This window comes from Nansenia antarctica, assembly GCF_963989245.1.
Source record: "Nansenia antarctica genome assembly, contig: SUPER_8_unloc_1, whole genome shotgun sequence".
Taxonomy (NCBI): Eukaryota; Metazoa; Chordata; class Actinopteri; order Argentiniformes; family Microstomatidae; genus Nansenia; species Nansenia antarctica.
The window spans coordinates 188,573-242,400 of record NW_027663471.1 but is presented as its reverse complement, the minus strand read 5'-3'; the positions used below and the strand labels follow the sequence as shown (position 1 = coordinate 242,400).

Genomic DNA, 53,828 nt, shown 5'->3' with positions numbered 1-53,828 from the left:
TATGTGATTCAATTCAATTCAACTTTATTTGCCATGTGCAGTGCACTAGGAACATGATTTTGTATTCTCCATGCTAAACAAGCTACAGTACATACAACAACAAGACGACAACACGACAATACTCAAGACAAAATATACAGTACCAATATGAGTGGATATTATGAATAAATATACTGTACAACTAAGTGCAAGAACATGTAAAGTGCAAGGTGAAACTGTAACATTACTTTAAATGCTTGTAGTAGTTCCCTCCTACTAGAAGTCATGTTTTTTTGTGAAGAACATTTAATGAGATATTTAATGATATTGGTCTCATTGCACTTCACATTATATGAATGGGAACTCACCCAATCACCACTAGTGAATGTGTTGTGTTTGATTGGCCACGATGCAGCTGGAGGAGAAGCTCAGGCAGCGTATCCTGGAGAACGGCCATGCGGGAACCGTCAGTGAGGAGCTGAAGGCCAATCTTCGCCAGGTCAGTTTACATTTTCCCAAAGCGACTTACAATAAGTACATTTGTTTAAGTAAACGAGTCAGGAGCCAGACTATTGAGTTGCTCCTTTATGGGTTACACCTTAACTGCTCCTCCTGAGACATTCACTACCCCCCAGCACTGTGTCTCCTGAGACACCCGCTTTTCCCCTTTTACTGTGTCCCCCAAGACTTCTACTGCCCCCCTTGTACTGTCTCTCTGTTCTCCAGTGTCTATAGATATTTTAAAAAATCACTGAGACTGCCAATGGCCCCTGGCCTGAGCTAGATTACTCTTCCTGATACGCCTGGTGGATTGATGATTCACTTGCTTAGTCAAATGTATTGATTGTAAGTCGCTTTGGAATAAGGCGTCTGCTAAATGCCAAAAATGTAAATGTAATGTAAATGGGTGGATACCGACATCATTGAAATCTCCTAATGTTCTAGTCACACGTGATGGTGACTGAAAATTCTAACATCAGTGTGATTCCTTCTTTATAGGTTGTTGCTCAGAACAGTGAAGGAATATCAATTCATGATCTTCATGCCGAATACAAGGTAATTATACTAGTTTCCTTTATTACACAAATGGTAAATGGTCCAAAGCGCTTTACAACGGCCTCTCATTCACCCATTCACACACACATTCACACACCAATGGCGGCAAGCTGCCATGCAAGGTGCCGGCCCGCTCACTGGGAGCAATTTTGGGGTTCAGTGTCTTGCCCAAGGACACTTCGACATGTGGCCAGCCGGGGCTCGAACCTCTGATCTGCCAACCTTGTGATCATTAGACGGTGACTCTACCTCCTGCTGGCCACATGTCATAAGTCCATTTACCATTTCCCCCTGGTCAACAGAGGATGTTTGGGGAGGAGCTCCCAGTGGCCAAGAGTGGCCTGAGTGTGACGGAGATGGTGGGGGCGCTGAGCGACACGCTGCACCTGCGGCCTGTGGCCGGGGACGAGGGCCCCAGCTGGCTGATCACCCACATCCAACACACCGGCCACATGCAACCAGGTCAGCTGGATGGTTTCACGTTTTATTGTTTTGTCACATTATACAAGTGTAAGAGAGTAAAAATCTTTGTCTTAGTTTCCTTGACATTGCAGCACAAAGACAAATAAGTCAAGATAAATAAAGTGCCAATAGATATAAGACATAAGTGAGAGAATTGGACAAGTGACAAGTACTAGTCTGCTAAATGGCTAAAATGTAAAAATGCATCCTATCTATTCTATTCAGCTAATACCATTGCATTCCCACATTAATGAGAGATCACTGAGAGATCACAGCCATTTGTCCCATTGGGGGAAGGGTCATTTGAAGATAGGGGGTCATTTGAAGATACTGTATCTTATAGCTCATGGCGTTCTATAAACGCAGCACCCTCCCTGATGTTTTTGTCCAGGGGCTGTAGAGCCCGACAGCCCCAGGGATGCTGAGCAGGGTGACGGTCTGAACCCCTCCAGCCAGGGGTACTACTTCAGCTCTGGGGAGTCGCCCTGGGAGGGGCGCAGAGAGGAGGAGGACGGGGAGGACCCTGCCGACTTGATGTCAGAGACAGACCTCCGCATCGCCACCACGACGTTCCAACAGGTGAGAGACGAGACCCGTCTTGTGACGTTAGAATTATAAGGTTCTATCTACATGTTTGGTCAAAATTGCATTTTTACATAATCTGATCCATTAGGTGTTTATTAATGCCTGTGTGGTGTTATGTCTGTACATCTTCTTTGGTGATTGTTAAATGTTCAAGGACAACCCCATTCAATCCACAAGAAGTCTCTTTGTGGTGACAATAAAAACGTGTGCGTGTGTGTATACACGCACATTCATGTGTGTGTGTGTTTGTGGACACTCATGGCTGTGTGTTTCTACCCCCTCTAGATGGTGGCCATGTTCCCTGCCGTGCAGGTACGGTGTATGGCAGGTATGGTTCCTCTCGACGCCCTGCGGGGCCAGCGCCTGAGGGCCCCCACGCCCAGGGACCCTGGGGAGGTGATCGCTGTGCTGGTGGAGCATGTGGAGTCACCCAGCAACTTCTACATCCGCTTCCACGAGACCCAGGAGGCCCGCGCCCTGGAGAGCATGATGGTGGAGATGAGGTGAGGAGACGGTGCCGCTTAGACCGGGGAGGAAACATGATTGAATCAGAATCAGAAGACTTTATTGCCATGACATGTAAACATGTTAGGAATTTGGTTTGGGACAGTAGAGCGCAGTTTACAACAGGACAGGTGCAAGACAGGACAAGACAGTGCAAACCAACATCTTTCAGGGGTGCAAACTTGTCACCTTTCTGCTAAATTAGCCGTTTTTATCTCAAAATAGGTCATCCATGTGAATTGTGTAGATCTCCCTGTCTGCTAAACTCTGCTGCAGTTGAAATAACGTTTAGCTTCAGGGAGCTAGGTACAGTTCCAGACAGCATAGAGAACACAGTCACAGTAAACTGTTTTAGAAGTAATTCTGCAGGTGTTGAATTCAGGGCTGCTGCTACTTACACACGCATCATTGTTAGACCACCGTTAGTGCTAGCGATATCTATTTAACACCATTAGTGCTCGCGCTATCCCCCCCCCCTAAGGTTAGCCACAAAAAAATGTGTCACCTTTTTGGGCCATCACCTGTTTGCACCCCTGTATTATGTATAAACCACTTTCTCACAGATCCAGTTCAGTGTCACTCTACATGGGTAGTCATACCATTGATTAAGTTTACTTCCATAATTAAATATGCAAACACAGTCATCATCCCTATAACTATTTGGCTGATTGTGACCCCAGTACGCTGTGTTGAGAGGTGTGCCATCCACCCATTTCCAGGTCCCCTCTGTGTCTCTCTGTCAGACCAATCCAGACAAATTTCTTATTCAAATCAATGATAAAGTCCTGTTCCTCTCTGCTGTTGATGACCACCAGGTCTGCTCCTCTGTCTCTGCAGTCCTGTCTGCTCTCATCCCAGGTTCTAGTCTCAGTGGAGAGGAAGTAGCAATTGCAGCCAAACTTCATCCATCCTTCTGCACAACCGGTTTTCAGTTTCCTCTGAAGGTCGTCTCTCTCTTTAGTCAGGTTGTTGTATCTGGTCTGTAACCAGTCTGTGTGATCATTCTCATATTTGTCTGAGAGACAGGAGAAGCTGTGGTTAGGTTGACAGCCTGGCGGTTTATAACTTGTTCTCACCATCAGGTTCTACTGAACTGATTCAGTTCATAAGAATTACGACCATGTGACATTCAGTTTGGTGGTTTCTCTTTATAGAGCTCTCTGTTAGGGCTTTCACACCGGCAAAGAACCGTGCCGGTTCGCGTTCGGGAACCTCCGAACATTGGTGCTGTCTGGCGAACGAGCCCGCGTTCATACCAGTGTAACCAGAACCATCAGGGGTCATACCAGTGTAACCAGAACCATCAGGGTTCATACCAGTGTAACCAGAACCATCCGCGTCATCAACGCTGGGTGATGAATGAATGAATGAATGAATGAATGAATGAATGAATGAATGGTCTTTATTGTCATTGATATAGTACAGGTACCAAACAACGAAATTTGGGAGGGGGGGCTCCCCTGGTGCTAGGAAAAAAAAAACTAAAAACAAGAAGGGAAAAGAGCTGGTTTACATAAATAAAGGCTATGTACACTATCCACTATACTATACTATACAAATAAAACACTGTGCTGTACTCTATGCTATGCTATACCTATTCTAACATTTCCTATCTCTGAACCTTATGTTCCCGAGGGTTGTCATATGAAGGGGCGGGATAAACAAAAATGTCACAACTAGATGGCAGCTACTTCACTGGACATGAGGATAATATCTTCCACTACAGTATCTGAAATAAACACAATTTTATATGAAACAAAACAAAAGACACTTTCTACACACCTTCTCTTACTAACCAGCTGCTCCATTACTGGAATAGAAATGGCTTACGAAATTCGCGTTCGCGCATGTCCGCGAGCGTGTGTGTGTGTTTGCTGAGCATGTGAGGAAGATAGAGAGAATAATGAAACTTTTGATATTGTTTTTGATCACTAATGATTAGATTTAGATTAGATTTTAGATTACATTTTGTCTACTTCCTTCTTGCTGGTCTTTGCAGCCTAGAATATGACACACCCACTGACGACGTGACTGTTCTACGTTTTGGTTTGCGCTTGAGAACCACTATTTTCTGGTTCCTGCTGCGAACCAACTTTTCAGGCTCCTAACCAATTGAGTTTGGGTTTGCATGCGCCGGCCGTTTCCAGAGAACCGGCACGGTTCTTTGCGGGTGTGTACGCCCTATGTGTGTATTCAAGGATAATATCATAATCACAAGTCAGGAGACTCACAGTGGACGAGACGCAGGGAGACGTTCAGTGTGACTTGTAGAACACACATCAGCCCAGCAACCAGCATGTGGATTCTCCTACCTGCAAGAGACACACGCACACACCATTCTACATCACTGAATCTCATATCAATGAACAAACATAAAATGATGATTGTTAGTCACTCATATCTCTTTGAATCTGTGCTGATTCTATGTCTTTAGAGTCGTGAGATTTTAATGTGTAAATAATTAGATAAAATAATAAAGTATAAGAAAGTCCACAAGATGGCAGCAGACATTTGCACAAGTGTCTGAAGCGTTAATGTGTGTGTGTGTGTGTGTGTGTGTGTGTGTGTACGTTTATGCATGTGCGCGGACATGCTGTGTGTGTGTGTGTGTGTGTGTGTGGACAGCATGCTGTGTGTGTGTGTGTGTGTGTGTGTGTGTGTGTGTGTATCGGTGTGTGTATGGATGTGTGTGTGGACAGCATGCTGTGTGTGTGGGGGTGTGTGCGTGTGCGTGCGTGTGTGTGTGTGTGTGTGCGTGTGTATGTGTGTGTTCACACCTAGACAAGTTCTCACTACAATTACCTTTTATACTGTTTTTAATATTCTTCCTCTTTTTACTCATTCCTTTCTTTTGAGGGCAAAAACCACCACAGGGTCACATTCAGTTAGCGACATGCTACATGCTGATACAGCTAGATGCAGTAAGAGACCATATATACAGTTTGGTAGAGAGGAAGTAACTCTATCAACGACATTGACACTGAACTTGAAAGGTGAATATTTAGGCCTTCCAAACATTTTTCCAAATATACCAACCATTTAAAAATGAGTCTCTACAGTATGTGCATTTTAAATCCATAAGTCTTACTCTGTTTCAGGTGTGTGTGTGTCTGTGTGTGTGTGTGTGTGCGCGCTTCATCAGAAAAGGGAGATTCAGAAATCACAAGCATGATTCATGATGACAGTTATTAGTTACTGACATGAGTGAGGACAGTTATTAGTTACTGACCTGAGTGAGGACAGTTATTAGTTACTGACATGAGTGAGGACAGTTATTAGTTACTGACCTGAGTGAGGACAGTTATTAGTTACTGACCTGAGTGAGGACAGTTATTAGTTACTGACCTGAGTGATGAGACTCTCTGACCACAATCCTCTCCTCCACCTCCCCTCTGTGGAACCTGACGTTTTCATCCTTGTCAGGGTTGGCATGGATAACCTCAGACATCTTTCCAATACTTTTTATTCTAACTTTACCTCAACTCTACTGTATAGTCTCTTTGTCTGTGTAGCTGCGTTAGCATGTGTGCCTGACTGACAGCTGAATGTGAGACTGTTGTTGCTGCCCTCAGTAGAAAAGGAAGTGTACAACGATGATGAGGAAGTACACAGGTGTTTGTGTCTGCACTGAAACTCTGCCCCCCCCCCTTCTTCAGGGGACTAATATTACTTTATTTTTCTTATTCAATTGGAAATTGGTTTTTAACAATTTTGTCTAACTATATTATATTTATAGATTTTTAAAATATATTTTATTTCCATTCATCTATGACAGGTCTCTAATATGCAACATACTAGTTGTTGTCTTCTTTTTTTAGCTCTAGCTTTTTTCATGATGCGCGAGCTAACTAATCTTCCTGTCTGCTAAACTTTCAACAACGCTGCTGTTGAAATAACTTTTAGCTTCAGGGAACTAGGTACAGTTCCAGACAGCATAGAGAACACAGTCACAGTAAACTGTTTTAGAAGTAATTCTGCAGGTGTTGAGGTCAGGGCTGCCGCTACTTACACATGCATCATTGTTAGACCACCGTTAGTGCTAGCGATATCTATTTAACACCATTAGTGCTAGCGCTATTCAAAGGTTAGCCACAAAAAAAATGTGTCACCTTTTTGGGCCATCACCAGTTTGCACCCCTGATGTTATTAATGAAGAATTGTCTGTTTCTGGTAGCATTATTATGATGGCGAGAGTGGCACTGGATACCTGGCCTGGAGGATCAAAACTGTTCAGAGAAGCACTGCTAAAGACAGACGAGCTTCATTTGGAGGTAACTGTAATTATATTGTAAAAATGTATGGAACAAAACCGATGGAACAAATTCTAAAGTTGGGTCAAATCCAAGTTGCTGAAAGTGCTTTAAAATGTACATATTTGTCATCAGTATTGAGCAGGTATTTTCCCATATTGTGTAGCTTCAGCAGAAAGACCATTTGGTAACAACATTTCTGGAGGACCAACTGACAGACGAGAGTCACAATATGTACCAGAGACTGCCCTGAGCGAAGATCAGTGCAAAGAAGCAATCGCACTAATGAGACATGCAGCTGATGAGGACATGGTCAAGAAGAAGATGAAGGTGACATTTGCCTATCGCCGCAACTTGGTCCTTAATCCCCAGCAGTCAAGCGACATACTTTCAGAATTTCCACGCTTCAGGGATGTCAAAGGCTTGGTAATTATGTCATTATTTTGACAGCGTTATGACCATTATTGAGTAGTTTTGAATAGTAGATGGGTATTGTAGTGATGCATGAATAACTAGCACCTGTTAACTTTGGTTGGCTGTAAAATTCTGAGATTGTCCCCCAATACCTTTACCCCAGGTTGAACAGGATTTCCTTCTGATGTTTGGAGAGGATGCATCAGGCAAGTTTCTGGAGAGGTAGGACGACCACATTTAAGAAAAAGATTATCCAACAATGCAGAAAGCTCCCATCCATCAGTGAACTTGAAGAACTCCTGCTGGCTGCTGATCCTCCTGAGGATGGCACTGAAGCGGATTTTGACTTTGGTAAGCTGTAAGGATACTGATGTTGTATGGCACTCATAGACTTGTATCGACATCGGGCCCTAATTTATTGACTGCGTTTGGGTTAAGGCATTGCCCGTCAATAAATGAGGGCCCATAATGTATCATGTCTAAACATATATCAACATAATACTAATTCTCATTTCTAATAAGAAAGTGCATCCAAACTTTTGACTGGTTCTGTATATTGAACAAGGACTCAAACGCACTGAAGTCTTTGGCTCAGCTATAAGGATTTGTAGTGGGAGAGCTTCTTGTGATTATATAGAAATGCTATCTTTTCTGTATTTTGTAAAAATGCTGCTGACAGTGCAAGTCAAGTGCAATTCTGTGTTGCAGGTTGGGACCGTGACCTCATCAATTTTACTGCTGTCACACCTGATTCCACCGACTGCTCAGGGTCGGAAGAGACCAGGGAAGGTGTCGGCCTCCCAAGCGGAGAAGCATATTGTGGTCTTCAAGAAGGTTTGTGTGTATATATATTTATTATTATTATTATTTTTAAATTATTATGTTTTTTTTTTAATGATTTTTATTACACCCATGTAATACTAATCGTCACTCCATGTGTATTTGTCTTCTCAGACTGGAACAAGCATCCAAGAGAATCTCGATGCCATCACTACGAGCACTCAACCCTATCTCCTGGCTGTTGGCGTTAAGAAGAATGCAATCCACCAGTTCTTCATCATTCTCGACAAGAATGCCATACCTTTCAGGTCAACCTCTTCTCTTGGTGCTTTTGATTAACTATTCAAGGCACATTTTGTGTTTGGCACATCATACAACACCATGCTCCACAACATGTACCTGTTCATCCAGACCACTGTGTATAACATTGATGTTGGTAAAGTCAAAGAGAGTCCTCGTGTTGCTGAAGTTAGGGCAAGGTTGCTTCATTAGTGCTTGAATTTCTCCTCCATTATGCAGTGTTTTGTTTGTTTAAGTTAACAAGTTCAAATATGCTTATTAGGCATATACGATCAGTTCACGGTTACTTGCCTGGAATAAGTGAAATATAATATAATTAATATCATGTGTGAATAATAACTCAACACAGTAATATCCACAGTTCATGGAACACTTAGCGCCCGGTGTTTCGCCCTTTCGGCTCTACGTTGCTGTCGTATATGTTCCCATTTTGGAAACACTGAAGAACATTTTTCAAAACCCAGAACTTGCAGACATGTTCAAGCCCAGGCACATTCACAAGGAAGGTGTGTATGCAGATTTAAGAGATGCCACCTATTTGAAAGAAAGTCCCCAATTTTCTGTAGAAAAAGATGCCTTGCAGATTCAGCTGTTTTATGACGACTTCGAAACGTTTTTTGGCCAATGTCAGTGTAATGTTTTTAAAGCTTTTTAATTGTCTCTTAAAGAAATTATGTTTGGCTTCATAACGCATGCACCACATGTGCAGAATTGGGCCGATGTTCCTTATATTGCGAGGATAATGTAGTAGGGGTGTAAATCACCAGCTTCATCACGATACGATATTATATCGATTTGTTTGTATGACGATACAATGTTTGACGATATCACAATGTCAGTCACGATACGATTTCGATTCGATTCAAGATCGATATGACGATATAATCGATATGACGCGATATCATATGCCAATCTAACACAATTATCAACTCACAAAAATAACTAGAATATGATTTGACCATTTTATTTGTGAGCTCTTCCAGGTATCCAGCATTTAAATCATATTGTATTATACAGTATTCTTCTGTTACAAAAAGAAAAATAGACCCGTTCACTAGTCTCACAAACAAGAGATATTCAGCTTTAAAACATTAATGTCCTATGAAACAAAACTGGAAGAACTTGTCCCCCCTTTTTTAAGGCAGGATTTTTGTAAACGTTCACTTTTTTACTGTCTCATAAACACAGTATTTTTAACAGTTAGAACTGAACCAAGGTCACCATTTAACCTACAGTATATTTGTGCAATAATAATAAATAATAATAAAATAATAATAAATAATAAGTGCAAATGCAGTACAGTGCAGTACATCTTATATACATTCTTCTTAACCAACCAAAATAAGCAATTTCAGCTGGAGAACAAAACAAATGTAAACAATTCCGCATTCTTAGTGCATTTTGACAGATCACTAAGTATATCCTCCAGTGTTCTTCTTTGGGAGGTTTTTCTTCAAAAAAACTAACTGATCAACATGTTCAGGAGACAAAACACTACGCTCTGAACGCACAATGTCACCTGCAGTGCTAAAGACGCGCTCAGAGGGTATAGATTCAATGTTGTAACAACGCTCGTGTCTATCCACAACTAAGTTTTTGACGTGTGTCAAACATTTGATACAATTACGATACGGTGTTTGACAGGACGATGGAAGTCGCCATCTTGGAGTATGTCAACACGGACGTGTGATTGGATGACGCGCCTAACAGGTGCAGCACGATTTACCAATCGGGAAACATAGCGAGAGAGGGAGAGAGAGAGACAGAAAGAGGGGGGGGCGGAGAGAGAGGGAGAGGGAAAGCGAATTTCGTCGTCGTTATCCCTGCTACTCGCCATGACTTGACCTGCACAGTGTGCAGCGCTCTTTGACTTTGTAGTTTGCCGCTGCTAGTCGCGCGCTGCACGGAAATGGGGACAGTCACGCAGAATGTGCCATTTCAAAATAAAGGTGTACCTTTAAGATGACGATATAGATCGATGTTTTTACATTGCGTCGATGTAATCAGATCGTTAGTCAATGAATCGATGCATCGATGTATCGTTACACCCCTATAATGTAGCATGAAGTGATGCTTTGGTAAGAGATTGATTGAAGGAAATAACTGCTTGAAGAGTCGATGGTGGTCAATGATTAAATGTTTGAGGTATATGGTCATGCCTTCTGACAGGATTGGTGAATATATTCCGTGCAGGTTTTGTCTGCTGTAGGACGACTAAGGTCAGCAGGCTTATCCATGGCCGTGGATGAAACTTGTGAATGGGTCTCTGTGAGGGCCTTTATTGTGGCCTCTGCAACAGCTAATTTAGTTCGAATGTTAAGCTTTTCTCTCTTAGCTTTCATTTGTGTCTCTTCCGTTTCTCTCTTAGCTTTCATTAGTGTCTCTTCCATGTCCAAATCCAGTTGTTCATCCAAGGTACTCAGTCGCGCTTTGAGCACAGCGCGTTGAACTTGCGCATTGGATAAGGAGCTGAACGCAGCACTGCTGCGACTTGAGGCTTTGCTGTGCGCTTTTCCGGTTTGTGACACGCTGTCACATGGCTCAACAGATCCCACACCCTTTCCATGCAAATCATTGTCCAATGTGTACACTTCATCAGCCACAACTTTACCCTTTTCCATTTCATCACACTTTAACCAAAATTCAACCCCGTCCAAAAAGCTTTTAAAACCAACCAATTTCGGTTCATACCAGTCTTTGTGATCATTTTCTCGTTCATACTCATCAATGAATAAAATCTGAACATTTGTTTGCAACTCCATGAAAGTATTGGTTAAAAACAACAACTTGCTTAATGACTTCATCATTTGTGTCTCCAGCCTCCATAAGCGCGTTTATTTCATTACACTTGCGAGTGAGGACACCCAGTTTCCCTCTACGTGATGCGATTAATTGATAGAGTTGTTTTTCCCTCGCAATCATCTCCTCGTCTCCTTTATTCTCCATATTAAATGGTTAAAAGGTCGTTCAACAGAGTCAATACAGTTGTGCTTTTACACAGGCAACAATGCAAACAATTCACAGGGGTTTCAAAATATGTGTTCATTCATTGGAGCGCGGCAGTTCATTGACAAGCGCAAAGGCTTGTTATCACAGGTACAGCAGTCTTAACCGAGCGCAGCGGCTCGTATATTACAGTTCTAGTTCCTACGTTCAATCAACACTGCTACTCACGAATTCCCCAAGGTTTGATCTTTCAAACAGTTGTCCTTTTCAAAACGTGGTCCAACGAGTAATCAAATGATCCAACTTTTGTTCTTCAAATCCATTCCTTTTAGAATATAATGATCCATGTTCCGACTTCCATTATCCATATCGTTATTTTGACTTAATGTAGCCGCCAATTCCACCATGCGAATGAAAACAGTAATAGTCTGGGCTGGATAATCACGCACGCCACGCTTTCCTTGTAAGTTGTAAAAATGTAAAATATTTATTGTCCAAAAGTAATCCAAAGTATTCAAACGAAACGAAAAGTCTTAAAGCGAACGGTAAATTATGTAATTACAGAAAGGAGTGATCGTGGTCGTGGTCAAAATAATGTTGTTGCCAGTCTAACTTATTTTCATCCACCCAGGTGCTGCTAATTGACTCCATAAATACACCTGGGCCACCTGACCACGTGTCACTCAATTACGACTAAAACATTAATACTTCTATAACCAAAAACATAACGCTATTCTTTACATGAATAACCAAAAACATAAAATAAACATTAATCATGAAATATAAATATAACTCAAAACATTAAACACAAATCATCCAAAATAAAGCCTAAAGTAAAATTGGCCATAACACCACCCATCAACCTAGACAACCCGGCGGGCCTTGCATGGTAGCTTGCCACCATTGGTAGGTGAATGGGTGAATGAGATGCCATTGTAAAGTGCTTTGGAATAAGGCGCTATAGAAGTCAATCCATTTAGAACTCTTTCCTATCTGAATCCTATCTATATTTCAGGATATTTTTGACTCAGAGCCTGAATGTCAACAGTTTCCAAGTCAACTACGTAAAACGAACAGTAAAAAAACAAATACCATGACAGGTAGAAAGTGTCCGGCTGCTCTCGGGCGTAGCGCCGCCATCTTCTTGAGGTTGCAGGCTCAGTTAGTTAAAACAGTAGATAACAATGTTTCTAGTTCTCCTTACTGTCTTTAACATTGTCCAGCTTGATCATGGGTTAATCCTATTTAGTTGGTGACTTTTTGTTTTGTCTTAGTTGATCTTAAGGTAAGACTTTTAAAAGTGTTTATGTAATTTAAGTTGGGAGCTCTTTTCAGTTGTTGTTACTCCGTTGCCTAGCAACCCCAGACCTCTACCAATAGGAGAAGGCTAGCGTCGTTAGGATGGGGTGGAGAAGGCTAGCGTCGTTAGGTAGACAGGTAGATGGGGTGGAGAAGGCTAGCGTCGTTAGGTAGACAGGTAGATGGGGTGGAGAAGGCTAGCGTCGTTAGCTCGCCGCGTCTCACGGATTTTGAGACAGCACAATCTCGCATTCAATGTCGCTGATTTGCCACAGAACGATTTAGTTCGTTAAGACATGTATCGTGTCTGGCTAGTAGCTAAACTGGACTTGCTTACTAGCCGCCTAGCTAGCTTACCTACTTTGAAAACCACAATTTACTTAAAACGTACCATATATGTATATTAATATATTGGTATATAGGCTGTCTACGTCCATTGAAAAGAGGAGGTCATTGGGGCCTAATTGGGCTAATTTGACTTTGGCTGTGAAGTCGTAGGTGTCTTTTACATAGCTAGAGTGAAGAGTAGCCAGGGGGTTGAGGAAATGATCAATGTATTCTGAAATACCATAGGTCTCGCTGCCACAATCTGAGACTATGGGTCTGCCCGCTGGTATTTCAAAGGGCTTGGGCCACGAGGAAGGGGGTTTATGGATTTTTGGGAGGAGATAAAAGCACCTTGCTTGTGGATCGTCCTCCCCGGCCAGGTAGCGTTTTTGTTTCATGTTAATGTGGCCTGTGCCGTGCAGTTCTGACAGTATTTCAAGGATTTCCTTGGTAGTGTTGGGGAAGATAGGTGCCGCTAATTTTTAGTAATATTGTGGTATATTTAATCCGCCCCGGGCCTAGACTACATAATGTTAATATTAATCAAGGATTGGGACTATTTCACCATACATGACGCATCATAGCTTTTTGCTCACTGATGGGGTCCCATAGGTGCCCTTTTTTTCTTTTCGCCCCTGCCCTTCAAACAGCCTGAGTCCGCCACTGCTAGCCACTGTAGCTACCTAGCTAGTTATGATGATATATTACTTACCCCTATCCTATACTTCTGTGTAAAACCAAATGCCCAGAGGTTACAGTCGAAATAACATTCTGAGTAAGGTGATTTGGTTGGCATTTTGGTTGGCATTCTTGTGTTAGGTTTTCATATACTGTATATAAGTTACTAGTTCACGTTTATATGTTTAGAAAAGTACAGTTACATGCTAACTCCCCCCTGTGAATAGGCCATATAGTGTACATAAGCATATAAGTTTACATAATAGATACATTCTCAGATTCCTACCGATCACTTACCCCCCTATTTCTGTCGATTTATGTCTCATTCTTTTTTTCTTGTTGTATTATCTTAGGACTGTGTTGATTGTTAGCACCTAGGGCTTGCATTTAATTTCGTATGTTCCCTCGCGCGCGCACACACACACACACACACACACACACACACACACACAAAAAAAAAAAAACTGAACTACGGCATCATTACTTGGACACACAACATGTGTTTTAGGCAAATGGCAAGAAAACAATAAACGAAATCAAAGAGAGAAAATAGGGGGGGAAACCTAGCTGGGCGGGGGCAAGGTCATTTCTTATTAATTATTAATTACTCAAAATGAGCTTAATCAAACTAAATCTTTCAGTCTTTCAGCTTCAGTGATGTATTGGTCTCTGTCCAAAATGACAACCACTGAGCCTTTATCTGCCGGTTTGATAATTATGTGTGGGTCATTTTGGAGTTGTTTGAGGGCTACGACTTCCTCTGGTAGTAAGTTGGGGGTTTCAGGGAGAAGAGGCATGGAGGAGATGGCTTCGTCATCCGTCTGTCTCAGACGGGATAGTACCTGGGGGAGTTGAGTATAGGAAGGTTCCCAGGTGGATTTGGGTAGGAACCGGGGGATCTCTACTGTGTTATTGGGGTCTTTTTCAAAGAAGGCTATTAGTTTTAGACGCCTGTGGTAGGAGAGAACCTCCGTTTGTGATCGTGTGCGGGACCTCTTGGTTACGTCGAGGGTGGGGATAAATGAGAGGCCCCTTTTGAGTAGAGAAATTTGGGCTGGGGTAGGTCGGAAGGACTTAGAGATTAAAAATGCTTTTAACCACCGTTTCTGGGTGATGGGGACTAGTACCGCTCTCCCGCTGGTCTGCGCTAGAGAGGGCCTCTAGTTTAAAGACCTCCGCCAGAGAGCCCAGATATTAGCTCCTGTAAGGGGTGTCCAGTGGATCTGATCTTGGAAGGTTTGAAAGTCCTGTGGGGGGATTTTGGGGATGTTTTTTATTTTTATTTAACCTTTATTTAACCAGGCAAACATGTAAGAACAAATTCTTATTTGCAAATGCAGCCTGACCAAAAAGCAATGGCTCTTTGGGGGGGGGGGTTAAGTAATACAATAAAACAATAAAACACTGGCAAATACAGATGCATTAAAATACTAACAGTCAGAGAGAGGGGAGAGAGACGGAGGAGGTAGGGGTGAGGAAGAGCGGAGGTGAGGGATAGCGTACAACTATCAATTACTTTAGAACAGGTAAGTTTAAAATAAAAAATATTTTTGTTTGTTTACAAGAGTTTGTTTTACAGAGTTCATTTACAATCATCAACAACCACAATAGCTAACTTCAATACCCTTCTTTAAGTATCTCCCATCACATCAGTGATGACATGATCAAACTCATAACTTGTCTGAACAAGCAGCCGTCACACAAACAGTCTACATGAGGTCAGTGAGTGGATAGTGTATGTGTATCTGCTTATCTAAAACTTGGAGTCACCTGGCAGTTGGTTTGACGGGTCCTTGTAGAGGATTTCATGTGTTCTCCGGCCCTGCAGTGCTACAGGCTTCAGAAACTTTGAGCAAATTCCTTTGATATTGGCTTTTATGACTACTTAACTAAATTGATGTTTGATCTATCTGATTTTGGTTTAATAATAGGGGGTGACTTTAATGCTGTATGGCTACACACGATGGACAGAACTGGGGTTAACGAGGGGAGAGAGCAACACCTGGCGTCCTCTGCACTAAGGAAATGGGCTAGTGACTGTGCTGTGGTAGATGTCTGGCGTTCTTCTAACCCCTCCGTGAAAGAATTCACTTGTTTCTCCTCTCGACACAGATCATTCTCTCGCATAGATTATATTTTTATATCCAAACATATGTATGATAAGACATCAGATTTTAATTTACTTCCTATGTCTCTCTCTGACCACAGGGCGGTCTTTGGCAGAGTAGCGATCTCCTTGAAGCCTAAAAGGGCTCCTCGCTGGCGCTTTAACTCCACCCTTTTGCAGAATGAATCATTCCTAAAGGAAATGAAGGAACAACTTGATGAGTTTATTGTAATTAATAAGCCATCTGTGGATGATCCTGGTATTCTCTGGGATGCGGTGAAGGGGTTCATTAGGGATAAAACTATTGGTTTTGCCTCTAATCTACACAAATCCAGATTAAAACATATTCAAGACTTAGAAAAGAAAATTGCTGAACTGGAGATCACAATGACTCCGCATGTTACCCCTGAGCTAGTTCTTGAGAGAGAAGTGTTATTTAAAGATCTTAACCATCTTCTCAGACATAGAGCGGATTTCCTCATTCATAGAACTAGACAAAACCATTACTTGCACAGCGCACAGCCAAGCCATTTACTAGCCTCAAAACTTAAAACCAATGAACAACTAGCAAACATCTCTTCAATTAAAAGTTCTACAGGTACTTTGTGCACTGATCCAACAGAGGTTAACAATAACTTCTGGGCATTCTACTCGGCTCTATATACTTCTGAGATTGATTATAATGATCAAGCTGTTAGTTCTTTCTTGAACCCCTTACAGCTCCCCCAGCTTTCCCAAAATGACTCCCTTGATTTAGATTCTCCTATTACGCTATCTGAACTATACAAAGCTCTTTCATGCATGAATAAAGGCAAGTCACCAGGGTTAGACGGTCTACCACCTGAATTGTATCTGGCCTTTTGGCCCCAAGTTGGCCCCTTGCTATTGGGAATGATTCATTCTGCAATCAAAAATGGCTCCTTCTCCAAAAACAACAATATAGCTATAATCTCTTTGCTATTGAAAAAGGGGAAGGACCCTACTGACTGCGGAAGCTATCGCCCCTTGTCAATTTTAAATACAGATACTAAACTGTACGCCAAAGTTCTAGCCTCTCGACTGGAACCATTTATGACTACCTTAGTGCATGAGGACCAAACAGGCTTCATTAAAAATCGCCTTGCCTCAGACAATGTTCGCCGCCTTCTCCATATTATTGACTCTTCGAATATTACTGATTCAGCAAATGCTATTCTCTCACTTGATGCTGAGAAAGCCTTTGATCGTCTCGAGTGGCACTTTTTATGGGCGGTTTTACGCTATATGGGCTTTGGAGATCATTATGTGGATATGATAAAACTACTATATTCTAACCCGACAGCAATGGTTCTGACAGGGAACACATTCTCTAAACAGTTCCCAGTATCCCGCAGCTCGCGCCAGGGTTGCCCTCTCTCTCCTTTGCTGTTTGCCCTATCTCTGGAACCTGTGGCCCAGGCCGTTCGCCAGTCAGTCACCCATGATCCTATTACGGTCCAGAACACCAAACATCACATATCTCTGTATGCTGATGATATCCTTCTTTTTATTCAGAATATCCCTCAGTCACTCCCTCACCTTCTAAACATCTTTAATAATTTTAGCCGAATTTCAGGTTACAAAATTAACTGGGGAAAATCAGCTCTATTACCACTGAATGCCTCAGCTAGACAGTTAGATATCTCACTGAACATCCCAGTGGTCCAGAATATTAAATATCTAGGTATCACTATCTACCCCTCAATTTCAAACACAGTATCAATTAATTATAAGAATGTGCTGAAGGAGGTAGATTCTGATCTACAAAGGTGGAAAACTTCACCCCTCACATTTCATTCCCGTATCTCAGTTATTAAAATGAATATTCTTCCACGAATAAACTTTTTTAGTTCCATGCTCTCTCTAGCCCCACCAAGTGGTTATTGGAAGAAACTACACTCTATCTCTTCTCATTTTATATGGAGGGGGAAGAAGCCCAGACTCAAATTCTCAACCCTCCAGAGGCTAAAAAACGAAGGGGGATTGGGGCTACCAAACTTCGAATGGTATTATTGGTCCTTTGTGCTGCGTCCTCTCTCCACATGGTTTGATCCGGCTGCTCGTGTTTCTTGGCGCCCCTTAGAGGAAAACATTGTCCATCCTCATAGGTTACAAGATGTAATATACTGTAACATTTCTATTAAACAGTCCAAATTGAAATTCGGCTCCATCATCACTGAATTAATCTCAGTTTGGCGATGCGCAGAAAAGCTCTGCAAAATCTCAACCAAATGGTACCTCCATTCGCCTATATTTAAAAATTCAATTCTCCAGTTGGGAGGCCGTCCAATCTCATTTCCCCAGTGGAGTGACAAGGGAGTTCACACATTCTCAGATTTATTTGGGGCTGAGGGTCTCCGCTCATTCCAAGACATTCAGAGAAACTTTAATTTACCGGGTACGTCCTTTTTTTTCTACCTTCAATTACGTACAGCTATGCGCACATACGGGGTACCCTGGAATAGCTCATTAGACATACATCCATTTCACATAGCATTCACCAGACCCAGGGGTCAGGTCTCAGCTCTTTACTCCATCCTGGTTAAGGCTTCTTTAAAACCATTACACATTGACAGAGTGTGGAAAGATACTTTATCACACAATAACTTAAATTGGCAATTAATTTGGCAAAACATATCCCTTTCCTCCAGAAATCCCAACCACCAGGTTATCCATTTCAATTTTACTCATAGGACATACTTCACTCCATATCTGCTACATAAAATAAAGACCATACCTTCACCTAACTGTACTCTTTGCACCCGAAATACAGTGGGCACCTTTTTTCATATGGTATGGGAATGCCCGGGAGTGGCTGATTTCTGGAGGACAGTTTGTGATGCATTGTCCCTGATCCTGTCCAAACACATTCCACACTCACCATTAGTCCTATTGTTAAATGACAGTTCAAACCTGGATCTAAACATCAAACAAAGACGCATCTGGCTGGCCGGCCTTACAGCAGCCAAAAGGCTTATAGCTTGCAGGTGGAAGTCACCCCATTTCTTGACTACGCAGAGATGGATATTAGACTTCATTGACATAGCCAGCATGGAACACTGGATAGCCAACAGGCATCATGCAATTTCGGACAATGTCTCATGCTGGGACCAAACTATAACCATCCTCAAGACACTATTATAGGCTAATCGATTTGCTCCTTCCATAGGGTCCTGTAGGGGGGGGGGGGGGGGCTGTGATTGGGTGGGGGGTGGTGGGCGGGGGGCTGTGATAGGGGGGGGTGGGTGGCGGGGGGGTTGTGATTGGGCGGGTGGGTGGGAGGTATCTGGCGGGAGGGACATTTGTGGGAGGAGGGGTAGGTGGGGAATTATTGGGGTAAAGGGAGATTGGGAAGGGAAGGGGAGGGGGGGGGGTTGAAAGGTTTATGCGCATTTTGTATTTGTACTGGTAAACCGTATTTGTGTTATTCTATTTTCTCCTTTGTTTATTTGTATGTTACCACTCCCCTTGTTTTACTCCCTGAAATAATAATAAAAAATTGATCACAAAAAAGAAACTTTGAGCACAACTTGCGGATGAAATTTGTCATCTACAAAATTGTATTTCAGAAAAGATTTTCAAAATGACTTTAGACCTAAGACATAGCACTTAATGAAAAAAGGAACAAACGTATATCACATTATTGGCAGAAGCATATCCTGACCCTCCCATTTTACCTCATCGTGTAGAAGGAAGATGGAGGACTTCTGTTTCTGGAGGAGGAGGTTGAAAGTGGAGAAGACAGTCAACGTAGCTTGATAGAAGAGCAGGTGCACCTCCGTCATTGGATTAGAGAACGCTTCCAACAGCCTCCTGAACCTTGGTTGTTTCTCATCTGTGAATAAAAAATCACAGGTTGTGTAGACTAAGTTTACATTTCAGTCTCTTGTAAAAATCTTGCATTCGTATCTTTGAAAAATTAGACCTACTTGATGACTTGAAGTAGCTGGTCAGTGGCCCATACTGCCGCAGAACACGAGTCAAACACTTCTCCAGGCTCAACCATCGGATGGAAATGTGCTGGAGTATTTCCATGTACTCACTTCCATAGAACTCACAAAATTCTATGACAAAAATGTTACCTCTTAATTTCCATCTAATCAAAATGTTCTGCATTTAATTTGTACTATATTGTGACTGGGACTGGTTAAAGTGCATACCTGTCAGGTAACCTTTCCGATTGGTGCTACCTCTAAACCAGTATCCCACATCCACTGTCAGATCCTCTGGATCAAATCCAGATACCTGCAATACATGATGAATCACATTACATTTTGGTCATATATTCATTACAGCACAACAAACCATTTTACTTGGCATTAGGTTAACAGATAGGTAATTGAAAGCATACATGGTTATACTCGCCTCTAAGAACGCCAGCCCAGCTTTGTGGACAGTGTTGTGGACGATGTGACAGGGGCACCCATGAACATAGATGTTGCCATTTTCATTGCGAATTCTGGAGGCAATGGAATTTCGGACTCCTGTATTGACCGGTGCATTGTCAACGGACAAACTCACACAGTTTCCCCATGGTATGGCGTGTTTCTCCATGACCTCGTTCATCTTTTGGTAGATGACTTCAGCCGTGCCACAGCTACGGCCGCTGGTGGTGCACATATCCAAAAACCGATGGACAACTTTTCTAGTGTCATCGTCGTATACCCGCACAGTGAGTGGGTTCATCTTCTCTCGTCCTGCAATGATAAGGTACATGTCGATCAGATTAAAGCTACACGTCAAACTAGTTTGGTGAATTACAATATCTACAAAATGGGTGCTGGAAAGTATGGAAAATATAAATATAGGCTGTCAAAAGTAATACCTGTGTCGTTTGACCCATCCGTGATCAATGTGAAAGGATTTTCCCTCATCTTCATGACCAACTCCTTTATAAAATGTGGTGCCACTGCCTTATTTATAATGCACGATGTTTTTGTGCGGGCACACTTATACTTCTGTGCAGTGGGGGAATCTTTAAAACAATCTTTCAGCAATGGGCCAAAATGGTCTGCCACTGCAAATGGCACATTGTGTTCAACCATCGTCACTGCCACCTTTACTTCAGCTCTCCTTGTCTGCAACAGAAAAGGGTTAATTTAAGAGCTAAATCATGTTAAACAACCCGCCAGTAAAGCCCAGCCCATACACTATATACAGTATATATATATCTTTTTTTTACTTCTTGTAGCTTACCTTGGCTTCTTGTGTTGTCATGCCACCAACAGAGGCTGGGGCATAAAACGGTGCAATACTACTTGCTGCCTGTAGTGCCTTTTCTTTGGCCTGATGCCTGTTGCCTTGTATATGTCTGTTGACATCTGTGACCCCTTGATGGGCACAGGAGTGCTCCTGCTTGCACATACAGCACCAATAGTGGGAGCTGGTAGTGCCTGCGGTAATGAATGGCCATTTCGTTGTCCACTCACTTTTGAAACTAGACCTATAGGTGGCTGCTCCATTATAAGTTCTCTGATTTGTTCTAGTTTGCTTCTCCTCCGCCTTCTTCTCCACTGCCTCCTCCACTTCCTCCTCCACTTCCTCCTCCACTGCCTCCTCCACTGCCTCCTCCACTGCCTCCTCCACTGCCTCCTCCACTGCCTCCTCCACTTCCTCCTCCACTGCCTCCTCCATTGCCTCCTCCACTATCTCCTGACTTTCCTCTGTCTCCTCTGACCTGGCAACCTTTTTGGAAGGGGGCTGACCCTTCGCTGCCCACATTGAAAGCAGGTCTGCCTGCTTACTGCTCCCTGCTTTCTGCTTCGATGACATCTTTAAACAGACAAGATGTAAAAGAAAGACAAAAACAGAAATGAGTCTTGAGGGTTCCCTGCCTTTTGGCCACGCAGGTACTTCGAGACGGGGGACCACTATGATGCCCCCGAACCCCCTCACTGTAACCCCTCGACCCTCCCACTCTCCAGCTCCATTCACGTGCTTGATTTTGGCCCACGTGTGTGTGTGTATGTATGTAAGTGTAAGTGTGTGTGTGTGTGTGTGTGTGTGTGTGTGTGTGTGTGTAGAGTCCATGACCATCTCAGGAGGCGTTGGTGATGGGTTTGTATTTCTTGAGGCGGGTCCATTGTCCCGTTGAGTAGTTAATTTCGAACACGGTGTCCACCAGCATGGTGGTGCTGCCCGTCCCGTCCGCTTTGGGAAGGACCTCTGTGTGTTCGCTCAGCTTGATCTGGATGATGCTTCTTTGATGATGTGTTCCTTCACAACAAACAGCATACATTGCAGTAGCTCGTTCTGGACAATTTTTGAAGTTCCCTTGAATACAGTGGCATTCTCAAGGTGTTCTTTCAACACTCCATCAAGGGAGGCCACAAAATTCACCAACCCACGGAATATTCCTGGATTAGCTGAGGTCTCACTCATCATGTCCACGTAAAGCCAACTCAAAGGCTCCACAAAATGTCACACAGTCTATAATTCTGGATAGGATGTGTCGATTTTTTCTCACCTCTTCGTTGTGCCTTCTAATGCCAATTCTGTAGCCTTCGTCGAGCTGTTCAGCAATGCTAAGCCTACCCAAAAAACTTAGCCTCATGCTATTTTCAATATGGCTGCGGCTACTCTGATGCCGTTTGCATTTATCTGAAAGATGTTTTAGGTCTACCGTGTGTGGCCGCGTGGAGGCCCTGCAGGAGTCTTGGCGGTGTAGAGCTTAGGTAGTGGTTATAGAGCTGAGGCTGACAGAGCAGGTCTTACCCAGACAGTTGGTGGCGTCGATCTGTTCTTTGAGGAACTCCACGCACATCTTCTTGACGGGCTCTATCTGGTACTGGTTGGCTGCGTCCAACAGGGACTGGACGTTACCGCTGTTTACTGAGATCCGTGCTGTGTAGATGAACTCCACCAGCAGCTCAATGATCTCTGGCTCAGCACTCTTCAGCTCCACCTCATGAGAGGTCGACTCCAGCATACTGGTGGTAAACATGAGGCTGAAGAAGTGGCTGGCTGCAGCGAGCACCACTCTGTGAGCAGGGAAATGTCTCCCCTGCACCACCAGAGACATCACACAGGGTTCCCTGTTTCCTGAGGTTGTTCATGACTCCCATGATGCTGGACAGCTGCCTGTTCTCTTCCTTGGCAGCAAACTTCCTCTCGCTCTTCTCCTGGGCCGGAGGAGTCGCCATGCTACAAACACTAAGCCTGTTAAACTACCAACCTAACCCTCACTCATATACTCACTCATATACTCACTCATATACTCCCTCATATACTCACTCATATACTCCCTCATATACTCCCTCATATACTCCCTCATATACTCCCTCATATACTCCCTCATATACTCCCTCATATACTCCCTCATATACTCCCTCATATACTCCCTCATATACTCCCTCATATACTCACTCATATACTCACTTATATACTCCCTCATATACTCCCTCATATACTCCCTCATATACTCCCTCATATACTCCCTCATATACTCACTCATATATAGGGCTGGGTTAAAAAAATCGATTTCCCGATTCTGAATCGATCTTCATTAAAATGAGCGATTATCGATTCATAAATCCCGAGATCGATCTTTCTTTTTTTTTTGCTTGCAGCTTCAACCCGCAACGAGATCTCGTGGCCAGATCTCGCGCTACAGGAATTTATCATATCTCACGCAACGTGAGGTCTCAACACTAAAATCTAAAAACATGGCGATGGCAGGGACACTCAAGTCACCACCAGGCTTAAAGTCAGATGTCTGGGTGCATTTTGGATTTAAAAAATGTGACGTTAGAGATGAGCTGGACAAAAGCAAAGTCATATGTAAATAAAAAGTACATTCATGTAACTGCTTTGGAGTCAATTCATTGATATGTTTAACAATGCTACATGTTATAGGGTTCCTTGAACCATTTATAGCATTAGTTCGGAGAATCTCTTTCATATTCAAGCAAAAAATGTATATTGTAACTAGATCGAATCAGAATCGAATCGAATCGAATCGTGAATCGAATCGAATTGGGAGCTGTGAATCGGAATCGAATCGTTTTGGGAAATCAGTGGCGATACCCAGCCCTACTCATATACTCCCTCATATACTCACTCATATACTCCCTCATATACTCCCTCATATACTCCCTCATATACTCCCTCATATACTCCCTCATATACTCCCTTATATACTCCCTCATATACTCACTCATATACTCCCTCATATACTCACTTATATACTCCCTCATATACTCCCTTATATACTCCCTCATATACTCCCTTATATACTCCCTCATATACTCACTTATATACTCCCTCATATACTCACTTATATACTCCCTTATATACTCCCTCATATACTCCCTTATATACTCCCTCATATACTCACTCATATACTCACTCATATACTCCCTCATATACTCACTTATATACTCCCTCATATACTCACTTATATACTCCCTCATATACTCCCTTATATACTCCCTCATATACTCCCTCATATACTCCCTCATATACTCCCTCATATACTCCCTCATATACTCACTTATATACTCCCTCATATACTCCCTCATATACTCCCTCATATACTCCCTCATATACTCCCTCATATACTCCCTCATATACTCCCTCATATACTCCCTCATATACTCCCTTATATACTCACTCATATACTCACTCATATACTCCCTCATATACTCCCTCATATACTCACTCATATACTCCCTCATATACTCCCTCATATACTCCCTCATATACTCCCTCATATACTCCCTCATATACTCCCTCATATACTCCCTCATATACTCCCTCATATACTCACTTATATACTCACTCATATACTCACTTATATGCACCACTCGGTGTCGTTTCTTCACGAACATCTTCATCCTCACCCGGAGGAGGAGGTGGCTCTGGGGAACAGGTCGCCATCGTCTGAACTTTGTTTGATAATGATCTATTATAGTTACTAGTGATATAACTGTGTGAGATGGAGCTACTCGCAAACACCGAGTCTGTCTGACGCTAAACGGCAGTTGGGGAAAAAATTCGAACGAACTCCGGTTCTGTCTCGCGAGATCATGGAAGCGGAAGGTTTTGAAAATTGAAGCGTGAGACTGAATACTGCTACGTCCATAATGATAATAATAATAATAATAATAATAATAATAATGATTATTTATTTCTTCTTAGATTGTTGTTGGGATGTAGAGGTAAGCTGATGTGGTAGTGCTACAAGCACATCTTCTTGACGGGCTCTATCTGGTACTGGTTGGCTGCGTCCAACAGGGACTGGACGTTACTGCTGTTTACTGAGATCCGTGCTGTGTAGATGAACTCCACCAGCAGCTCAATGATCTCTGGCTCAGCACTCTTCAGCTCCACCTCATGAGAGGTCGACTCCAGCATACTGGTGGTAAACATGAGGCTGAAGAAGTGGCTGGCTGCAGCGAGCACCACTCTGTGAGCAGGGAAGTGTCTCCCCTGCACCACCAGAGACACATCACACAGGGTTCCCTGTTTCCTGAGGTTGTTCATGACTCCCATGATGCTGGACAGCTGCCTGTTCTCTTCCTTGGCAGCAAACTTCCTCTCGCTCTTCTCCTGGGCCGGAGGAGTCGCCATGCTACAAACACTAAGCCTGTTAAACTACCAACCTAACCTAACCCCCAGTATCAACTGGGTTTGTTTGGGCTTAGCAGTTAGCTTAGCTATCCAGAGCTCTGGCCCTGACTTACTAAACAAAGGGGTGTCCAGATCGCAACTAATGGCTACTTACTGTAGCCTACAAACAAGCTCGTACAGACTCAACGTTTGTTCTCCCTGTCAATGTAGACACAATGGTCAGCATCATTTTGCACAAACCCATTTTCTGTAAGATGATCATGCAATAACTTGTTCCAGTTACGCCCGGATTGCTTTAAACCATACAATGACTTGTTGAGTTTGCACACTAAGTGTTCTCCTGTTTTTGATTTTTCCTCAAAACCTTTGGGCTGTTCCATATATACCTCACAATCAATCGGTGCATGGAGGTAAGCAGTTTTCACATCCATTTGGTGTAGGATAAGATCCTCCTGTACAGCCACCTGCATCAATGTTCGTACAGAAGTCATATTGGCTGTCGGTGAAAAAGTTTCCTTGTAATCAATTCCTTCCACTTGACCATAGCCTTTTGCTACATATCTGGCTTTAAAAGTCTCAGACCCATCTGGGCTTTCTTTTACTGCATATACCCAACGTCCTCCCACTGCTTTCTTGCCCTTTGGTAGTGTGGTCAGACTGAAAGTCTCATTCTCTGTTAAAGAGTTCATCTCCTCCTTCATTGCATCAGCCCATATTTTTGATTTCTTAGAGCCCACAGCCTCCATGTATGTTTTGGGTACTGTTGTGTTCATGCGCAGGGTTGTGGGGGAGGTGTCACCAGTATCACATTGGCTGGGGCAGGGTGGTCGTGTTCCGGTCAATGTCAGTGGTTGTTATCAGGTTGGGGTTAACCTGTGTTTCCTCCTCTGGTCTGCTCTGGTTCCTCACCCGGCTGTCCCGCCGAGAGAACACTGCAGAGCTGACATGTTTGGTACACATCATATTATTATCTACTAATAGGCTATTTACCTTGTTCATAGTTTATGAAGCTCTGAGTGCACATGGTTGTTGTGGTTGTGTTCATAGCAGTTTTGGTTGGGGAGCTGTGAGTGGTTAGGCTTTCCGTCCAAAGACGTGTGGTCAGACCCGCCACTGGTGTTCTGGTGTTCTGAGTGGTCACACGCTATTTATGTCGATTTATGTCTCGTTCTTTTAAAAAAAAGTATTATTATCTTAGGACTGTGTTGATTGTTAGCACGGCTTGCATTTAAATTCGTATGTTCACTCGCGCGACAAACCGCCAAGTGAACTACGGCATCATTACTTGGACACACATGTGTTTTAGGCAAATGGCAAGAAAACAATAAATATACTCATATACTCATATACTCCCTCATATACTCCCTCATATACTCCCTCATATACTCCCTCATATACTCCCTCATATACTCCCTCATATACTCCCTCATATACTCCCTCATATACTCCCTCATATACTCCCTCATATACTCACTTATATACTCCCTCATATACTCCCTCATATACTCCCTCATATACTCACTTATATGCACCACTCGGTGTCGTTTCTTCACAAACATCTTCATCCTCACCCGGAGGAGGAGGTGGCTCTGGGGAACAGGTCGCCATCGTCTGAACTTTGTTTGATAATTATCTATTATAGTTACTAGTGATATAACTGTGTGAGATGGAGCTACTCGCAAACACCGAGTCTGTCTGACGCTAAACGGCAGTTGGTGAAAAATTCGAACGAACTCCGGTTCTGTCTCGCGAGATCATGGAAGCGGAAGGTTTTGAAAATTGAAGCGTGAGACTGAATACTGCTACGTCCATAATGATAATAATAATAATAATAATAATAATAATAATGATTATTTATTTCTTCTTAGATTGTTGTTGGGATGTAGAGGTAAGCTGATGTGGTAGTGCTACAAGCACACCTTCTTGACGGGCTCTATCTGGTACTGGTTGGCTGCGTCCAACAGGGACTGGACGTTACTGCTGTTTACTGAGATCCGTGCTGTGTAGATGAACTCCACCAGCAGCTCAATGATCTCTGGCTCAGCACTCTTCAGCTCCACCTCATGAGAGGTCGACTCCAGCATACTGGTGGTAAACATGAGGCTGAAGAAGTGGCTGGCTGCAGCGAGCACCACTCTGTGAGCAGGGAAATGTCTCCCCTGCACCACCAGAGACACATCACACAGGGTTCCCTGTTTCCTGAGGTTGTTCATGACTCCCATGATGCTGGACAGCTGCCTGTTCTCTTCCTTGGCAGCAAACTTCCTCTCGCTCTTCTCCTGGGCCGGAGGAGTCGCCATGCTACAAACACTAAGCCTGTTAAACTACCAACCTAACCCTCACTCATATACTCACTCATATACTCACTCATATACTCCCTCATATACTCACTCATATACTCCCTCATATACTCCCTCATATACTCCCTCATATACTCACTCATATACTCCCTCATATACTCCCTCATATACTCCCTCATATACTCCCTCATATACTCCCTCATATACTCACTCATATACTCACTTATATACTCCCTCATATACTCCCTCATATACTCCCTCATATACTCCCTCATATACTCCCTCATATACTCACTCATATATAGGGCTGGGTTAAAAAAATCGATTTCCCGATTCTGAATCGATCTTCATTAAAATGAGCGATTATCGATTCATAAATCCCGAGATCGATCTTTCTTTTTTTTTTGCTTGCAGCTTCAACCCGCAACGAGATCTCGTGGCCAGATCTCGCGCTACAGGAATTTATCATATCTCACGCAACGTGAGGTCTCAACACTAAAATCTAAAAACATGGCGATGGCAGGGACACTCAAGTCACCACCAGGCTTAAAGTCAGATGTCTGGGTGCATTTTGGATTTAAAAAATGTGACGTTAGAGATGAGCTGGACAAAAGCAAAGTCATATGTAAATAAAAAGTACATTCATGTAACTGCTTTGGAGTCAATTCATTGATATGTTTAACAATGCTACATGTTATAGGGTTCCTTGAACCATTTATAGCATTAGTTCGGAGAATCTCTTTCATATTCAAGCAAAAAATGTATATTGTAACTAGATCGAATCAGAATCGAATCGAATCGTGAATCGAATCGAATTGGGAGCTGTGAATCGGAATCGAATCGTTTTGGGAAATCAGTGGCGATACCCAGCCCTACTCATATACTCCCTCATATACTCACTCATATACTCCCTCATATACTCCCTCATATACTCCCTCATATACTCCCTCATATACTCCCTTATATACTCCCTCATATACTCACTCATATACTCCCTCATATACTCACTTATATACTCCCTCATATACTCCCTTATATACTCCCTCATATACTCCCTTATATACTCCCTCATATACTCACTTATATACTCCCTCATATACTCACTTATATACTCCCTTATATACTCACTCATATACTCACTTATATACTCCCTTATATACTCCCTCATATACTCCCTCATATACTCCCTCATATACTCCCTCATATACTCCCTCATATACTCCCTCATATACTCCCTCATATACTCACTTATATACTCCCTCATATACTCACTTATATACTCCCTCATATACTCCCTCATATACTCCCTCATATACTCCCTCATATACTCCCTCATATACTCCCTCATATACTCCCTTATATACTCACTCATATACTCACTCATATACTCCCTCATATACTCCCTCATATACTCCCTCATATACTCACTTATATACTCCCTCATATACTCCCTCATATACTCACTTATATACTCCCTCATATACTCACTTATATGCACCACTCGGTGTCGTTTCTTCACGAACATCTTCATCCTCACCCGGAGGAGGAGGTGGCTCTGGGGAACAGGTCGCCATCGTCTGAACTTTGTTTGATAATGATCTATTATAGTTACTAGTGATATAACTGTGTGAGATGGAGCTACTCGCAAACACCGAGTCTGTCTGACGCTAAACGGCAGTTGGTGAAAAAATTCGAACGAACTCCGGTTCTGTCTCGCGAGATCATGGAAGCGGAAGGTTTTGAAAATTGAAGCGTGAGACTGAATACTGCTACGTCCATAATGATAATAATAATAATAATAATAATAATAATAATGATTATTTATTTCTTCTTAGATTGTTGTTGGGATGTAGAGGTAAGCTGATGTGGTAGTGCTACAAGCACATCTTCTTGACGGGCTCTATCTGGTACTGGTTGGCTGCGTCCAACAGGGACTGGACGTTACTGCTGTTTACTGAGATCCGTGCTGTGTAGATGAACTCCACCAGCAGCTCAATGATCTCTGGCTCAGCACTCTTCAGCTCCACCTCATGAGAGGTCGACTCCAGCATACTGGTGGTAAACATGAGGCTGAAGAAGTGGCTGGCTGCAGCGAGCACCACTCTGTGAGCAGGGAAATGTCTCCCCTGCACCACCAGAGACACATCACACAGGGTTCCCTGTTTCCTGAGGTTGTTCATGACTCCCATGATGCTGGACAGCTGCCTGTTCTCTTCCTTGGCAGCAAACTTCCTCTCGCTCTTCTCCTGGGCCGGAGGAGTCGCCATGCTACAAACACTAAGCCTGTTAAACTACCAACCTAACCTAACCCCCAGTACCAACTGGGTTTGTTTGGGCTTAGCAGTTAGCTTAGCTATCCAGAGCTCTGGCCCTGACTTACTAAACAAAGGGGTGTCCAGATCGCAACTAATGGCTACTTACTGTAGCCTACAAACAAGCTCGTACAGACTCAACGTTTGTTCTCCCTGTCAATGTAGACACAATGGTCAGCATCATTTTGCACAAACCCATTTTCTGTAAGATGATCATGCAATAACTTGTTCCAGTTACGCCCGGATTGCTTTAAACCATACAATGACTTGTTGAGTTTGCACACTAAGTGTTCTCCTGTTTTTGATTTTTCCTCAAAACCTTTGGGCTGTTCCATATATACCTCACAATCAATCGGTGCATGGAGGTAAGCAGTTTTCACATCCATTTGGTGTAGGATAAGATCCTCCTGTACAGCCACCTGCATCAATGTTCGTACAGAAGTCATATTGGCTGTCGGTGAAAAAGTTTCCTTGTAATCAATTCCTTCCACTTGACCATAGCCTTTTGCTACATATCTGGCTTTAAAAGTCTCAGACCCATCTGGGCTTTCTTTTACTGCATATACCCAACGTCCTCACACTGCTTTCTTGCCCTTTGGTAGTGTGGTCAGACTGAAAGTCTCGGACAAAATACTGCATAACAATACACACTTTTAAAGGGCATATTATTTGGTCAACATGGAAAATATGATTGAGAATTTGAAAATATTAGTTAGTTTGGTTGGTTGGATGGATGGATAGAATGTTGAATGTCCTCTCCTGATATCTAACCATTGGATTATTTTCTAGCCTTCAATCGTGCTATGATAGTTTGCTATCTTTAACTGATTTTAACTGATTTTGACCCACAAAAACTTGAATATTTCATAAACCATTCACCAAAACCTTCCACAAAGCAATAGCAACAAACTATGCAAACAAAACCAAAACTAAACCGGTCACATGTCGAAGTGTCCTCGGGCAAGACACTGAACCCCAAATTGCTCCCAATGAGCGGGCCATTGGTGTGTGATTGGGTGAATGAGAGGCTATTGTAAAGCGCTTTGGAATAAGGCACTTAATAAATCAGTCCATTTACAATAGTGTTGCTTGCTACAGCAAGCACACCAAATAAACAAACCCAACCTCCTCTTGGCAGAATCTATCTCTTCTATACCCCAAACAGAAAGAGAAACCTAGTTCGTTCAGTAAAGCTTTTTGTTCAATTAATACTACAAACTTTTCATTCTCTGTTAAAGAGTTCATCTCCTCCTTCATTGCATCAGCCCATATTTTTGATTTCTTAGAGCCCACAGCCTCCATGTATGTTTTGGGTACTGTTGTGTTCATGCGCAGGGTTGTGGGGGAGGTGTCACCAGTATCACATTGGCTGGGGCAGGGTGGTCGTGTTCCGGTCAATGTCAGTGGTTGTTATCAGGTTGGGGTTAACCTGTGTTTCCTCCTCTGGTCTGCTCTGGTTCCTCACCCGGCTGTCCCGCCGAGAGAACACCGCAGAGCTGACATGTTTGGTACACATCATATTATTATCTACTAATAGGCTATTTACCTTGTTCATAGTTTATGAAGCTCTGAGTGCACATGGTTGTTGTGGTTGTGTTCATAGCAGTTTTGGTTGGGGAGCTGTGAGTGGTTAGGCTTTCCGTCCAAAGACGTGTGGTCAGACCCGCCACTGGTGTTCTGAGTGGTCACAGCACGGATAGTGGTGTTGGCTCTGACACTGGCCATGGTCGTGGGGCTGTGTGGTGTTGTGGTCACAGTCCAGAGAACGGTTGCAGTCGAGGCTGGTACACACACACACACACACACACACATCCTGGCACTCTAGTGAGACTCCCAAACCTGCCCCTACATCAATAGCTACCCACTCCTCCAGCTCAGAGTTACTACTACCCTGCATTTTTATTACTTTTCATTTAGATCTTCTGTGCCAGTGTCCCTCCTGGCTGATGGTGAAATAATCTACATTTTCACTTTCATCATTACACTCAGCCTTACACTGATACTCTTTTAAATATTCTGGGGCGTTCCTTAATCTAGTGGGATAGCGCTGTGCACTCTCTCCCTGTTCTCTTTGGGTACTATCTGTCTGGGTCTGACTAGCCTCAACAGTCACCTCACTATAGGACTGTAGACCCACATTAGGCTCTCCCCGACTCTGATTTACAATTTTTGTCTCTGCTGGTGTTGTGGGAATAATTTCTACATAACTGTCAACATCTATGTTATGATTGAGATTGAGATTGTTTATTTGAGGTAAGCCCCTTGAGAAGAATCTTCTCATTTTCGAGGGGGTCCTCACATGACGATACAAACATAATCGCAACACATAACAAATAACAATACAAAGCACCTACACACACACTCACACACACAGCCCGTCATCACTCCACAACCCACCACTACAACCCAACCGCAATATATACAAGCAACAGTCAGATACATACATAATATAATTATCCGAAGACATCAGCAAGTAATCGAAATTGGCAACAACAGAAAGCACATTTAAGGAAAATACAGATACGAACAACCTGAAAACTAGCCGGTCCAAACCCCCCACATAATTAATAGCATAAGCAGGGCTTTTTTAAATAGGAAAGTAAAGATGATTTAAAGGATTGAAAGGATGTGATGGACCTTAAAGGGGAAGGGAGATTGTTCCAGTCACTAGGGGCCTTGTAGGCAAATGAATTACGACCTAATTTTTTTCGGTATCTGGGAACACAGAAAAAGAGGTTTTGATGTTGTCTGAGTGGATAGGGAGAACTACGGGGGACCAAGTAAACTTTTAAATACATGGGATATTTAAAGTAAATACATTTATAAATAAATTGTAACCAATGGGCTTGCCTTCTGTCTTCAAGTGAAAACCAGTTGAGTGAATCATACATTAGACAGTGGTGTGTAAAATAATGACATCTGAGAACAAAACGACAGAGGGAGTTGAACAAGACATTTAGGGGACGAAGACAGGTCTCAGAGGTACCCTGGTACACAATATCAGCATAATCAATAATTGGTAAAATAAGCTGAGAAACTAATCTTTTCCTGATTTCAAAAGTAAAGCAATCAATAGAACGATATAAAGAACCAAGGCAACCATAGGCTTTTTTAACAAGATTATCAATGTGTGGCTTGAAACAGAGTTCAGGGTCAACCCAGAGACCAAGATATTTAAATAATTTAGCATTTTCTAGGGGTGAACCATCATCATAAACAATATTTAAATCTAAGAGGTGGGGACGCCGATAATGTGCACCAAACACCATACAACAGGATTTGTTCATATTCAGAACAAGGTTATTATTAAAGAACCAGTTCTGAACAGATGCAAAATCTGATTGCAAGGAGCTTTGAATTTGTGTTAGATCTCTGTGAGAAGTATAGATAACCGTATCGTCTGCATAAAGATGAATATCAGAGTTAGAACAAGACTTAGGGAGATCATTAATAAATATAGAAAAGAGGAGTGGTCCCAGAGTAGAACCCTGAGGAATACCCTTGTCCACAATTAAGTAATCGGACTGAGAACCCTGTAAAGAAACATATTGACGGCGATTATGCAAATATGCATTAAACCAAAAAAGAGCCTTCTGAGAAAAACCAATGGAGTACAACTTATCAAGAAGAAGATAATGATCAATCAAATCAAAAGCTTTAGATAGATCGATGAAGATGGCACCAGTCAGTTGGTCTTTGTCACAGGATGAGAAAACATCACTAGTAAACTTGAGGAGAGCAGAAGTAGTTGAGAAGTTGGGTCTAAACCCAGATTGAAATGGTGAAAGAATATCAAATAAATTAAGGTAGTGAGACAGTTGATTGTAAATCAGTTTCTCAAAAACTTTTGCAGTGAAACAAATAATTGAAATTGGGCGATAATTATTCATGTCAGTTACATTTCCGTTCTTGAAAATAGGGGTAACACGGGCACATTTCCACATTGAGGGAATTGAGCAGGTAGAAATTGACAAATTAAATAAATCTGCAAGAGGATACATTAACACATGTGCTGCTAGTTTAACAAATGTATCTTCAATACCGTCTGGACCAGCACCACCACCTTTGAAATCAAAGATTGCATTATAAACATCCATAGGCATGATTTTATTAAAGGAGAAAGTAGTAGTAGGCCTATGTGTTGTGGGGTTTGAGGAAACTGCAAGATCCGAGTATTTAGTATTTATAACATCACCGATAGAAGTAAAATGTTGGTTAAAGGCCTGTGAAATATGTAGGGGGTCAGAAATTATATCATCGTTAATTTTTATTTGAGCTATGAGGCCTTTGTTAGTTTTATTGAGAGCTCGGTTCAACTGTTTCCAACATTGTCGAGGGTTGTTAAAGTCTTGAGAAAGACTATCACGGAAGTAACTGGATTTTGCGTTACGCGTTTTAGTTTTGCAAGAGTTCCTCAAACCTTTATACATATCCCAGTCAGCAGGATCATTTGACAAACGATGTTTGGCCCAGGCTTTATCTCTCTGTTTAAAAAGATTGAATAGTTCAGTACTGATCTAGGGTAGATGCCTGCCTTTAACCCTAAATGTCTTTAGAGGTGCATGTTTATCAATAACTATTTTAAATTCTAAACATAAGAAACTCCATGCATCCTCCGGAAAGGGTATCAATTGGAATCTATCCCAGTTAATTGCAGTTATATCGTTAATAAATGAATCAACATTCATTTTTTTATATTGCCTCAAATTAATATATTTAGGTGGGGAGGAAGGTATTCTAATTTTCCAAACACAAAATATAACACAGTGATCACTAAAACAATCAGACAAAACACCAGATGCGGTTATTCTCTCAGGATTGGTGACCAGAATCCAATCTATTAAAGATGAGGATCCATGGTGATGGTCCACACGAGTTGGCTCACTGATCAACTGAGATAAATTAACACTGGAGAATAATGTTCTCTCATCAATAGAAGACTTATCAAGCCAATTAATATTAAAGTCGCCCAGAATGATCAGTTCATTATGCTTCTTTAAGGAGTTTATTGTAGATAGGATGCAGTTAGCTGAATCTGATAGAACTGGAGGTGGTCTATAAATGGTCCCAATTGTTAAATGTTTATTGTCATGAAACATGATGTTGATGAAAAGGCTTTCAAAATGAATTGGGTCAACAGTAGGAGTGGTACACTCTGAGGTAAATTTATCAGAAACATAAGTTGCCACCCCACCTCCTCTCGAAGGTCTATCAGATCTGTAAATAATATAGTTATCAATTTTAATTTCATCATTAGTAATATTATTATGCAACCAGGTTTCAGATAAAGAAATAACATGGGGTTTATAAAGAGCCACCCATGCTCTAAGTAAATCAATTTTCGGAGCAAGACTCCTAATGTTAATATGAACTATCTTTATTCCTTTTGCTGACTCAATAGCACAGAGAAAACAAATATATGTTGGTCATGAGACCGACCTGGGAAGTAGGCCTAGGGCGTAGACGTTGGGAGGGAGAGAACGAGCTGCGGAGTGAGGGACTAACAGGGGCACACACACACACACACACACACAGAAATAAAATAAATTGTAACATCATCAAGATGCAACACAAAAGCAGAGCAACAGCTCGGTCTGCAAGTCAATACAAGCATGAAAAGGATCAAACAATAGCAATTTAGTGATGGAATTTACACATCAGAAAGTAGGGTTACACATTTTTACGACAGTTTTTCGACAGTACAGCGCTTTACAACAGTCTAGGTTTACGGCAAACATGCCCATGCTGCATCTGATCTCCGAAACAGCAGCAGGGAAATACAGGGGCTAACGCTACTGGCAGGCTACATCGGGTACAAAATGTAGGCTAGCTAGCCGATAACTTAACACCAAACCAAAACAGAACATATTCAAATGGACTCAATATGAAAAATGAAAGAAGAGGATATAGTGAAGATCATCATGAGTCACATAAGAGCGTCGCTGGCCAGCGTTACTCGCTAGTTGTCAGTACCCACCATCATCGATAGTCCCAACCTGGAGCTTGCGGCAGAGGGGGAAGACAGAGTGGAGTCCAATGGTGGTGATGAGAGAAACATAGCTTTCGCAGCTTCGACATCAGTGTATTCGACCTTAACACCATTCATTTCCACCCACAAAGAGCACGGATACCTGAGGGTATAAGATAACTTCAGCTCTCGAAGCTTCTTCTTGACAGGATCAAACGCGCGCCGGCTCTTCTCAAGCTGAGCGCTGTAGTCGGGGTAGATGGAGATGCGACGCCCGTTGAACCGCAGCTCTTTCTGTTCTCGAGAGAGACGGAGTATGTTGGCCTTGTCTTGAAAGTGGAGTAGCTTTATCAAGATTGGTCTCGGGGCCATTTTGGGAAGCCCAGTTATGCTATCGATCTGGCGGGTGAATGGATTACGATGGGCCCGTTCAATGACCGGAGGAGAGGGGAACTTCTCAGCCCCCAGGAGCTGTGGGATCAGGTTGGTCATGAACTTAGTCATGTCATGGCCTTCTGCTGATTCGGGAACGCCAATGAATTTGAGGTTAGATGCCCTGCTCCTGTTTTCCATGTCATCCACCTTCTGCAACAGGTAACGATTATCCACTTCAAGTTTTTTTATTATCTTCGCGTGATCAATCACATTATCTTCTACTTGACCAACACGCTGTTCCAATTCCGAAACATGGTCATTGATGCCGATTAGTGAGTTTTGAATAGACTGTAGAGTAGAGATGATAGGATCAACTTTAGAGTCAATATGTGTTAACAGATCCCTTTTAATCTTCAGCGAAACAGCCTCGGCAACGAACTCGGCGATAGCGTTAAGCTGGGTAGGATCCATTGTTAGGTTGTCGGCCAACAAACAAATTACAGTCCTTAGGCTGATATATTGACTGGCGAGTAATATAAAGTCACCACAATGATCTACACATTTAGGTTGATGTGTGAATATTAACAGTCCATCAGATTGCTACTTTTTAGGCCGATATAGTCAAAAGCAGACCGGAGCTCGAAAAAGCGTGTTCACTCCATGAGCGTCATGTCACGCTGTTTCAAGAAAACAACTTGCGTGTGAATGTCGTCTTCACTCTGGGACTCTCTAAGCCGGGTAAGACGGTGGTCTGAGTCTGACTATCTGCGCTACTCTTGGTGATACATTTCACCAGCCTATGTTTCAGGACTTTCCCTGTCTCAGGATAAAAGACTTGGTATGCTGGACTATATTTGTCATAGCCTACAAAAATACCTTTAACACATCTAGAATCTAGCTTCTTCTTATCCTGTTTATACATGTAGCATTCAGAGCCAAATATTCTCATGTTGGACAAGTTGGGTGTTTTGCCTGTAAACCAATGCCCTGGTACATCTCCTACAATTCTCTTGCTGGGTGACATGGTTTTTACTTAGCCTGCCTGGCTCCTGTCTTACCGTACAAATGTGTTCAGCAATATCTTCGTTTCTCAGAATGATGAGTAGGGGGGACGAGGGGCTATCCTCATCCAGGCAAAATTTCGATGGTTCTACCTCAATGTGGCCCTCTGCTTTTAACAGATCCTACAGGAAATTAAGGATCATGATGTAGGTCACTTTACATTAGGTTGCCCCTACATGTGTAGTATCTCTTTACACTAGCAACGTCTTTGCATTAACATGCTGTTACATAGTACATTGGTAATCTCTTTTATTTTTCATTAAATTTCATTTATGTTCTTCCACTAGTGGAATAAGGACGGTTTCCGCTCCATATGCTGTGTAATAAACTAATGACTATGAAATAAGATGTTGACTATGAAACAAGATACAATGTAGGGCAGGGGTATTCAATTACAAATTCAGTTGGGCCAGATTTGAAAACCAAGAACTTTTGCTGGGCCAGACATTTTCAGCGGCCAGTAGCCTAGGCACCAGGTAATGACACATTTCAAACCAACACAAATGAATGTAGGCCTAATGAAATACAAGCAGTTTATTTATAGTTTTCCTTTCAAATTAGGTAACATCTGACACAGGCACGTCAAAAAGACTTGACTGAACACAATGAAAGAGCTGTAATTGAACAGAACCTAATAGCAATACTTTTTTCACTTTTTAGGTAATACAACAACATTTTGGTCTCAACTGACCCGTGCACATCTCAAAGTGCATAAAAAAGTGTACAGTAGTATACCAATAAAAAATGTCCTTTTGTAAAATAAAAATGTTGGTCATAGCTGACCCAGGCACATCACAAAGTGCCTTTAACTGAATGAAAATAACCATCCTTGAGTGCACAATTTAACAAGTTACAATTAAACAATAAAATGTAATCTAATCTTACCCTGCTGACTTTCTTAGTGTGAGAAGTGACATGTTTTATTCTGAACAAGAGCACGACATTTGGCTCATAAGATGTCAATGCAATCCGAAGGCATTGGTGAAGAGTACTGTCAGTCAGGGAACAACGAGAGCTGCTTTTTATTGTGTTCATTTGTGAAAAGCTTGATTCACAGGTGTATGTTGATCCAAACATACTGAGCACATGGATTGCTACTTTCTTAACGTTAGGGAACTGGTGCACGTTGACATCACTCCAAAACTTCGCAGGTCCATTAGCGCGAAGCTCCTGTGCCATGGTTACGGATGACTGCATGTCAACAAGTTCGAGTATGAATTTCCCCTCGTCGATGGAAGGCACCACTCCCTTTCCTCTGGTGGATAAGTCCCCTTCTATTGCAGCAGTGAACGGGACTCTGGCAAAGCCCATCACCTCTGCGGGCAGAGCAAGTCCATCCAGTCGACCAGCAAAGTTCTCTTTCAACCTCGCAATGAAAACAGTCATCACATCTGTGATTTGTGCCGGGGATGAGACGTATTTGCGGAGCGTCGGAAAAATGCAGCATTCTGCCGGTGCAGAAGTCGGCCGCGAAAAGGTCCAGTTTGACTTGGAATGCGCCTGCCTCTGTTGCTCTTCCACTGTTCTAGAGCTCGCAGGGCCAGGTGGTTCCGCTTCATGCTCTTGTAGCGGACCTTCTCCCCTTCTGCCAGGCGGGCCCACTCCACCACAGAGAAATGTCTCTGCACGTCCTCAAACACGTCCTCCTCTGAACTCATGTTAACTTTCGGCTCCGTCGCTCTGTTGCTCTTCCACTGTTCTAGAGCTCGCAGGGCCAGGTGGATTACAGAAACGCTCCAGTGCCTTGCCTTTGGACAGCCACTCGACGTCGTTATGCAAAAGAAGATCGTGGTGCTCAGCAGATATTTCTGACAGCAGCTTGCGGAATAAGTTAATAATAATAATAATGTTGGAGGCTCGAAGTGGAGCGAATAAAATTAATTGTAGCCATCACGTTGTCCATTGTTGTTTTAAGCTCCCCGCTTAGTTTGTTTAGAGTGTTATATTCACATTCTGTAGGCTACTATTGTAGACATTTCTGCATGAATTTCTGAACACTTGCGAAATACATTTTTCTCTGCTTTTATGGCTGGGCCAATCGGGGGTCACGTCCCCCGGGCCGCTAATTGAATAGGCCTGGCCTAGGGTCAGAGTTTTAACACTCTCGCCCTGTTGTGATGCTTGGTTCAGAAATGTGGTTGTTATTCATTTCATTCTTAATGATAACATTCTGCATGCCATACATAGTAGTTTGCTTCCCATGATGTTAATAGACATGCGGTTTTAGTAATCAATTATGTTGATTGAAACTTCTCTTAGAGTCTTTTAAATATTATGTCGTCTAACGTCTAACTTCCACAGCTTCACCAACCAGCTGTACCTGTACGGGTTCAGGAAGGTAGTGGTCGCCCAACCGGCGGGGTCTCCAACCGGCGGGATCCTACGTCACTACCAGAATCCAAACTTCAGACAAGATCGTCTTGAACTTCTCGTCAATATTAAATCTAATCGCGTTCGCCGACTGCCGACCGCAGTGACAAAGTCTGGTTAGCCAGCAACAGCAGCAGTGCTGCCGCACACTTTAGCTAAGAAGTTTATTCATTCATTTTTGTAATATTAGCTAATTGCAAGAACACAGATAATTATAACAAATAAAGCCATACTAACCTCATTAGCTTGCTTGTATTCCAGTGCAAGGTCTGGATGACGACATTGTAGGTGCTTTATTAAGTTTGACGTGTTGCCTCCTTTTGCCTGTATGGCATGATTGCATCTCCTGCAGAACGGACGGCCATCATCTATTGCTTTACCTTCGCGATCTGGTTTAAAACCAAAATAGTTCCAGATAAAACTTTTTGAGTTAGTTTTCTTTAGTAATTTTGCGTTGATGGTGCGACGCTATGGGTAGGGAACGCTTCTGCCATGACGATACTGAGAAGACTGGCTCGCGCCCAGACAGACATCCAGATAACGTCAATATATAAGGTAATATTGTGACTGCGGAGATGTGCGCGAGCAAACAAACTGGGATCTGTCACAACGGTGTCGCGAGCCAATCTTGTCCTCATTAGCAGAACCAGTGAATTTGGTAATAGAGGTAACACATTGCCCCGCTGGTACCGTGTTCAACACGGTAGTATAGTATTCCACGGTAGTACCCTTGTATAAAGCTTATGGTATAGTAGGCACCGTGACATTTTGGCACCGCGGTATATCGTTGGTACCGGTATATCGTGCAACACTACTTCTTTCACCATCATAGTTTTTTCTTCCTCTTCCTCTTTCACCTTCACTTCTTCCTCCTCCTCCTTCACTGGGCACCCTCCAGATATGCATTCATGCCATCCTTTGGTAGCCTTGTATGAGACACTTGAGATGAGCTCTCATCCTTCAACACCTTGAGTCTAGCAGTGGAAGCAGCAAGGGTAATTTCCATGTCCAGTCGCTCTCTTCTGGCTTTTAATTCCGCTGTGAATTTAGCCTCCTCCATTTCAAGAGCGTGTTTTTTTCTCCATGGAAGCTGCACGTGCCAGCAAAGCAGCTCTCTCTGCTTCTGCCTTTATGCGTGCAGAAGATGATGTACTCCTATTGGAGCTTCTATTAGATGTCTGTGAGACACTGTCACGAGGCCGAACAGTATCATGGTGCAGAGATTCAGTTGTGTGTTGTTTAGGTTGAACATCCATTGCAGCCTGTATCCATACATCAAGTTCATCTTGAAATTCCATAAAACGTTTAATTTTTGGTTCATACCAGTCCGTCTGGTCGTACCCTTTCTCCTCCTCAGGGAGAAGCACTTGCACTGATTTATGAAGTCGTTTGAATTCATTGAGATTTGTATTGAACACATCCATACGATTGACAACATTTTTAACATCATTCTCTTGCATCAGAGCTTTTATTTCGTTAATTTTTCTTGTCGATTAATTTAGTTAATGTTTCATTAGCATTTTTAATTGGACCTTCGTCCTGTTTTGTGTTACTTTCGACGTCCATTACGTCGCACAAGTCCTCTATTTAGATAAAATTCATAAATTCCCAGTAACCCATGAGACAAATGGCTACACCAATGTGGTAAGTATACCGAAGACATACATTACCATTTACTGCTCATGGCTCAAAATGCCCGAGACAGAGCATCAGCCATCACAATCATGTGGAACAGCTAGATGTCATAGTTCAAGATAGATAGAGCCGTAATGTTGTTTTATTGCATGGAACAACGTGACAGTTTTATATTGACGGTGAAAAGCAGCGCTTTCATTGAGGTACGTAAGCGCTTGAATTCCTTCCCGCCCCAATTATTCAATTGTCTGCTTTGACAGACATCCACGTTATCAACACTTCACAAGCGCTTCCATCAAACATCAAACATTGTATCAAACAATTTGTCCCAGGGCAGACCAGAGCATGGGCATTTCAGCTTTGTTCTACTCACGAAACGATGGTCATATAGCGCGTTCTGTGATCCACTTGCGTTGTCCTTCCAAACAATAGATACAAAGTTTTCGAGCAGGTGCGTAAAGTTTCCACTTGAATGCACCTGCGTTGTCCTTCCAAAACAATAGAGCGAAAGTTTCAACTTAAATGTAGAGGCTTCTTAATTATCCAAATAGACTCTACATTGGGTGAGTCGTAGGTTCCAACAAACAGTATCCAAAAAAGGCAGAGTGACGCGTGTATAAAAATAAACACGTTCCTTTATTTACTCAAAATAAATATATCTCCATCAGCATAGTCCACATTAACGATCCTGTCAGTAAGTCTATAGCTGTCCACAAAACTACTGTCCATTAGTATTGAACTGTCAATTACTGTTCACAACCGTGTTGTCCTGAACTGTCAATTACTGTCCACAACCGTGTTGTCCTGAACTGTCAATTACTGTCGTTGAAACTTTGTTTGCTCCCAATTAACAATCCCCTTCCTGTTCCCTTATATCCCCAATATTCATTCATCCCAACCACCAGGGGGGAATGACCACAAGGAACAATCTAAATAACATAAAATAGGGAATATAGGCTTAGAAGCAAATATTATCATAATTAAATTAAAGCAATCAATATCATAAATCAATAACTCAAAATTCATATTAGAAGATTAACATAAATAACATGTAGGACTAAAATGGCTCCTACAGAAGGACTCACACTTTCCCGGGTGTTTTTAGCCAAAAACTCCTTCGCCTCTGTTGGTGTTTTCAACAGGTGTACAGTGTTTCCTCCAGGAATTTTTCCATTCGTGGCGGATAGGTTTGTCCGCGCGCGCGATTTTTTTCCCGCGTGCACGCGCATGAAACGCGCACGCGCGCTCAAAACAACGACCTAATTTCAAACTAGAGGGAGGATGGCCCAAAAAAAAAAAGCTACAAAAATCTTCACAGAACCTGATTTGCACGACCAGCTGTCGCTGTAGGACACGTTCGATTGCAAAATTCATTTATCCTTTATGTTCCCAGTTGAGGGCGTGTAGCTGTCATTAGTTGGCCTGCTTTTATTTAGTTATGCGTACGTTTGAGTTAGTCATCTCTAGGATTGTTGTTTGATATTAGCCTATACCGTACTTTCTCTTATCTGCATTTTGAGCAACTGTACAAGACCCAACAACACAACTCTGATACAGGACTAATGTTACCTAGCTGCTATAGCTAACCCAACCCTGCTACCAGACCCAACAACACAACTCTGATACAGGACTAATGTTACCTAGCTGCTATAGCTAACCCAACCCTGCTACAAGACCCAACAACACAACTCTGATACAGGACTAATGTTACCTAGCTGCTATAGCTAACCCAACCCTGCTACAAGACCCAACAACACAACTCTGATACAGGACTAATGTTACCTAGCTGCTATAGCTAACCCTGCTACAAGACCCAACAACACAACTCTGATACAGGACAAATGTTACCTAGCTGCTATAGACCCATTTGTACTAAACAACTACAACGTTGTATTGGACACATTTTTTTCGAACTAATCCACAGACAGCAGTCTTATTAACGGGCCCCTGTGGTGCCAGGTGTGGAGGCGACCCAGCACAGTGGGGATATACACTATCAAGCCAAGCTCTACTGTCAATATTTGCGTGTGTGTGTGTGTGTGTTTTACTTTGAACGCAATTTAAATTGCAATGTCCCAAGTATTACCTACATCTCCTCTGTGGAAAATTGTGCTCGGCGATTTTAATCACACCAACAGAACTTCCCAATTACAAACAACAGGTGTCATGCCCCAGCAGAGGAGCTAACATACTAGACCACTGCTACGTTACTATCAACGAGGCTTACCGTTCGTTCCCGAGGGCACCGCTGGGAAGGTCCGACCATGCCATGCGGCTCCTCGTCCCGAAATATAGAGAGAAACTTAAATCCTGCAATACGACACCCAGCCATGCAGTTTCGTATCGCTCATAGCCACTGCTAGCTTCAGCAATGTTTGAAGTGTCTGGGACATCTTTTTTCTTGAAAAATCCATCCATCTGTCGCTGTTTTCGTTTAATTTTTCGAAGTTATTTAACGTGATATCTTATTTGTACACCTAGCTAGTTAGATCAGCTTTTTGTATCTTTTAGATGGTACTACCGGTGACTTTTAGCCCGTTATTTGCGAGGAGAAAACACAGGCGCCCGAGCATTTCGGAAGGTAGCGGGGATGGTTGAGTCTGCACGGTTCTCATGCCGGTTCACATTTAGACCAATCAGGAGTAGCCCTTGTGTCACGTCGTCAACTGAATGTCATTAATCTGATTTTGGATCAGCGGTTAGAGAGAGATGGGCGTGGATTTAGGTGCACTTTTAGTCAACATCCATTATAGCGCTGATCTAGGATCAGATATATTTTAATCAGCTAAAATGTTCAGAGGTGGATTTTATTTATTTATATATATATTTTTGTGGACTGAATCAATTAGTGGCGGAGGAAATTCATTCGTGGCGGCCCGCCACCAATAAATGCATATAGAGGAAACACTGGGTGTATCCTCCCATTGTATAGGACTCATCTTGCATGGATTTAGCTGGAAGCCGCGGTATGCACCTATTGCGGTGAAATCGCCCCTGATCTCGTCATGTGTGATGGTAGCCTGTTTACTGGACTGATACACAAACTCCCGGTCCTGGAATTTATGGAACCGGATGATGACTGCTCGTTTCTGGTTGTGTCTCGGCGGGGCCAAGGTCCCAATTTAATATTAATCAAAGAGGAATTAAAGATTGGGGGGAAATTTCTTAATGTAAAATATATAGCACCTAATTTATGTAAGCCCTTTTTAGAGCCCAAGGGATTTGCCGTTTCAAAGTCGTCATAAAACAGCTGAATCTGCAAGGCATCTTTTTCTACAGAAAATGGGGGACTTTCTTTCAAATAGGTGGCATCTCTTAAATCTGCATACACACCTTCCTTGTGAATGTGCCTGGGCTTGAACATGTCTGCAAGTTCTGGATTTTGAAAGATGTTCTTAAGTGTTTCCAAAATGGGAACATATGCAAACTTATCAGTTACAATAACCTGGTCATATGTTCTTGTAGTTCTGTTTCTTCTACTGTCAAATCGTGTGCCAAGCACCTTTTCAATAGGTACAACACTTCCCCATTTTCCTTTTAAGTGTTTGTTTCTTTTAGCTTCAGAATTTAAAGGTGTGAATGGGTTTTCCAAATTTTTTAAAGGATTGTTCTATTTTTTCTTTACTATCTGTGTCCTGTGAGGATACGCACTGTAAAGTTGCATCTTTAGCCTGACTATGAATATCAAAAAAGACTTCTTCTGGGAAATCCTACCACTCTCCTTGATAGGAAGAATAGAAAGTATAAGAATGAATATTTTACCAAGGTTGCTATTCCTCTTCCAATCACTACCTATTTATGTTCCTGTTTCCACCTTCTCTGTATTGGATAAATGGTTGTCCAGGTTCATTTGGCAAGGCAAACGACCCAGACTTACATTTAAAAGACTACTCTGCACAAAAGAAAGAGGAGGTCTGGACCTACCTAGCCTGAAAAAATATTACTGGGCAGCCCAACTCAGAGCAATGATTGCATGGATATCCCAAGACACTGACACTATATGGGTGGGAATGGAGCAGAGTGAATGCCCAAATGTACCTTTACATACAATACCATTCTTAAACCAAGACATATGGGGGAAAAAGAAAGTTACAAATGTATGGAGCAAAAACACTTTACAAATATGGTCAACTGTGAGGAAAAAGCTACAACTTCCCATGGCCACTTCCAGAGCTATAATGATAGCAAACAACTGTGAGTTTCCTCCAGCTAGGTTAGACAAGGGATTCCTGAAATGGAAGGAAAGGGGTTTAGTGGTTCTGGACCAGCTATTTGACAAAGCAGTCCTCAAATCATTTGAACAACTCAAAGAGGAATATGACTTACCAAATCAAGACTTCTATAGATACTTGCAAATTAGACACTATTTACAACATCACCAAGAATGGGAACAGCTCTGCTCATTACCAACACAACTAGAACACCTCTTTATATTAACAACTAAAGGAACAGTGAAGACAAAGTTCATATCACGTATCTACAAGATATTGCAGGAAGAGTTAAAAGAAGATAACTTAGATATTAAAGAAAAATGGGAACTAGAAATGAACACAATCATTTCAGATGAGCAATGGGAGATTTCATGCAGTCAGGGACATAAGGTAACCAATAGCCCAAACTGGAAGGAATTTGGATGGAAAATTAAAATGAGATACTTTTACACTCCACTTATAACATCGAAATGGAGCACCACCTCAGATCACTGCTGGAGGGGTTGTGACATGGTTGGAGATCACACGCATATATTTTGGGACTGCCCAAAGATATTAGAATACTGGCAAAATATACAAAGAGAAATTAAAAAATGTCTCTATAGATCTACCTCTAGAACCATCACATTTCATATTAGGGATACTCCCAGCTGATCTTGAAGAAAACAGCCAAACATACCAACTGAGAATCCTTCTCTTAATAGCTAACAAGGCAATCACAACCTCCTGGCTGAAGCCACACCCCCCAACAGTTATACAATGGAGGGAAAGAATCCAACAAGTCTACAACATGGAACGTACAACAGCACTATTGAAATTAAAATTAGACACATTCCTTAATAGATGGTCATCCATTGCACTACATTTTCATTTGATCTGACTGATATGCAGATGTGTTTATTTATATTTTTATTTTTATTTATTTTTTATTTATTTTTTCCCTTTCTTTTCTCTTACCATGGTTGGTTGTTGTTATTGTTACTGTTGTCACACTGCTGCTGTTGTTGATAATGGTGATAATGATTCTGTTTATTGGCTGTTGTGGTTGTTAATGCCAGCGAGGAAATTAGGGATTATTTTTGTTGTTGTTGTTTGTTTTTTCTTCTTTTACTTTATTGTTATTATTTATTTTTAAGAAAGATATTCATGGACTGTTATTCCTTTGCGACTTACCCGTGACACCTTTATGTAACATCAATATGTTGTGAAATATTGTTTGACTGCACTTGATAAAAGAAAATGATAATAAAAATTTAAAGTTCAAAAAAAAAAAAGACTTCTTCCATGGATGACACAAAACTATTTACACTAGACTGACTTAATCCACCTGCTTTGAGTTGTGCGACAGCAGTGGCACATATATCTATGGTGCTCTTATTGGACTTTCTTAAAAGATAAGATGTCGACGTCTCAACTAGACCATCTGTCACCCCCTCTTCTACACTGCTTAAAGGAACATCAGTGTCAACCTGTTGGTCAAAATTATCAGTGTGTTTAGTGTTTAAATGTTTCCTAAAACCAGAAAAAGTACCAAACACACAGCTACATCCAGTGTGAACACATTTCTTAGCGCCCGGTGTTTCGCCCTTTCGGCTCTCCGTTGCCACATGACTTTCACCTGTGTGTGTTTGTCCCTCTTGGCTCGTTCCTCTGCCTGCTCTCCGGATTCCTCTGTCTCATTCCCTGCCAAGAGGGACAAACACACAGGTGAAATAGTCATGTGGATGATGGTTTGACTGGCGACACCTGCTGCCAATCATCCCATCATCCCCATTCCACTAAAGCTTAGCTCTACCTGCAGGCTAGAATGCGCCATGTCCCCCACAGTGCATTTGATGTGAATTTGTATATGATGGTATAATCTCCATCTTTTCATATTTTGGGCTCACATGGTTGGGAGCTGAAAATAAAGTTGTTGAATGCATTAATTTGTGTTAAGTTGTCATTTTTACTCACTTCATGGAATATTTGTAGTTAGACTTTTAAATTACCGGTAAGTGTAAAAATAACACCACACAGATTTTATTTAACAAATAGTGGCAAGTTTCTTTGACACCATGCAGTGTTAATTGATGTTAAAATTCTACTCTATCAGAGTTGGTTTTTCACTGTAAGAGAGTAAATTATCAACACAGCAGTGTGTAAAATCAACACTTATCTGAGTCAACTGACCCTCCAGTGTTAACGTTTAATAACTCAATGCAGTGTTAATGAGCATAGGAATTTAACTCAATCAGAGTTGATTTGTTATCACAGAAGAGTGAATTATCAACACTACTGGGAGTGATATTAACACTCCACAGAGCTAATTAACCTGTAGTGTTAAGTTTAAACAACACAAAACAGTGTACACCAGTTACTTTTTTACTCTATTTAAAATGTTAACACTAGGGAAAGAGTCAGTTTAAATCCAATTTGGAGTAGGACCATATACACTCCGGAATAGTGTTAAATGTAACTCTTTAAGTGTTACTTTAGCACTGCAAGATTTACTGTGTAGTGCGTTCCACAACGGACCTTGGCCGGCCACGCGCTAAATTATACTGGATTTTCTCCGGTGTCTGGGAGTTCGCAAAGGGAGTGAGCAGCCATATAAGAATAAGACCACCTGATAAGAATAAGACCATTATATTATTACAGTATAAGCAGCACTCGAGTTGAGGGGGGATGGCATCCCCCCAGAAATAAAAACTGTCAAAATCGTCCCCCTCTTTCCATACTTTGTCATTTTATCAATGAACGTGGTATTACTGCTATTTCAAGGTGTGAGGGGGCACGCACACATGCAATGACATTTTTACCAAGTTACTGACACTGAAGTCACTGACGCTGAGGGGATGCTAAAATTGTCCTCATATGATAAAATCCACCACCTCCCCTGATTTTCTTTTACAACTTGAGTACTGCCTAGATAGATCATTTTCGAGATGGAATTGAAAATATTATATTCCTAAAAGAAACACAAGTGACAGTGTATATATATACACATTATTAAATATTTTTTCTATATTTTTGTCAAACGAAATCAAATAAATACAGTAGAGATATCAATCCAAAATATAGGCTTTTATTGCAACCTACTAATTAAACTATGTTTGTGCATATGGTTCAATTTACTTCAAACAGTAAACCTGTGGGCATGGGCAACGCGTTGATGCAACCTAGGTCTAATGGGTTATTTAACACCATAACGCGACACTGGGGACTTTTTTTGTTGACGTTCTTTTTGCGCTCCGGGACCTTTCAGAGGCTTTGGTTGCCTCTGTCACCGGAGCACTTTTTGCTCCGGCACCTCCAGATTTACAAATTAAGCACTGTGTTAGCTGGGAGATAGCCTTTCACTAGTATTTCTCTCATTTGCATATGGGCTATACAATCTTCCAATCATGGACGGAAACAACTTTAAATGTACTTCAATTTAGTAGTTAATTAGCCGGGGAACATAAGACCGGGGAACATAGGACCCTTTTTCGGGAGCGGGGAATATAGGACCCTTTTTCGGGAGCGGGGAACATAGGACCCTTTTTCGGGAGCGGGGAACATAGGACCCTTTTTCGGAAGCGGGGAACATAGGACCCTTTTTCGGAAGCGGGGAACATAGGACCCTTTTTCGGAAGCGGGGATCCAGGGAACATAGGATCCGGGGAACATAGGTACGCTCCCAGTCAAATGACTTCACAATCTTTCAAAAAGACTGCCACCCCCCCCCCCCCCCCCCGGTGACCATACAGGAGAACAACAGCATGCTTGTCTCAGTGGGGTGGTGGTGGTCTCAGTGGGTGATAAATGAATACACACGGACACAACATTATTATTATGGACGATAATGATAAATGAATACACACGGACACAACATTATTATTATGACATTAGGCATGTGATACGGGGATGACGCTGTCAAAAAGCTTGTCCGTAACGTCCGTAACACTGCAGAGCTCCTGTAAACAGCTGGTGGGGAACAGCGCTGGACCTGAAGCTAATGAGCCGTATTAGTAGAAGTGAAGTGATTGTGCATGTAGTCTGATTATCATTATTCATGATCGCAGAGAATTCAGCTACGTTTTCAATTATTAGTTCTATTCTGTCATGAGCATCTGACCAGGAAGGAAATCAAATTGCTTTCGATCTGATCTGCGAAATCCCAAATGACTTTTGCTAGTCCTGCCATTGAACATTGTCCTGCCCCCAGAGAATGACTGACAGGCCGGTAGAACATGAGAATGGGGTAATTTGAATAATATATTCTAATATATTAGCCTATAGGCCTAAGCGTGTTCATGCAATTCATCAGAGCAACGCATCCGGGTACTTTGGCTCCCGTCATGTCCACGCCCCTTTTTGGGTGATAGAAGTGTAGAAGTTTGACTGGCGGTCAATGGACATTTCTGGTCTTTGCTACTTTAATCCGATAAAATAAGAAAACCGTAGTGCTTTTTAGATATTAGGAGCCCAAATCCGATGGCCAGTTAGGCAAACTATTATATAGTGTCATTGCCGATCAATGATCGACGTCGTTATATAGAGAAAATTAATGAAATAGGGGTTGATTCATCAGAGCAGTCATACGTCATCTCCTGTCATCAGGCATTTGTTGTTCTTCATTTGATTTACGCGGTCAAAAAAATACATCGCTCCCCTCTCTCTCCACTACCGCCATGCAAGGTGTGCAGGTGCTTAAATTACCTTGCAATATCACCCCCCATAACCATATGACTTCTCAATACGGTGATCTAGGCAATAAACAAACAATCAAAGTAAACTCACAATAAACCCATTAGCCTGTTATACTAAATACCCCCTAAATCATATTCTTACCTCCTACAACACCTCAGGCCTTTGGGTCGGGTGGTTCATCCACATGGATGGAGGCAGACTGAAAGGACACATCCATATAACGACGTCGATCATTGATCGGCAACGACACTATATACGGTAATTGTTTGCCTGACTGGCCATCGGATTTGGGCAGTCTGGGGATTTACACGGCAACGGAAATTCCCATTGACCGCCAGTCAAACTTCTACACTTCTATCACCCAAAAAGGGGCGTGATCATTCTGATGACAGGGAGATGACGCGCAATTGCTCTGATGAATGCCATTATTGCATGAAATGGTCAACGTTTGAATTTTGTCAGCATGTGTTTACTAGAACATGGAAATGCAAACGCTAATCACATTATTGCATTACAATTGTCATATTGACTCAAATAATGCAGGCAAAAGAGGAAAATGAAAATGCTATTGTGGGATTGCATAGTAATTTTCACTTTAGAATGAACTTTTGAATTTTGTCAGTTACAAAGCAGCGCATGATTTTGAAAATGAAATGTCAAATGGCTTTGCAGTATTGTTAGCTCTGATAGTATTTCACTGTTAGGTTTTAGTGGGATCTCTTTATAATATAAATCTGTGTGTCATTGCTCTATCACACCGTTCAGCTGTTGTCTGTCATGTTTAGAAGATGGTCTCTGCATCGGGCAGCCTGACTGGCAGTCGGTACAGACACCGGCCTTGGGTGTCTTGCGGGCTGGCGTCAGGCTGACTGATGTTGATTATTACGATGTGGCACGGTGTTCCAAGGCTTACCAGTATCTGACTCCCAGGGTATTTAAACCATCCTGGGCCAGAGGGTGATTGTTCATATGCTTGTACTTTACTGACGAAGTTACTCTGCTGTGGGCTTAATAAAATCTGTTAAGTACTCATTGGACCCGTGTTTGGAATATTCTCTTTCTTGTCAATCATGTATGCTGCACACCTAATCTATCTGAGATGACACAACGCATGTAAGATCACGAATCCTCAATAGATTGATCCATTCCATCATTTTACCGACAAGAAGATTCTTCAGTATCATTTTAATATTGACAGCGAATGTGCATACCAGGTACATGAAAATGAAAATGAAAATCATATGATTGCATTTGAATTTGAATATTGACTGAAAGAATGCATGCAAAAGTGGAACATGCAATTGCAATCTCAAATTGTATTAACATTTGAATTAAGTCCACTATATGCTTCCATACAGAACTTGCATCTTATGTTTGTGTGAGAAGAACAATACTTCCGTCTACCAAATACTTTTCACCTGGGACGTGCATACCAGACAGGTGGGAAAAAGGCACAGCAGCGCGCGCCTCTTTCACCTCAGGTGGTTGAAAAAGTTTGGCATGGGGTCTGAGACCCTGCGGGCCTTCTACAGAGGCACAACTGAAAGCATCCTGACTGGGTGCATCACTGCCTAGCATGGCAGCTGCACTGCCCTCAACCGCAGAGCGCTACAGAGGGTGGTGCGGACAGCCGAGCGCATCACTGGATGTGAGTTTCCCTCCATCCAGGATATATACGACAAACGGTGTCATCAAAGATCCCAGCCACCCCAAACCACAGCCTGTTCGAACAGTGTGTGTGTGTGTGTGTGTGACAGTTGTGAGTGTGTATCCAATGTATCCTCAGAACACTTAAGGAATGAAAGAAATTAAAACTTTTCAGATTTAAATAATTTGTATTTGTAATTTCATTCTTTACAAATGTTTACATACACTTAAAACGGCCAGCTAACACATGAACACACGGTACAGATGTCCTGTTATCAAACACATCACACCGCTTAAAACAGCAGTGGTACGGTCTCCTAGCTCTGGTACTGGGCGGGAGGGAGGGAGGAGGGGAGGAGAGGATAAAGGAGGGAGGGGGGGGAGAGAGGTGGGAGGGAAGAGGTAAGAAGGGAGGGAGAGAGGTGGGAGGGAAGAGGTAAGAAGGGAGGGAGAGAGGTGGGAGGGAAGAGGTAAGAAGGGAGGGAGAGAGGTGGGAGGGAAGAGGTAAGAAGGGAGGGAGAGAGGTGGGAGGGAAGAGGTAAGAAGGGAGGGAGAGAGGTGGGAGGGAAGAGGTAAGAAGGGAGAGAGAGAGGTGGGAGGGAGGGAGAGAGGTAGGAGGGAGGGAGAGAGGTAAAGAGGGAGAGAGGTGGGAGGGAGGGAGAGAGGTAAGGAGGGAGGGAGGAGAAGTCCACTCCTCTGAAGAACCGTTCAATCCAGCACTTCGTCCTGTGTGTGTGTGTGAGTGTACCAGATCTCCATGGCAACACACAGACAGCCACGGGAGGGTCGGTCCACCAGGGAGAAACAGCTTGTTGACTCCAGACAGTCTCTAGTCCAGTCAGCAGGGCCTGTTCCCATTGGTCGTTGTGGTCCAGTGGTCCTACCTGGTCTGGTCCAATCGGGTGTGAGGGAGCTGTGGGCCTTCCTCTTCCTGGTCCCTGTGACCCCCTGTGACCCCTGACCTCTGACCCCGGTCACTGGCCGGGCCAGGAGGCGCGGAGGTTGAGCAGGATGAGGACGTCGCAGGGTGCGAGGCGGAACACCCCCAGCTCGTTGAGGGCCGCCACGGGGGAGGGCTGCTGCTGTCCCTGGGGGGTGTCCCCCTCCTCCTCCCCCCCCCCCCCTGCCTCAGCACGTCACGCAGCAGCAGGGCGGAACCCACGTTCAGACAGAGCAGGATGCAGGCCTCCTTCACACTGGAGGGGAGGAGGGGAGAGAAAGAGAGATAAGGCCTTCTATACACTTGGGGGGGGGCATGGTGATACACAGAGAGAGAGAGACAGAGAGAGAGAGAGAGACAGAGAGAGAGACAGACAGAGAGAGGCACAGAGAGAAAGAAAGAGACAGACAGAGAGAGGCACAGAGAGAAAGAGACAGAGAGAGAGAGACAGAGAAACAGAGAGAGAGAGAGACAGAGAGAGAGAGAGATAGAGAGAGAAAGACAGAAAGACACTCACTGTTTGAAGAAGTTCTCGGGTCTCTTGCAGTAGTGTCCAAACAGAGGGAACAGGTTCCTGGTCATGTCAAACTGCAGTTGGGCTGCCCCGCCCTCGTTGAAATGGTTGTACAGGATCACCTGAGACACACACACACACACACACAATTAATGAGGTGTGTCACAAGGTGCATCACGCTGACACTCCCAGACAGACATCTCACTTGCTCACTTGCTTAATCAAATGTATCGATTGTAAGTCGCTTTGGAATAAGGCGTCTGCTAAATGCCAAAAATGTCAATGTCAATGTAAAATGTAATCTCCAGACGCAGACCGACAGACAGTCAGACAGACAGACAGACAGTCTTACGTCCTGGTAGAGGTAGAGGTCCAGGCGGTCGGCCAGGCCCTGCCAGGCGGAGTGGAAGAGCGGCAGGCAGAGCAGCTCCTGCAGGCGGAGCAGGTGGTCCCTCAGGCAGAGCATCATGGGACACGCGGAGCTGGACAGAGACATGGTGGCCTGGTCGCTCTGGGAGGGCAGGGACAGCCATCTGAGGGGGGGC

At 42.7% G+C, this 53,828-nt stretch overlaps 3 protein-coding genes and 2 pseudogenes across 5 annotated transcripts in view; all 5 read right to left on the bottom strand.

Annotated features, from left to right (window-relative positions):
* Positions 1 to 21,742: 21,742 nt before the first annotated feature.
* On the bottom strand, positions 21,743 to 22,847 carry LOC308164655 (kelch-like protein 7; annotated as a pseudogene). The gene is made up of 2 exons: positions 22,420 to 22,847; positions 21,743 to 21,921 (listed from the first exon to the last, which is right to left on the bottom strand). The product of its transcript is annotated as a kelch-like protein 7 (transcript).
* Positions 22,848 to 24,882: 2,035 nt separating this feature from the next.
* Positions 24,883 to 25,275, bottom strand: LOC308164654 (kelch-like protein 7; the record flags this gene model as incomplete). Its single annotated transcript, XM_080550729.1, has 1 exon — positions 24,883 to 25,275. The coding sequence occupies one exon, from the start codon at positions 25,273 to 25,275 to the stop codon at positions 24,883 to 24,885; it is 393 nt and encodes a 130-aa protein (XP_080406855.1).
* A 1,907-nt stretch (positions 25,276 to 27,182) lies between these two features.
* Positions 27,183 to 27,575, bottom strand: LOC308164653 (kelch-like protein 7; the record flags this gene model as incomplete). Its single annotated transcript, XM_080550728.1, has 1 exon — positions 27,183 to 27,575. One exon carries the CDS (start codon positions 27,573 to 27,575, stop codon positions 27,183 to 27,185), a length of 393 nt encoding a protein of 130 aa, XP_080406854.1.
* Positions 27,576 to 29,449: 1,874 nt separating this feature from the next.
* Positions 29,450 to 29,842, bottom strand: LOC308164652 (kelch-like protein 7; the record flags this gene model as incomplete). Its single annotated transcript, XM_080550727.1, has 1 exon — positions 29,450 to 29,842. One exon carries the CDS (start codon positions 29,840 to 29,842, stop codon positions 29,450 to 29,452), a length of 393 nt encoding a protein of 130 aa, XP_080406853.1.
* A 22,894-nt stretch (positions 29,843 to 52,736) lies between these two features.
* Positions 52,737 to 53,828, bottom strand: part of LOC308164697 (RAD50-interacting protein 1-like) — a 13,920-nt pseudogene continuing 12,828 nt past the window's right edge. Inside the window, exons 9-11 of the transcript in view lie at positions 53,636 to 53,816; positions 53,287 to 53,405; positions 52,737 to 53,025 (exon numbers count right to left, since the gene is read on the bottom strand). The product of the transcript in view is annotated as an RAD50-interacting protein 1-like (transcript). The remainder of the gene's footprint in view (positions 53,026 to 53,286; positions 53,406 to 53,635; positions 53,817 to 53,828) is intronic.